Source organism: Dendrobates tinctorius, unplaced genomic scaffold, assembly GCF_039654945.1.
Source record: "Dendrobates tinctorius isolate UK_male_01 unplaced genomic scaffold, ASM3965494v1 ptg000011l, whole genome shotgun sequence".
Lineage (NCBI taxonomy): Eukaryota > Metazoa > Chordata > Amphibia > Anura > Dendrobatidae > Dendrobates > Dendrobates tinctorius.
The window spans coordinates 36924516-36996604 of NW_027361679.1; the positions used below are offsets into that span (position 1 = coordinate 36924516).

General features: G+C 45.3%; 1 protein-coding gene and 1 long non-coding RNA gene across 3 annotated transcripts; both read right to left on the reverse strand.

Annotated features, from left to right (window-relative positions):
- Window positions 1–22546: 22546 nt before the first annotated feature.
- LOC141099942 (uncharacterized) lies at window positions 22547–36396 on the reverse strand. The gene is made up of 3 exons (XR_012234564.1): window positions 36310–36396; window positions 24539–24584; window positions 22547–22592 (listed from the first exon to the last, which is right to left on the reverse strand). It is a non-coding gene; the product is annotated as an uncharacterized lncRNA (long non-coding RNA).
- Window positions 36397–38465: 2069 nt separating this feature from the next.
- On the reverse strand, window positions 38466–47271 carry LOC141099949 (C-X-C motif chemokine 11-like). Of its 2 annotated transcripts, XM_073588080.1 has the most exons (4): window positions 47175–47271; window positions 46941–47055; window positions 44998–45090; window positions 38466–39426 (listed from the first exon to the last, which is right to left on the reverse strand). In XM_073588080.1, exons 1-4 carry the CDS (start codon window positions 47233–47235, stop codon window positions 39375–39377), a joined length of 321 nt encoding a protein of 106 aa, XP_073444181.1. In that variant the 5' UTR covers window positions 47236–47271; the 3' UTR covers window positions 38466–39374. The 2 variants fall into 2 exon arrangements, 1 of the variants encoding a protein (XP_073444181.1); XR_012234566.1 differs by lacking the exons at window positions 44998–45090; window positions 46941–47055; window positions 47175–47271 and adding an exon at window positions 41388–41715.
- Window positions 47272–72089: the final 24818 nt, after the last annotated feature.

The following is a 72089-nucleotide window of genomic DNA, read 5'->3' on the forward strand; positions in this document are numbered from 1 at the left end:
GGAGACTTGCATTCTGGTGGTGGACTCTGTTGCCAGGAGCAAGTGCAACAGAGTAAAGCTAAGTGGTGTTCCCCTGTTTGTGTTTTTCCTTCGTGTGTATTAGTACAGCGGTGGGGCCAGTGCCTGCGCCACCCAGCTCACTAGTAAGGGATAGGTGTAGGGTGTGCTAGGGCGACAGGTATCCTGAGCGGCGCCCGGTGCGGAACCGGCATAGGGAACATTAGGAGCGTTAGGGACACTGACTCAGTGGAGTGCAGGAGGTCTCCATGTCCCATTTCCCTATCGCAGGGCCCACCGTTGTAACTGTTTTCCCTGCCCCTTGTCTTGTTTACAGTTACCGGCCTGCGGGCCGTGTCACACAGGACTGTATCACATGCCGCGTCTTGTTGTTTACAGTTACCGGCCTGCGGGTCGTGTCACACAGGACGGGTCCACGTGACACAGTTGAAACTGTCTTCTTACAAATTGGGTCCACGCTACATCGGTCCATTTGAAATTCTTGGACGTATCAACGAAGTCGCCTACAAATTGAGGTTGCCTGCTTCGCTCCGGGTCCCGAACACCTTCCACGTCTCTCTACTGAAACCTGTGGTACTGAATCGCTTCCATTCCGTGTCTGATCCTGGTTCTCAGCCGGTTGGTGCCGATGATGTCTTTGAGGTGGAGGACATCATCGCCATGAAGAAGGTTAGAGGTAGGACTTTTTCTCTTGTTGACTGGAAGGGCTTTGGTCCTGAGGAGAGATCCTGGGAACCTCGGGAGAATATCATTGCTCCCCGGGGAGGGCAGCTTAGGGGAGGGGGTACTGTCACGCCGCCTCCGCATACTCACCTGGCCTCCGCTCCCACGCCGCAGTCCCCCGACAGCCACGCCGGTCCCTTCTGACAGGCTCGCGGCCAACGGGTTCTCTGCATGCAATGCGCATGCGCCATAGGCCACGCCTCCCTCCTGTTACTTGTGCTCCGGCAATGCCCTGACCCGGAAGCACCTACGGACCAATGGCAAACCTGACAGGGTCATATCAGGCCATTTCCCCCTGAGGGAGGCGCCTGATCATTGTATTTGCTAGCACACTGGGCCCTGCTTCCTCGTGTGCTTTCTACAGTCTCGCAGTCCTGTCTTCAGTGATTCCTGCAGTAGCCTCACAGTCCTGCCTTCCGTGGTCTCTGCAGTAGCCCTGCAGTCCGGTGCTCCGTGGGTCCAGCTATCTATACTCCAGTCCTGCCTCCTGTGCTCCTGCTCCGTCCTGCTATCCACGCTCCAGTCCTTCAGTCCTACTCCAGTCCTGCCTCCGGTGTTTCTGCTCCACCCTGCTATCCACACTCCAGTCCTACAATCCTACTCTAGTCCTGCCTCCCGTGTTCCTGCTCCGTCCTGTTGTCTATACTCCAGTCCTGCAGTTCTACTCTGGTCCAGTCTCCAATGATTCCGCTCTGTTTTCTACGCTTCAATCCCGCACCCCTACTCCAGTCCGTCCTGAGCCGCCCCTCTCGGTACCGGCTATAGTGGTACCCGAACCCCTGGGCCTGCTCCTAACGATCCCTGTATAGGGGTCGGCTCCACCTGGCAGCTCGCCCGGGGCCCCTCGGTGCCACGGTCCAGAGGGTCCACTCCTGGAGATTTGTCTCCTGACCAGCCGTGGTAACATGGGCAGGTTATTCTTTGCGAAGGATGTATGAATCCAGCCGCATACAAGGTTATCCTGGAAAAACAGTTGATTCCTTCTGCTCAGGCAATGTTCCCCAACTCTTAGGACTGGTTTTTCCAACAGGACAATGCGCTATGCCACACAGCTAGGTCAATCAATGCATGGATGAAGGACCACCACATCAAATCCCTGTCACGGCCAGCCCAATCTCCAGACATGAATCCCATTGAAAACCTCTGGAATGTAATCAAGAGGCAGATGGATAGTCAAAAGTCATCAAACAAAGAATAATTGCTTATATTTTTGTACCAGGAGTGGCTTAAGGTCACCCAAAAACAGTGTGAAAGACTGGTGGAAAGCATGCGAAGACACATGAAAGCTGTGCTTAAAAATCATTTGCTGTATATTCCACCAAATATTGATATCTGAGCTCTTCCTGAGTTAAAACATTAGTATTATTGTTTCTAAATGATTATGAACTTGTTTTCTTAGCATTATTTTAGCATTATTTGAGGTCTGCAAACACTGCATTTTTTTGTTATTTTGACCATTTCTCATTTTCTGAAAATAAATACAAAATCTAGCGCTTGGAAATTCAAAGACATGTTGTCAGTAGTTTATAGAATAAAAGAGCAATTTACATTTTACTCAAAAATATACCAATAAAGAGTAAAATCAGACAAACTGAAAGTTTTGCAGTGGTCTCTTAACTTTTGCTAGAGCTGTGTGTGTGTGTCTATATATATATATATATATATATATATATATAATATATATATATATACACTATACATATATGTGGCTCTTGAAATTAAAGAAAACATACATTGATGTAATTAGGTTTCATGGCACTTCCCATTAGTAAATTTAATCTTGTCAATAAATGGACCAATATATATGTTATGTGGTGGATTATCAGATGCCACGGAAAAGGACTTTTCTTGTATTTTTTTTTACAATAACAGATTCTTTATTGTAATTAGAAAAAAAATTGGAGAAATATAAAATGCAGAAATAACAAACTGAGCAAGTGTACGGATGCTAAAGATGAGCAACAGTTTCATACTATACTGGTACAATGTCTAGTCTAGTCCGTTTCTTTATGGCTGCCGATCTCTTTGGCACTTACAAAGTTCCGTGACGGTATGACGTTGTCAGGCTTAGTAAGGGCCAGAGGTGCACAGGATGCCGGGCTGAGCATGCCGCGCAAAGCATGCCGGGCTGAGCATGCCGGGATGAGCATGACGTGATGAGGATGTCAGTGGGCCACACTGGATGTTGGTCGTGTGCAATATGAATCAAATAACTCATCTCCAATTCCAGAACATATTGACCCCGTGGAGCCTAAGCAGTGGCGTAGCGTGGGGGGCGGGGGGGGCGGTCCGCCCCAGGCGGCACGTGTGTGGGGGCAGCGTGGCAGCAGCAATTCAATTCCTCTCCTCTAACTGTGGGAGAACAGCGCGGACTCCGCGGAGGCACAGTGCAGGCGCTTTCTACCTTCTATCTACGCCACTGCCTTGCTGGACTCGGACTCGGAGCCCCGGCTGCTTTCCGCTCCTGAGCCGGTGCTGTGCGGAGGTGTTGGCCGCTCGGGGCTGGTTGTTCGGTCGGAGCTGCCCGAAGAACACGTGGCGTGTGGCTGAGGTGACACAGGAGCCGGTGAGTGAGGGGGATGGCGGGAAGCGCTGCCCAGCCTGCCCGTGATGTCTGTGAGGGGAGGGAGACACCGCGGTATGTGATTGCTCCTTGAATTTCATTCCATCATGTAATGTTATGCTACTGGGGGCATCTAGGTAATTACTCCCTCTCCCCCATTTACTAATGCTAAAGTTGAGGCTCCCTAATCCTTGGAGTTGGATTGCCTACATCTTCATATAGCTGATATTATGCAAAAGAGTTGGGCTCTGTAGGGAGAGGACATGGGGGGCTGTGCAGAGGAGGACATGGGGGGGGGCTCTGTAGGGAGAGGACATGGGGGGCTGTGCAGAGGAGGACATGGGGGGGCTCTGTAGGGAGAGGACATGGGGGGCTGAGCAGAGGAGGACATGGGGGGGCTCTGTAGGGGGAGGACATGGGGGGCTGTGCAGAGGAGGACATGGGGGGGCTGTGCAGAGGAGGACATGGGGGGCTCTGTAGGGGGAGGACATGGGGGGCTGTGCAGGGGAGGACATGGGGGGCTCTGTAGGGGGAGGACATGGGGGGCTGTGCAGGGGAGGACATGGGGGGCTCTGTAGGGGGAGGACATGGGGGGGCTGTGTATGCGAGAACATGGGGGCTCTGTAGGAGGGACATGGGGGACTGTGCAGGGGGGTACATGGGGAGGCTGTGTAGGGGAGGACATGGGAGGCTGTGCTGGGGGGTACATGGGGAGGCTGTGTAGGGGAGGACATGGGGGGCTGTGTAGGGGAGGACATAGGGGGCTGTGCAGGGGAGGACATGGGGGGCTGTGCTGGGGGGTGCATGGGGAAGCTGTGCAGGGGAGGACATGGAGGGCTGTGCAGGGGAGGACATGGGGGGCTGTGCAGGGGAGGACATGGAGGGGCTGTGCAGGGGGGTACACGGGGGAGGGGGGCTGTGCAAGGGGAGAACATGAGGGCTCTGTAGGGGGTGTACTGTGGGTCTGTGCAGGGGGAGGACACGTGGGTCTCCTTACACTGTTTTATGGTGCAGCTCTCGGCAGGGCAGTGGTGGAGGTTCAGTAGGGTCATCACGCTAATACATACACACATATATATATATATAGAGAGATAGAGAACTGCAAGAAGATGAAAGTCTAGAAATTTAGAAATAATAACAGCAGAGTTAGTAGTAGACTAAAAATTAGATCTTTGAGTGTAGTGTGGGCTCTTCGGATTCTTCCGGATTATCAACGACCAAAGGGGCGGCAAATTTTTCGACCGCCCTGGGCGCCACAAACAGTTGCTACGCCACTGAGCCTAAGAGACCATCTTATAGCATAAAGTACGTTAAAGGAGGCCTATGGACAGATCAATGATATAGACCAGAACATATATCCAATGTATACCTATGGAAGTATAGATAATGAGATATGAACACAACTTTAGTTGCAGAGGAGTAACACTAAAGAGTAACCTAACTTATTTATTTTAAAGAATTTTGTCCAGCATGGAAAGTTATGAAACTTCACAACTCACTTTATTATGTGATTGGCCTTCATTCCTGTAACAAAAAAAAATTGTAATTATCATAAGTGGTTTCTATCCCCTGCTTTTCCCTAGTCTGTTCACCAGCCTTCACCAGCATTGTTATCAGAATGTAATCATTTGGAGTACAAATGATGGCAGTGATGGGACAGAGCAGCACTAACTTTGTGGATAAGCTTCAATAGGAAATCCATCTGATCTGAGGACACAGGTGCTGGGTTGACCCATCACTGCCATCATTGGTACTCCAAATAAGTATGTTCTGATATCAATGCAGCAAAAAGCAGGCAAAAAGACTGGGGAAAATCAGGAGGTTGGTAGCCATGTAAATGCATATTTCTTACAGGAATGAGGACAAATTCACTAATAAAGTGATATACAAAGTTTCAGAACTTTCCATGCTGGGCAAAATTATGATAACAAAGAACATTAATAACTTTAATGAAATTCTCAGATATACTTTTACACTTGACAGGTAGAAGCCAGCCTGGAGATTGAAAAATAAAAGCCCTACTCACCCCTGCAATCCGCTCTCTGTTCCTTCACTGCCGCTCCAACAGTCTACTCCAGATTAGAAGCAATGAAGTCATGATTACCAATGAGCTGACCACTGAGACCAATGACTGGCTGCAGAGTTCAGTGACTGGTGATCTGAATGTAATTTTCCGGTCTAGCGGACATTGTTGGAGCAGAAGGGATGAGTCTATTTTCCAGGACGTCCACCTGACAGCACCATGGAGGACGTCCTCCTCCTCCTTACAGGGACAGGAAAGCACACGAGAGGTTAAAAAGTCCCGTCTCACCCCATTTCCCTCAGTGTTTTTCCTGTCCCTGCATGGAGGGATATGCAAGAGGAGCTGCAGAAGCTTACCGGAGTGCCCAGGGGGATTGGGCGGCCAGTCCAAACCTTCCCCCTGTCATGACGCCCGGGCCGGAATTCCCGGTGGGGAGTCCCTCTGCCCCAAAGGCCAGGAGCAGGACAATGCTCCTGGAGGGAGCCGCTCCTCCCGGTGGGAGGCTCTCGGCTCCAGTCGGTGGCCGTCATGGCAAGCGAAGGTCGGTCCCCCCGCAGGCAGCTGGCCGGGCGGGTGCCGGCATCATGAGGAGAGTGCCGTCAGAGGTGCAGGCGGGGCTAGAGTCCGGGCGGAAGCGGCAGGACCCGGCCTATCGCGAGAGCATGCATGTCACTGCCGGTGACGTCACATGCCAGGTTTAAATTGCAGCGCGTGCTCCAGGGGCTCACCATCTCTCTGGAAGCATGAATCGCTGCAGGATGGACGCAGAGGCTCCGGCGAATGGGGGGGTAAGTGCGCCTGGTGCAGACCACCCTCCCCACACCCATTCCCGCAACCTAGGATGACTGACATGGCTACCCCATCTTATGTTGATAGGATAAGGGAACCCCAGCAGCCCCCCCGTCAGTGACTAAGGATCCTGCCAAGGTCACATCCAAGTCGGTCCGATGCCCTGTATGCAGGGTAAAGCTGCCAGACACCTATAGCAAAACCCTCTGTGGACCCTGCACATCAAGGGTCATAAGAGACGAACAGTCATCCCTCCTCTCCGAGATGGGATCCTTGATACGGGAGGAAGTCCAAGCCTCCAGAGCCAGCCTCGCACGGCAGCAGTCCCCCAGTCCAGGGCCGAGCCGCAAGCATCCGAGGTGGGAGGCAGACCCAGTTTCCGAAGCAAGCTCTATCGAGTAGTCAGACTTCTGGGACTCGGATCCGGAGGATGAAGGAGAGATCCTGGCGGACAGACAGGATCTAGGCAGAAAATTCCTGTTCAGGCTGGAGGACACTGACGAGTTAGTCCAGGCGGTCAGGAACACTATGCAGATTGAGGAAGTTCCTAAACCGCAATCCAGACAGGACTTGATGTTCGGAGGTCTGGTGGCCCGGAGACAGACGGTGTTCCCTGTAAGTGAACACATCAAGACAATGGTCCATGAGGAGTGGAAAGAGGCAGAACTCCGGGACTTTAAAAGTCGTCTGCCTTTTGACCCCGAGGAAACACGAGTATGGGAGGAAGTCCCCAAAATCAATGTTCCGGTAGCCAAGGTCACCAAGAAAACCGCCATCCCGTTCGAGGACTCAAGTCTCCGGGACCGAATGGACAGGAAGGCGGACGTTCTATTAAAAAGGACATAGGAGACTTCGGCGGCCCTCATTAGGGCTAACATGGAAGCCACCTCGGTGGCCAGGTCTATGTTTCTGTGGATCGGGCAGTTGGAGGAACACCTAACCAACAAGACCCCTAGATCCGAGATCCTGGCATCCCTTCCACTCATGAAATCGGCCACGGCGTTCCTGTCGGACACGTCAGCCGAATCCGTAAGGTTCGCAGCCAGGAACAGCTCCCTGTCTAATGCAACTCGGAGAGCGGTCTGGCTTAAATCCTGGTTGGGGGATAACGCTTCTAAGGCGACGTTATGCTCCATTCCCTTCTCAGACCTAGCGGTGTTCGATCCTGCCCTAGATTACATTTTAGAGCTAGTGTCTGACAAGAATAAAGGGATCCCAAAAGAAAAACCTAAGCGTCCTCAGTCCTTTCGGAGAGGCCCCTTCTCTAGGAGACAGGCCGACTTCAAGAGCCAAACCAGGTCCAACAGAGGCTCCTATAGGAGCTCCCACAGCCAGGGTGGGAGAAGCAAAAGCTCCCTTTTTGCGTCAACCTCCAGATCTAGAAGGCAATGACGCCATAGGTATCGGGGGGAGACTTCGCCACTTCGCAGTAAATTGGGCCCGAGTTACCCAAAACCAGTGGGTCCTCAGAACCATTGTGGAGGGTTACAGCATAGAGCTTTACTTCCCTCCCCCCGACAAGATATATTGCCGCCACCGTAGTCCCGGAGGACTCCGCCATGAGGACGGACCTACAGGAAACACGGGTATTACGTACCTGGTAATGTGTTTTTTCATGAGACATGACGGCACCACGAGAGAGGGGATCCGCCCTACGAGGACAGGAAACCTTCAAGATAAAAGGGGCGGCTCCTCTCTCCGCATCAGTTGTTTTACAGAGCACGAGAGGAACTCCGCAGGTTAGTGTACACATAAATAATACCTATTTTACACTGCTAAATTTCCAACACCAAGGGAGTGTATAATACTACCAAAAAACACCCAACTAATGACGTGATCAAATAGGGCGGGAATATAAGGGTGCCGTCATGTCTCATGAAAAAACACATTACCAGGTACGTAATACCCGTGTTTTTCCATGGTACATGACGGCACCACGAGAGAGTTACAGAGATTTGTATTCTCTTTTAGGGGGGGATCACTGCCTGTAACACTCTTCTCCCAAATGTGAGATCAGAGGTAGCAGATAGGTCTAATCTGTAGTGTCTGAAAAAGGTAGATGGAGAGGACCAAGTGGCTGCCTTACAGATTTGGTCGATGGAGGCGTCCGCTCTCTCCGCCCAGGATGTTGCCATGGCCCTCGTGGAGTGGGCTTTTAGGCCCTCTGGAACAGCCCTACTATATGCTAGTATGATGGCCTCTCTCACCCATCTAGCTATAGTTTGCTTAGAGGCTTTAAGGCCTTTCCTTGCTCCCTGAAATGAGAAAATAAGGCCCTCTGTTTCCTCCATGGTTTTGTCACCTCTAGATACTGTAGGATACATCTTCTAACGTCTAAGCAATGTAATCTCTCTTCCTTTTTGTTACCGGGGTTAGGACAAAAGGATGGCAAGATTATTTCCTGAGCTCTGTGGAATTTCGACACTACCTTAGGTAGGTATGCTGGATCTAATCTCAACACGACTCTATCATCCATAACCTGAGTGTATGGTGGATCTGCTGATAGTGCGTGTAAGTCCCCAACCCTACGTGCCGATGTGAGTGCCACTAACAAGGCTGTTTTTAAAGTTAACACTTTATCTGATGTCGCGTTTATTGGTTCAAACGGACTTTCCGTTAGAGATGATAGGACTAAATTTAGATCCCAGGGAGGAGGTTTAGGAGATGGGACAGAGTCAGCTCTAGCACAGGCCCGGATAAATCTGGCGACCCATCTATCGCTTGCCAGGTCATAGTTGAATAATGCTGCCAGGGCTGAAACGTGTACTTTCAGGGTACTGACCGCCAAGCCCATGTCCAAACCCTTTTGTAGGAATTCTAGCACTGCCCTCACAGGCACTTCCCCCTCCTGTATTGGGCCTGAGGTGGACAAAAATTTCCTCCATATCCTCCCATATATTTTTGTAGTCACTGGCTTTCTGCTACTGATTAGGGTGGAAATCAATCTTGCTGAAAACCCCTTCCTCTCTAACAGTGACCTTTCAAATTCCAGGCTGTCAAATGCAGCCTGGAATTCGGAGGATGATTGAAGGGACCCTGTGTTAGGAGGTCGTGATCCTCTGGGAGCACCCATGGGTCTGTCACTGACATCACTCTCAGCCAATAGAACCACGGCCTTTTTGGCCAAAAGGGAGCTATCATAATTACTCTGGCTTCGTCCTCCCTGATCTTTTTCAGGACTAATGGAATGAGGCATATCGGAGGGAATGCGTACAGCAGACCCGATGTCCATTTTATTCTGAAGGCGTCTACCGCCAGTGGCATGTCTGCTGGTCTTAGGGAGGAGAATTTTTGAACTTTCCTGTTGGTTTTTGAGGCGAAGAGATCTATTATGGGTTTTCCCCACCTCTGCACAATTTGCTGAAAAATGGACTCTTTTAGGCACCATTCTCCTTGCTTTAAGTGGTTCCTGCTCAGAAAGTCCGCCTTCAGGTTGTCCGAGCCTCGGATATGCAGGGCCGATAATGAAAGGAACTGATGTTCTGCCAGAGTCAGGATTCTTTTTGCTATTTCCATCAATGACCGAGAACGGGTGCCCCCTTGATGGTTCACGTACGCAACTGCTGTACGATTGTCTGATAGGACTTTCACATGATGTCCTCTCAGGTGTGTCAGTAATCCTTCCAGCGCTCTTTCGATGGCTAGCAGTTCCCACTCGTTTGAGGATAGATCTTTTTCCTCCTGAGCCCAAGGGTCTTGGAGCCACAGGGTGTCTAGATGGGCTCCCCAGCCCCAGGGACTGGCATCTGTCGTGACTACTCTGGAGGCTGAATATGTCCAGGGTACTCCCCTCGGAGCGGACTCTATCTGTAACCACCATTTTAGCGACTGGAGTACAGGATCCGGGATGGTGAGCTTCTGTTCTAACTGCCCCTGAAGCGTCAGATCGCTTTGTAACACACACCACTGAAGTTCCCTTGTGTGAAATTGTGCCCATTTTACGGCTGGTATGCAGGAGGTTAGGGACCCCAGCACTGACATGGCTTTCCTCAGAGTCATTATTGGCTTTCCTAATGTTGTTCTGATTAGGTTTTTGATTTTCTCTTCTTTTTCCTCTGGGAGGCGACACTCCTGTATTACCGAGTCTATTGTTAGGCCCAAAAAATTCTGGACCATCGTTGGCTCCAACCTGGATTTTTTGAAGTTCAGTTGCCAACCCAGAGTCTGAAGAGTCTCTATCACTGTCTTGACTTGTTCCTGACAGTGAGCGAAATCTTTCCCCACTATCAAGAAGTCGTCCAGATATGGTATTACTAGAGCATCTTTTTCTCTGAGATGTGCCGTGACCTCCGCAATTAATTTCGTAAAGACCCGGGGGGCTGTTGCTACTACAAAGGGCAGAGCCTTGTACTGAAAGTGATGCCACTGAGAGTTTATTTGGACTGCCACCCTGAGATATTTGTGGTCTTGCTGCCGGATCGGGACATGATAGTAAGCGTCCTTGAGATCCAGGACCGACATGTAACACCGAGGGAAGAGGAGTTTCACTGTAGATCTTATCGTCTCCATCTTGAATGATGGGACTACTAGATACTTGTTGAGGCCTTTTAGATTTACAATCGTCCTCCAGGAATCGTCTGGTTTCTTTATCAGAAAAAGGGGGGAGTAAAAGCCTTCCTTCTTCTCCTTTTCTGGAACTTTTTCCAGTACGAGTTTTTGTATAAGTGATAACACCTCCCCTTCCAAACTTTTTTGTCTTTCTTGGGATGATTGTACCGGAGTTTGAATGAATTTTTGTGGTGGCCAGTGGTGGAATTTTAACTCCAGACCCGACCCTACTATCTGTCGGATCCAGGTGCTGGATGAGATCCTTTCCCAGGCTGGGAGGAAGTGAGAGAGCCTTCCCCCTACCTGAGAGGGACCGTCACTGGGCGGGTTTTTTGGTTTCTCTAGGGGGCTTACTAAAATAGAAGCCTCTCCCTCCTCTGTATCGCCTGTCAGAATTGTTTCTGTCACGGTCTTTGAATTGTTGCCTTCTAAATTTTCGGCCCCTCTGAAAGGAGCGCCGAAAGGCCTGAAATGGTTGTTTCGGAAAATTCTTTTTTGTGTCACTCGCTTTTTCCAACACTTCATCCAGTGCTGGACCGAATAAGAAATTTCCCTCACATGGCAGAGAGCAAAGTTTTAGTTTAGCCTGTGTGTCTCCCGGCCAGCATTTGAGCCATACCGCACGCCGTCCTACATTGGTTAAGGCTGCTGACTTTGACGCTAGTCTGGCCGAATCTGCTGACACCTCTGCGAGAAAGTCCGCCGCCGCTCTAATAGCCGGTAATGATTCCAGAATCGTGTCTCTGGGAACTCCTTGTTCTAATTGATCTTCCAAGTTGTCTGTCCATATCTTTAGGGACCTAGCCACGCAAGTGGCTGCGATGGCGGGCCTTAGTGCGCCCGCCGAGGTTTCCCAGGCTGCCTTAAGGCAATTATCCGCCTTTCGGTCCAGCGGCTCTTTTAGAAACCCCAGGTCCTCAAAGGGTAGGGAAGATTTTCTGGCGACTTTTGATATCGCTACATCGATTTTGGGGGCTCTATCCCAGGATGAGGATGCCTCTTCCTCAAAGGGGTATCTCCTCTTTAGGGAATTTGTTATCTGGGACTTCCTTTCTGGCTTTTCCCATTTGCGTTTTATGAGTGCTTTTAGTTGCTCATTAACAGGGAAGGTCTTACGTTTTTTCTTTTGCAGTCCATTGAACATGAGATCTTGGGCTGTCTTTTTTGTCCGCTCTTCTACTAGCCCCATGGTAGATCTAACTGCCTTAATGAGTTCATCCGTAGTTTCTACTGGGAACGTATCTTCCCCGTCCGAGCTACTTCCTGAATACTGTGACTTATTTGAGTCGTCCTCTGACCCTGTAGAGTCTTGTTGAGAGACCCCTAAGGGGCTTGATCTCCTAGTTTTCCTCTCTGTATCTACAGCTTGTAATGCTCTTAGTGATTTGGAAACTTCTGTCTGAATTATGGTCCTCAGACTATCCGAAAATGAGGGTGTCTCCTCCGCTATGGTCTTGTTAATGCACTCCTGGCATAGCTTTTTGTTCCAGGCTGCTTCTACGGGACTTTTACATAAAGCACATTCTTTATTTTTTGCCTTTCCTCTACATTTCTTAGGGACCTCCTATACTCCACCCCGCCAATGTATATAAGAGGTGGAGGAGAGGGAAAGAGAGGAGAAAAGAGAAAGAGAACAGACATTAGATTACTGGACTTTCTCGAAGTTCACTCACCACTCGGACGCTTCATAGAACGGGTACCGGATCTGGAGGTTGGCTGGTCCTTTCACTGTCTCCCAACGAGACTATGGACCCCTCTTTCCTGCGGTGACGACCCGCCCGTGCGCTGCCCGAGTGGCTCACACTACTGCTGCGGCGTGTCTTTGCTTTCTCCTCTGAGCACGACCGCCTCTCTTTTGCCTCCTGGCGTGGTTGCACATGCTCTGGCGAAGGGCTCTCCATTATGCTGCTTATGGCTTCAAGCAGTCACTTCCACTCAATATTGGTGCTGTGACCCTGCTCGCCTTTTCTGGCGATCTTAAATAGCACCCTCTTTTTTTTTTTTTTTTTTAGACCAACTGGTCTCGCACCTGCCACGCCTGCTGTGTGGCCGTGTGCGCGCCTCTGCGCCCCCCCTCGGGACCGTGCACACCTTCTGCCTTCCCAGGCCCCGCAGTGCTGTGCGCGCCGCTCTACTTCCGGGTCGCCGCACCACTTCCGGTTCGTCGGCCATGACGCGCGTTCCCAGCGCGCGCGCCTCCCGGTGCGGCCATACGAGCCCGGGCCGGGTGAACACGTGTGTTTCGGGACCCCCAGACACCCCTTACCTGCACGGTGGACCCCATCCTGGCTTGCAGGTATATGTAGAACTACCGCTGCGGGGTCCGGTGTCTGGTGTTCACAGGGAGGGTACACAGTCTGTGGCCTCCGAGGAGCTCTCTGCCTGGGCACCGATGTGCCTCCCGGGCTGCATGGCCACTGTATGTCAAAAGGGAGGGAACACTACCAGTGGCCTCCCTGGACCTTCTTTCTGACATCTTGGAGGGTCCATCCGCCAAGGTACCCCGCTTCGCCTGGGCATCTGCCCCCCGGCTGTGGCCATGCCTTCGCTCAGGGGGGACATAGGCATATATGGCCCCCGAGGCGACTACCGGTACCCGGCGTCGGGTGTAGCAGACCCATACCTGCCCTTAATCACCCGACCCAGGCCCAGGCATCCTCTTCTGGAATCTTCAAAGAGGCTTTCATCTTGAGGGTTCCCCGTCGAGGACAGGAAACCAACTGATGCGGAGAGAGGAGCCGCCCCTTTTATCTTGAAGGTTTCCTGTCCTCGTAGGGCGGATCCCCTCTCTCGTGGTGCCGTCATGTACCATGGAAAAATGATCAGTTCAGAGGTTATAGTACCGGTTCCTCTGACAGAAAGGGGAAAGGGACACTACTCCTCCCTGTTCTCCATTGCAAAACCATCCAGCGAGGCCCGAACTATTATAAACTTAAAACCTCTAAATGCCTGGGTCAGGTACAAGAGGTTCCGGATGGAATCAATTCGGTCCGCAATACATCTAATAGACAGGCACGCGGTCATGTGCACCCTCGACCTGAAGAGTGCATACTATCAGGTCCCTATCCATCCTTCATCCCAGAGGCTGTTAAGATTCGCGGTCAAATTACCAACTCGGACATGCCACTTCCAGTTCCAATGCCTTCCATTCGGGCTGGCTTCGGCCCCCCGAATCTTCACAAAGCTGGTAGCGGAGGTAGTGGCCTAACAGAGGTCAGGGTATCGTGATCATACAATACTTAGACGATTTCCTCCTGGTGGCAGGATCCGAAGAAGCGCTCATTCGAGACAGGAACCGAGCTATTACAGTGATGGAGTTCCTCGGCTGGGTGATCAACTGGCAGATGTCAGACCTCATACCAGAGTCCAGAAAGGTCTTCCTCGGAGTTCTCCTAGACTCAGGAGATAGGATATCCCTGCTACCAAAAGAAAAGCAGAAGTGATGCTTCTTGTTAATGGTGTTGCAGCCTCTGTGGCTTTTCAGAATAGATAAATACTGACAAACATATGACACTTAGATTGCACACAGGTGGATGTCCTGTCAGTAAGCATGGGACTTATGAAGGTAATTGTTTATATATACAGTACACATATCAATTTTTATTCACCAACATAGACTATTTAGTGCTGGTTCATCACACACAAATCAGATTCCAAAATATTTAAAAGCAGGTTGTAATTTATAAGAATAGGTAGAAAGCCACTGTATATTACACAGACATACACACTGTATTTTACAAAGGTTTAACGCAAGTGTGGAAAAAATGCTACATATCAATTTGCAAGAATGCTTTAAAACTTAAAAGTGTTACATTTATTCTTATCAATTAACAACTTGAAAAAGAGAAATGTAAGTTACAATAATAATATTTATTGGAATGTATAATGAAATCAGGATTCTTTTTGTACATCCTTTGCCTTCATCAGTTTTTCTCGGTACTTTTGCACATTTTTGAAGGAGCTCGGCAGGGAGGGTGTTCCAAACATCTTGGAGAAGTAGCCACAGATTTTCCATCTCTTCATGCAATCTCAGACAGATTAGATGATGCTGATATCAGGGATGTGTGACACCATATTATCACTTCCAGGACTGCTTGTTATTCTTTACACCAGAGGTGGGGAACCTCAGGTCTGAGGGGCATTCATGGCCCGCAATGACCTTTTCTTCGACCCCCAGGCAGATTCCTGATGACTGCAGTGTTCAGTCCAGCGACTACCAGCCCTTTAAATTTCTACTTGCTGTGCGAGTACGTAGCGCTCACTACTGAGAGCTGCAGTGTGTGCAATGTAAGATTACATCCACATGCCAGCCAGTGCCAGGGTCATGACGTACTTTGTGGGCAGAGTTAACACGTGATGCGCTCTAGACAACAGTAGCTGCAGCTCCAGCATCTCCTGTGATGCTGGGGCTGGGTATAGACATCTCCTGTGATGAATATACAGCATCTCCTATGTCTCCTGTGATGCATATGCTCCAGCTACAGTGTATTCTATATGATGTTTATACTCCAGTCTTGGTGTCTCCTATGTGATGTATACAGGTCTCTCTGTGTCTCCTATGTGATGTATACAGCTCCCTCTGGGTCTCCTATGTGATGTACATTGATGAGCATTAGAGAATGTGAGAACAGGTTGTATTTTGTACTATACAGGAAGAAAAATATTTTCCCACCACCAGGAGCAAAACCGTAACAATGCAGTGACATGAGAAGAATCTGCATAGCTAATCATATGCTAAATAGTTGCAAGTCAAATTTATGTACGAAATAACCAAATGATTGTCTATAAAATGATGGCAGTTTCACATTGGAAGCTGTAGTACATAGTGAGATATGGAGCCTGAAAGTCAAAAGTTCAAAACATTGTTACCCTTTTGCTCATCAGTGTATACTGCAAAAATTCCCACTGTTTGAGATCTATAAATGTAATGTGAGCTGTGATGGATTTCACACTGTGAGGAGACATGTAGTGTAATAAACATCTGTTTTCAGTACAACTTATTTCTGCGAGTTCTTTACAAAACATCACTGGAAACAGTCGCCTGCACTCCAGACCGATGCGAACATGGAAAAGCAGTTTCAAGTAGCAACATCATCTGTACCACCCAACAACACAGCCGCACTGAAGAGAAGCAGCTCCAGCCATCACATTAGGGGGAGGCCATTAAAATGTTTGACCAAATATAGCAGAGTAAATTTCAAGTTGATCATTTTGTACATCCCCTGAAGGATAGTAAAAAATATCCAAATGGCCCCTGGCAGGAAAAAGGTTCTTCGCTCCAACTTTATACTGAAGACAGTTTTTACTGACATTGGTTGTATGTTTGGTGTCATTGTCCTGATGCAAAATAAGTTTGGAGCCAATCAGACTCCTCTCTGATGGTACTACATGATGGATACCTACAAAAAAACAATATCATTAAGAACTATGTTAGTATTCATCATGCAATAACATAACGGAGGCATTTGATTGTCTCAGAAATGTATTCTGTAGCAGAACAACCCCAAAGATAAAAAAAAAGCTGTTAACATTTCAATTTTTTTTAAAACCTTCTTACCTAGCAACAATTTCTTCACACATGCCCAAAACTTCTGCACGGTACCAAAAGATATATATATTGTAAAGAGTCAAGTAAAGTGGTTGGCTGTGTGCATGTATCACCAAGGTGGCTGTTCATTGTGATGTAAATCCCAGGAAGACTATACCAGTAACACTAGGTGAGTGAGTAATTTGAGTAAATTCTGGGTCCAGGATTTAGGAGTGATCAGAGAACCTGGGTGGGAAATGTCACTCCCATACGCCAGTCCGGGCCTTATTGGCCTAATGAAAAGCTGCTGACGCAGCTCAGAAGGTGTTTTGTGCTGGAGGTGAACAATATTGTATTGTGTATGAAAGCTGCTTGAGTTCCCCATGCCTGTGACACTGAAACTGATAAGACCGTTACAGTTACTTTGTTTTGCCATGCCTAAAGAAAAGAATGTTTATGCAGTATCCTAAAGGTACCGTTACACTAAACGACGCACCAGCAATCCCGACAACGATACGACCTGTAAGGATCGCTGGTGCGTCGCTACATGATCGCTAGTAAGCTGTCAAACAGGCAGATCTACTCAACGATGCAGCAACGATGCGGCGATCCGTTTAACGACCTCGGCGGTCGTTGGCACCTTGTCACACAGCAGCTATTCTGACGACTCATGCCTGCGTCCATGAGTTCTGCGTCGCCAACGAGGTCACTCATCAGCATCAAACACAGCGATGCATGCTGGCCAGCGGGACGCCGACGATCAAAAAATGCCCTGGGACATTCGAGAACGATCAGCGATATCCAGCAGGGGGGCAGTGTCACACGTAGCGAGATCGCTAGCGAGGTCGCTGTTGCGTCACAAAATCGGTGACTTTTCAGTGATCTTGCTAATGATCTCGCTATGTGTAACGGGGCCTTAATGTGCTGAAGAAAGCAATTTCAGTGGAAGTGCTGAAAGATGCAATAAAAGTTACTTTATATTTGCACCAAGACCTTTTCCTGTGTTGAAATCCATAAATATACATACACATATATGAGCTATAGCCCCATATGGCTTCATCATGATGAGACTTCCTCAAAGCTAAGGTTATGTGTTTTGAACATCTTTTTCAAAAGTGCACTGTATGTATATTTTTTCCATTGTGCGGTGCTACATTATTGCCGATGCCGCAGTGTTGTAATCCAATGGTCGCAGCTTGAAGAGGAGCTATAAGGCTGGAGGTTTCCTTCATGGTCCATTTAGACATTTGAGACCCCTCATCCATAAAATCTTCCAGAGATGAAGGCCCAGAACAACCTGTGTCATCCAATATCGAAAAGAAATAATGGTACAGTAAGGTCCTGTACAGGTCTAATGAGCAGGGCTGAATGCTACGCTGGCGATTCGCATGCCTCCTAAGTGCCGCCCTACTCACCTGCGTGTTCCGTTCTGCTCCATACAGTACCAGACCATCGCTCTGAGCTGCCTTCTGCATCACATCCAGCACCGCCTTTTCTGCGTGTTGATGTGAATCTCCTCCCGGCTATAGGGAAGTGTAGCCAAACTAGGCAAGAATTTGTATCCACTCTGTCCTGCAGAGATTTGCTTCCCCGGCCTATTACCTGCCAGCAGGTGACATATCAGGTGACTCAACTCCTTGCCTGAACTTAGGTTCCCAGTAGCTAGTTTTCTGTATTGGCCTAGTCCTGTTTTTTCTCTCCTTTTATCGACCCGGTTTGCCTACTTGTTTTACCTTTTGTAAAAGGTTTGGAAAACGTTTACAAATAATTCTTGTCATCTAGGATGAGTTTTGCATTACTAGCGTTTTCTACACAGTTTCAGTCTTAATGGAGTTATACAAAAAGTCAGTGCCATACCAATCCATGGTTTGTGTCTGTTATTGGAGCTTAGCCTTTCCTCTATTGAAAAGGTATGAGACTGCATTGCAATACCATACCAAACCTATTGACAGGGGTGATGCTATTTTTGAAGGAAACCAGTCATGTTTTTCTACATCAGCACAACACAAGAGAATGCGTTACCTGCTCAATCTCATGACAGGCTGTAGTAAAATGTGGATTAAGGACAGGCATCTCGGAAATTCTTTAATAGCTGCTTCCTTCTTTTCTATATAAAGGAGAGCCATTCTCTTTTGTTAGTGTAGCGTGCGTCCGCGGATCTGGGCTGCAGTAGGGACAGCACCCCAGAAACTCCGAGACCCTTAACCCCTATACAGGGATCTGGAATTGTAGCAAGGCCCATGGGGTGGCTGTCTATAAGCAGTGCGCCAGAGCAAGACGGTCGCCAATAGGGAAGAAGGCAGGGAACCAAAAACGTAGTCAGAAACCGGGCGAGCAGGGGAGGTACAGAAATGGCAGGCAGTGGCAGAGTCGAGAGTCCAGGCCAAGGTCACAAAACGGGAGGGCGGTAAAGGTACAAAAACGGCAGGCAGTAGCAGAGTCGAATATCCAGGCCAAGGTCACAAACCGGGAGAATGGCAGAGGTACAAAATCATCAGGCAATAGAGGGGTCAGAAATCCAGGCTGAGGTCAGAGTCAAACAATAGCAAATCACACAGTAGCACATAGGGAAGCCAAGAATATATCCGGCGGCTTGCAAGACCAGTCCCAAGGTATTTGAGGGATCAGGTCATCCCTCACAGGCTCCCGGACTGATGTCATCAGGACCGCCCCCAGGACCAGGCCAGATGGTGATGCACCAACCCTTCCATGACAGACAGAGGTGACTTGATGTACTGATAGCGCCTGCGCATAATCGCCGTCATAGCGCCAGTATATTGATAGTAGTATTCTTGAACTATTTTCCACAATGGAAATCGTGTAGCGCATGCGCAGTTTGTTTTATCATGAGGTTCTATAACCTCACAGCGCCTGCGCACAGAGAATGGCAGTCACCATCTGATCCCTTGATAATAGGAATTCGATAGCACTTGCGCAGTATGGGCTACCATATGACCTAAGCGCTGTGTCTCTGACTCGATGTGTAATCATAAAACTTTATTAGTAACAGGAAGTATGCAAACTAACAAGATGTCTGCCACCGCATTTTCCACCATGTGCTCGACCCGCTGTCGCTTCTTTCTCACAGGTGAAGCCCTTTTCTGATAAATGGATTGTATATATTTATAGGTGTGGGGTTGGGAGCATAGCACACTATCGTTCCCTGAGGAAGCCACTTGTCTGTGGCGATATGCGTGAGACGCTATCCCACACCTTGTCCTGTATATTGGCACTTTGCATTGTAACCCAGGCTTATTCATGTCTTGGGGTACCTGTGCCCGCTTACTCTAAAGAGCTCCTTTTCCTTATGTGCTTATGCATCCCATGTGCTACTTATGCGCTTCAAGCAGCAACTTAATCTAAGTTTTCCTTGCCTTTTACTTCTATTACCTAGTTGGGCCCATATGGCACTGTGAGTATTTCTTAATTTATTGCGCTCTCTCTTTTTTATATGCAATTGAAGTATCTCCCATATATATGGGCATGATCTTTCTCTTCTCTTGTCCAATCATGTCTTAGCCTGCCCATGGTGAGCACCCTTGCCGATATTCATTAGTGGTGCCCTCCATTCTTTCAAAGTTTTAAACAATATTTAGATAAGTCTCATTGTTCATATAATAAACCTGAAAATATAAAGAAAATAATTACATCCAACAAAGCTTAAAATCATAGAAGGTTTTCCAAAGCATTGTAGTAAATTTCTGGGAATTGTCAATCATTCCATATCCAACAAGTTATGAAAAATGAAACCAGGTTTATCTGGTAACCTATGATGACAGATTCTGTATCTTGGCTGCTAATTGCTGGTGATGAACACAGATATTCAATGTCTCGCTACTCAGGGGAAAATATATAAAAGTGGCTCAACTTTACATTTTAAAGAAACCAAATTAGAGACTAAATATTCTGAAGAATAGTTACATGTTTAGCTGATGGATAGTTGATGCATTCGTCCTCCGCACCGGCGGCAGTAACATTTATTGTCAGCTATTTTTTTTAAATCTCCCAATTCTACAAAGATAAGAGGAATATTGGTTACTGGGCTGGAATGAACATTCATTAATTCCATGGATTATATTAAAACGAACAAACTGAAATCAATATATTAAGATTTGGTTCCAGCACAGAAAATATAACATGTAGCATCCTAAACCCTACAGCCCCCGACGTCAGTCCGCTCTGATAGTAGTAAAGCATAAAAGCATTATACCAACAGAACCGCACTGGTCTCTCCACAGTGATTGTGTGTCATGAGGAGATGAGTCATAAAATCCACTTACATGTTATCACACAGGGAGTAGTTGTAGTTATAGTGGATGGTATAACTGTGATGATCTGTCACTTTTGGCAGCTCGGAATGGATAAGATTTATCATTCCTGAAAAAACCTGCCCTAACAAGCCATGGTTGTCTCTGCAATCACCGGTGACTATCCAACAGGTGGCATGGCACATCTCGTGCACAAGTGTGGATCGTACTCGCTCTAAAACAAGAGTTTACACAGTTATGAGAAAATCTGAGTACACCCTGATTGAACAGTTTGGTTTTACATAGCAGGACAAAATACATCCTGAAATGAACAACACGTGACAAACCAACCGTGCCGTTATTCATTTACCGAAAACTACTTAAAAATGCAGAAGCAGAGAGTGAAAAATAAGTACAGTGCCTTGCGAAAGTATTTGGCCCCCTGGAACTTTTCAACCTTTTCCCACATATCATGCTTCAAACATAAAGATACCAAATGTAAATTTTTGGTGAAGAATCAACAAGTGGAACACAATTGTGACGTTGAACCAAATTTACTGGTTATTTTAAATTTTTGTGGAAATGCAAAAACTGAAAAGTTTGGTGTGCAATATTATTCGGCCCCTTTACTTTCAGTGCAGCAAACTCACTCCAGAAGTTCATTGTGGATCTCTGAATGATCCAATGTTGTCCTAAATGACTAATGATGATAAATATAATCCACCTGTGTGTAATCAAGTCTCCGTATAAATGCACCTGCTCTGTGATAGTCTAACGGTTCTGTTTGAAGCACAGTGAGCATCATGAAGACCAAGGAACACAACAGTCAGGTCCATGATACTGATGTGGAGAAGTTTAAAGCCTGAATTTGGATACAAGATGATTTCCAAAACTTTACACATCCCAAGGAGCACTGTGCAAGTGATCATATTGAAATGGAAGGCGTATCATACCACTGCAACTCTACCAAGACCCGGCCGTCCCTCTAAACTTTCATCTCAAACAAGAAGACTTATCAGAGATGCAGCCAAGAGGCCCATGATCACTTTGGATGAACTGCAGAGATCTACAGCTGAGGTGGGACAGTCTGTCCATAGGACAACAATCAGTTGTACACTGCACAAATCTGGCCTTTATGGAAGAGTGGCAAGAAGAAAGCCATTTCTCAAAGATATCCATAAAAAGTGTCATTTAAAGTTTGCAACAAGCCACCTGGGAGACACACCAAACATGTGGAAGAAGGTGCTCTGGTCAGATGAAACCAAAAATCGAGCTTTTTGGCAACAATGTCAAATGATATATTTGGCGTAAAGGCAACACAGCTCATCACCCTGAACACACCATCCCCACTGTCAAACAAGGTGGTGGCAGCATCATGGTTTGGGCCTGCTTTTCTTCAGCAGGGACAGGGAAGATGGTTAAATTGATAGGAAGATGGATGGAGCCAAATACAGGACCATTCTTGAAGAAAACCTGTTGGAATCTGCAAAAGACCTGAGACTGGGACGGAGATGTGTCTTCCAACAAGACAATGTTCCCAAACATAAAGCAAAATCTACAATGCAATGGTTCACAAATAAATGTATCCAGGTGTTTGACTTGGCCATTCTAAGTCCAGACCTGAATCCAATCGAGAATCTGTGGAAAGAGCTGAAAACTGCTGTTCACAAACGATCTCCATCAAACCTCACTGAGCTCGAGCTGTTTGCCAAGGAAGAATGGGCAAGAATTTTAGTCTCTCGATGTACAAAACTGATCGAGACATACCCCAAGTGACTTGCAGCTGTAATCGCAGCAAAAGGTGGCGCAACAAAGTATTAAGTTAAGGGGGCCGAATAATATTGCATACCCCACTTTTCAGTTTTTGAATTTCCAAAATAATTTAAAATAACCAATAAATTTCGTTCAACTTCACAATTGTGTCCCACTTGTTGTTGATTCTTCACCAAAAATTTACATTTGGTATCTTTGTGTGAAGCATGATATGTGGGAAAAGGTTGAAAAGTTCCAGGGGGCCGAATACTTTTGCAATGCACTGTAAATCCACAGGAAACATCTTATAGAGTTCATGGCTTTATATAGAGGTAGATGCACCTGGCATAACTCACCTCTCCTCTGTAGCAGAGCTCTCCTCGCTATCAGATGGTAAATTATCTGTACAGAAATATGGAGGAGTGAAAATACTTTTTATAAGGTTCAAATCAGACATGTTAGTATGCAGGTCCATACTAGAGAGGGGTCTATAAATATAGTGTAGAGAACTAATAAGACTATGAATATGGGTTCTGACCAGAGCAGAACACGTAGCAGACCAGACCACCAGAAATCCACAGGATCATCCATTGTGATCAGGTTCTACAATTATAATGGGGGTTCAACAACAACAGGGCCCATAAATTTTCACAGATGTCTTCCCACCTGTTGGCCAGGTAATATATCCTTATTAATGTTGTATGCGCTCAGTATAAGATCAGAAGTGAACATGTCCTCAATGGCCGGAGGGTGGACCCTCAAATGGTAGGGGTCCATTCTCTGAGGCCTTCATGTAAAATAACACTAGAGGTCCTATCACCTCATTTGCTGATTCATGGTAGCCTCCATTGGGTTTAATGAAGATGTGGGATTGCTTGTGCAGGGCTTTCTCCATTGATGTCTATTGGATTTCCAAAAAGACACAAGCAAAATGTATTGCACATCTGTAATAAATTCTCTACGGGCAACAATGGCCATAAGTCAACATGGCGGTGACTTGTTCTCATAATATGGAAGTGTCCGAGACACAGGACCCACATCTATCAAGGATGCGCAAAATAGGATTACCTCTAAAATGCACAGACATATATAATTTACGTTTAATTGTTACATTTGGAAATGATCTGTGACAGTACAGAAAATTCAGTGTTATCTAGAAATGAAAACTTACTATTACCGTAAGTACTCGTGTGTAATCCGAGATTGTCAGCCCATTTTTTGGGGCTGAAAATCCCCATCTCGGCTTATACGCGAGTCATATACCGGGGGTGGGCGAGGGAGGGGGAGCGGGGGTGTCAGAGATCATACTCACCCCCTCCTGGCTCATCTCTGCAGCCCCCTTGCTTCTCCCTTAGTCGTCTGCTTCCTGCGTTCAGCGGTCAAGTGGTACCGCTCATTAAACTCATGAATATGCTCATATTTATGAGTTTAATGAGCGGTACCATGTGACTGCTGAATCCAGGAAGCAGACGACCGATGGAGAAGCAGGGGCTGCAGAGAAGATGTCACTGCAGAGACCCAGGAGACACAGCGGTGGACGGCGATGGAACAGGGGCCGGTAACTATCACGGTGCCAGGGGCTCAGGACACTGGCACCTGGCCCCCAGCGACGGAGAGGTGAGTATGTCATTTTTTTTTTAATTGCAGCAGTTGCAGCAGCAAATAAGGGATATTTATGTAGCATCTTATGGGGCAGCATTAACCCTTGTGCAGCAGCATATTATGGGGGATATTTATCGGGCAGCATTAACCCTTGTGCAGCAGTGTATTATGGGGGGTATTTATAGAGCATCTTATGGGGCAGCATTAACCCTTGTGCAGAAGCATATTATGGGGGGTATTTATGGAGCATCTTATGGGGCAGCAGGAACCCTTGTGCAGCAGCATATTATGGGGGGTATTTATTGAGCATCTTATGGGCAGCATTAACCCTTGAGCAGCAGCATATTATTGGGGTATTTATGGAGCATCTTATGGGGCAGCATTAACCCTTATGCAGCAGCATATTATGGGGGTATTTATGGAGCATCTTATGGGGCAGCATATGGGGGTTTTTTATCTATGGAGCATCTTCTTGGACCACCATTAACCCTAGGCTAATACGCGAGTCAATAAGATTTCCCAGTTTTTTGTGGCAAAATTAGGGGGGGGGGGGGATCGGCTTATACACAGGTCGGCTTATACACGAGTATATAGTATATGTGGAAGTTCCTGCCCTATTGGAATCATCATCATCATCAACAATAATGATGTAATCAGAGCTGTGGAATAAATGTAACAGGTAATGAGCCACCGTTAATCATTAATCCCCATCATGTACTTAGTAATGGAGGAGACAAGTGTCTTACCAGGTGGTACTGTCCAGACCATCATCTGATGGTGGTAAACTCAGATCTGTGGGGGGCAACACAATATAAATCTCTTATTAGAATAATGTGATAGAAAAAAACAGAGGCTCAATATCAAAATAAATAAATCCTAATAAAGTATCCAGTATGATACCGCCCAACTTTTGAAGAAGGGAAAGAGGGACAAAGGCTGTGGCGTGATGCTGCAAATATTAGGCCATGCCCTGATCACACCCATTTTGTGACTAATCACACCCAACGGCACCCGTTTAGCACTGCTGATCACACTGACTGGTACTGGGGGCATAGTTGCTGGCATTATGGGCACAGTGGCTGGTACTGTGGGCACACTGACTGGTACTAAGGAAACGAAAGAAAGAAAACAGAGAGAGAGAGAAAAAAGAAAATAGAGAGAGAGAGGAGAGCGAGAGAGAAAGAACAGAGAATAAAAGACAGAGAAAGAAAGAGGGGACAGAAAAAAAGAACAAAGGGAGAGCGAAAGAAAGATGAGGGGAAAGAAAGAAAAAAAATGAAAGAAAGAACAGAGAAAGAAAGAGAGGGGAAAGAAAGAAAAAACAGAGATATAGAGAGAAAGAAAGAGGAAAGAAAGAAAGAGGAAAGAGAGAAAGAAAGAATAGAGAGAAAGAAAGAACAGAGCAAAAGAAAGAAAGAACAGAGAAAGAAAGAACAGAGAAAGAAAAAAAGAAAGATTAGAGAGAGAAAGAACAGAGAGAGAGAGAGAAAGAAAATGAGGGAAAGACAGAACAGAGAATGAGAAAGAAAGAACAAAGAAAGAAACAGAGAGAAAGAAATTAAGAAAACAGGATTTTGGTTGCTTACTGTAAAATCTGTTTCTCAGAGTCTTCATTGGGGGACACAGGAACCATGGGTGTGTGCTGCTGTCACTAGAATGTTGACACTATGCATGAAAAAAAAGCTAACTCCGCCTCCGCAGTATACACCCCTCCGACTGGCTGCAGGACAACCAGTTAGTGAAAAAAGCAGTAGGAGGAGACATCATCATGTAAGTCATCATGTATTCATTACACGTAATAAAATCATGGGAGGGAGCTGTGTCCCCCAATGAAGACTCTGAGAAATAGATTTTACGGTAAACAACCAAAATCCTGTTTTCTCTTTCATCCCATTGGGGGACACAGGAACCGTGGGACATCCAAAAGCAGTTCCTGGGGTGGGAAAAGACAGAAACTTCCTTCAGGTCGGAGAACTCACCACTGCCGCCTGCAAGATTCTTCTGCCTAGGCTGGCGTCCGCTGAAGCATAGGTATGGCCCTTACAGAACCTTGAAAAGGTATGCACGGACGACCATGTGGCAGCCTTGCACAACTGCATGGCTGATGCCCTGTTGTGTACCGCCCAGGAGGCGCCCACCGCCCGGGTAGAATGAGCCTTGACCCCAGCAGGGGAAACCCTGTCCTTTACCCGGTAGGCTTCCAGAATTGCCATTCTGATCCAGCGGGCAATTGTTGCCTTAGAGGCCAGTAAGCCTCTTCTCACCCCTTTGGGCATAAAAAAAGAGCGAGTCCGCCTTCCTGAAGGGAGCGGTCCTGGCCAGATAGATCCTTATCGCCCTGACCAGGTCTAGCTTATTCAAAGAACGCTCCAGAGGATGGGTTGGAGCGGGACAAAATGACAGAAGGATTATATCCTTGTTCAGGTGGAAGGCCAATACCACCTTGGGAAGAAAGGAGGCCGCAAAACAACCTTGTCCTGGTGCATAATTAGGAATGGAGGGCGACAGGACAATGCCGCTAATTCTGAAACCCGCCTAATAGAGGTGATGGCTACGAGAAATACCACCTTCCAGGACAACAAAGACATGGGAGCTTCCTGTAGGGTTTCAAAGGGTGAACCTGTCAAGGCTTCCAAGACCAAGTTAAGATCCCATGGAGCCACAGGGGATCTGTAAGGAGGAGCCGCATGTGCTACTCCTTGCAGAAAGGTCAACCTGTAAGCAGGAGGCCAAATTTTTTTGAAAAAGAATAGTGAGAGCAGATACCTGGCCTTTCAAGGAACTTAGGGCCACACCGCCATCTAACCCTGCCTGGAGAAAAGCTAGGACAGAGCATAGGTGTGACGTGATTAGACTCACACCAGCCAAAATAGGCCTTCCACGCTCGATAATAGACCCTGGAAGAGGAAGGCTTCCTTGCCTGGATCATTGTATTAATGACTCGGTCCGAAAAACCCGCTGCTCTCATTATTGTGGTTTCAACGGCCATGCCGTCAAATTGAGCAGCCAAGAATTCGGGTGGTAAAACGGCCCTTGAGCCAGGAGATGTGGTCTGTCAGGGAGTCTCCAGGGGGTGCCTGTGAGAAGATTGATAATTTCGGTGAACCAGGCCCTCCTGGGCCAGTATGGGGCGATCAATATGACCAGCACCCCTTCCGCCTTGATCTTCTTTAGCAGTCTGGGCAGGAGAGGAAGGGGAGGGAACAGGTAAGGGAGTCTCAACTGTGTCCAGGGAATGACCAGCGCGTCGACCCCTATTGCTAGAGGATCGCGGTATCTTGAGACAAACTGTTGGACCCTTCTGTTCTGTCGCGATGCCAGGAGGTCCACATCTGGAGTCCCCCATAGCTAGCATATCTGATGGAACACTTCCTGGTGTTAGGACCATTCCCCTGCCGCGAGCCCCTCCCGACTGAGGAAGTCGACGGCCATGTTGTCTGTGCCCAGAATGTAAACTGCCAAAATTGCCGGAATTGCGGTTTCTGCCCAGTTGAAGATTCTGGATACCTCGGCCAGTGCCCGGGGGACTTCTGGTTCCCCCTTGGTGATTGATGTATGCCACTGCCATGGCATTGTCCGTGTGAATCCAGACTGGCTGGTTGTTGAGATATCTTTCCCAATGTAGAAGTGCTAGAAAGACCGCCCTCAGTTCTAGAATGTTGATTGATAGTAAGGATTCTTGCCTCGATCATCGTCCCTGGGCAGTCAGGTGGCGAATACCGCACCCCAGCCCAGGAGCCCGACTGGCTTCTGTAGTTACTACCTGCCAGTGGACAGGGGGAAAAGGCAGTCTCAGATGAACAAGGGGGGAGATCAGCCACCACTTGAGGGATTCCCTGGTCTGAATGGAAGGGCGGAATGGGCAATCCAGCGAAGAGATGGACCTGTCCCACTGAAGGAGGATGTTCCTCTGCAGTATCCTGGAACGGAACAGGGCAAAGGGTATTGCCTCTGAAGCTGCCACCATTCTTCCCAGGACTCTCATGGCAGCGTGAAAGGATAGAAGCCAGAATTTCAACAGAGAACAAACTCCCTGCTGGAGGGTAATTCACTTTCTTTCTGGGAGAAAGACCCTTGAGCGGCGGGTGTCGATTACCATTCCTAAGAATTCTAGGCGTTGTGTTGGCATTAGGTGGGATTTCTCCCTGTTTGATCCAACCAAACCGGGACAGCGTGTTTAAAACTACCGCTAGATTTTCCTGGGCCTGAGCGAAGGAGGGCGCCTTGACGAGAATATCGTTGAGATATGGTACCAATATTATGCCTCTGACCCTTAATATAGCTACCATCGCTGCCAAAATCTTAGTAAAAATTCTGGGGGCTGTTGCCAGCCCAAATGGCAAGGCCAAAAACTGGAAATGCTGCTTTTGAACAGCAAAACGCAGAAACCTCTGATGCCCCTGAAAAATGGGGACGTGTAGGTAGGCGTCCCAGATATCTATGGAACATAGGAATTCCTGATCCTCCATAGACGTAATTACCGACCGAATCGATTCCATCCTGAAATGGCGTAAGCGGACCCATCTGTTTAGCCTTTTGAGGTCTAGTATGGGACGAACTGAGACATCCTGTTTTGGTATCACAGACAGGTTTGAGAAAAAGCTGGCAAAACGTTCCTGCTCGGGAACAGGGACGATTACTCCTGCATTGAGGAGAGTCGATTGCAGCAAAAAACCTAGAGCTATAGCAGCGTCTTTTGGTGGCTGTGATAGAAAGAAGCGATCTCGCGGAAGCGCGTTGAAGTCTATCTTGCATCCTGTTGATACTGCCTCCTTTACCCAGTTATCCTCTACTGAATTCTGCCAGACATCTCTGAAGAGGAGAAGGCGGCCTCCTATTCTGGGAGAGGTACTGGGAAGGGAATTGGACTCCCTGCCGGCGTCAGGCTGAAGTGGCTCTGCCCGGCCCTGACCTGGTAGCTCTGCTGTTGTAACTGCAGGAATGCCATGACGGGAGGCCCGAAATGATACCTTCCTCCTATCTCTCGGTGCTTGCGACCTCTGCGAGCCCAGAGCATAAGTGCCTGTCGCTGGGGTACGTCGAAAGGGCTGAGCCCTACGTTTGAAAACATATCGACTTGGTTTGGCCTGAGGGAGAAGGGAGCTTGTGCCCCCCCGTTGCATCCTTAATGATTTAATCTAAGATTGACCCAAAGAGCCGGGTGCCCTGAAACAGCAGATTGGTCAGTGATTTCTTTGAGGACAAATCAGCCTGGCAAGCCTTTAGCCAGACCGTCCGCCGAACGGCTACCATGTTACTGGATGCTTGAGCTGTGCAAGACACAGCATCCAGGGCTGCTGATACCACATACCTCCCGGCATGAGAGATTTGATCTGCGAACTCCGCCAGTTCTGCTGGTGGTGCCCCGGCCAAGATGCCCTGTCTAAGCTGTTTGGCTCATTCTGTAATAGACTTAGCTACCCAGGCTGAGGAGAAGGCTGAACACAATGTAGCGGCTGCTGCCTCAAAGGCGGATTTTGCCAGGGATTCTATCCTCCTATCATTGGGATCTTTTAGGGCTGCCCCACTGGCGAGTGGGAGGACCTGGTGGGTCCACCGAAGGGGAGGCGGTCCAGTTGGTGGTGAGATCTGGAGGGAAGGGATATAGAATCCCAAAACAATTCCCTCTCTGAAACCGCCTGGTTGGGTTTTCCCTTTCCCTGGCCAACACTTCCTCAAAATCCTTGTGGGAGGCGAAGACCCTAGAGGGGGACTTATGACACTTTATTGAAAAAGCCTGATCATTAGGTTTTGATGTGGTGTCCCCAATGTTAAAAGTCTCAGACTGCGGCAATGAGGTCCTGAACCATATCCTTGACCTGGGACTGTTCTGGCCCGTACTCAGAACCCTCCTCTGAGTGTGTCTCTGATAATGCCTCGCCTGATTCCGGGGATGAGGACCGGGAGGAGGCAGATGGCCAGAGGAATTCTGGCGGTGAGATGGAGTGAGAAGGGGACCTGGGTTGGTGGTCCTGTCTAAACCTTTTACGGCCTCTAGAATGCTCCTTTGGTGCTCCTGTGTCCACTGGAGTCTGAAGTGGCAATCTGTTAGGCACCGTTACCAAGGTCTGTGATACCTTGGTAAGGTCGGCCACGGACTTAGATAAGGAAGAGGTCCATCCTGGACACTCGCTGTCTCCCATGGCGATGGATGGCCCCTGGGCGGTAGGCAAGGTGGCTTCCTCCTGTTCCAGGGGTAATGTGGGAGCTCTGACAGGCAAAGCGGGGGGGCTGCACCTGCTCTCTAGCGTAGGTGACGCCGTAGGTCTGCTGCAATCTGAGCAGAGTGGCGAGGACTGCCTGATATTGCATTTGGTACATACAAAATATTTGACCAAGGTCACTGAAGTGGATGAGGAGCGGGACTGCTCTCCCTTGGGCATACAGACAGGTTTTACCTGGTGCCGACCGTCGGTGGTAGAGAGCGGAGTGAGGGAGCAACCTGTAGTGCAGTAGTCACATACTCATGACCTATGTCCCCACTGCAGCTGCCGCCCAAAGGCTGATGAGAGAGAGCGCGAGGTGAACAGCCCTGCCGCTGCCTAGAAGCCTTATGAAATCCTCACCCAGAAGTGGTGGGCGGGGCCCTGCTCTGGCCTCCTGGAGCACCAAGATGGCGCTGGTACAGGAAGAGGAAGCCGGGGGCAGGAATCTGGCGTCGGCCATGCTGGGCTCCTGTTGGCGCCCAGTGCCATAACGCTGCCACAGGAGGAGGCTGGAACCGCACTGCACCGCTTGCTTGAAAGTAAGTGTTGGCTCTTAAACTAAGTATAGAGCCATGGGCTGCAAGCCCGAGTGCTGACTGGAGCGGTCACATTCAGCCAGAGCGGCTGGTGATGAGATCATACAACGCTGCACCCTCTTACCTCCAGTTCATCCTGTAACAGGGGTCGGTTTACCTGCATGAAAAGATTGCTGTCCCAAACCTTTTCTGCAGGGCATCTCTCTCGATCATGAGGTTCTGGTGGGTGAGTGATGGGAGACGAAGGTCAGGACCAGCAGCTGCCACCTGAACACGAGTCCTGTGTTAGGGGATAGGGTCCTGCCCACGGGATTCATGAGGATACGGGGTGGCAGTACACGCCATATTCATGATCCTGGTGTGGGAATACAGATGTAGCATATCTACTCTGTATCCCTTCATGGTTACCTGAAAAGGAACGACGCACATTGAGGTAGGCATGGGTCTGCGAGAGACCTCTGTCCACTTCCTGCTGACACTAAGCAAAACTGATTGTCCTACAGCTGGTCGGAGGGGTGTATACTGCAGAGGCAGAGTAAACTTTTTTTTCATGCATAGTGTCAACCTCCTAGTGACAGCAGCACACACCCACGGTTCCTGTGTCCCCCAATGAGATGAAAGAAAAAGAAAGATTCTATAAAGATACTATAGCAGCCCGGCTCCCATTGTAATGCCCACCTCAGCCTCCCGATGCAGGAAATATCATGATTCCCTCACATGGCCGGCATCCCTGATTCCAAGGCGATCCTGCTGTTCACGCTGACGGAGGAGGACATGGTGATGGATCTGAAACATTCCTGGTTCCGTCACAATCTTCTCATGAAATTACCTCATTTCTGGTCAGCTTCCAGCACATCACTTCCAGTGGAACGTCATGTGTGAGTTTTAAAGTGCTCCTCGGGGCTCCACAGTATACTCCTGTGTCCGTGGGAAAAACCCACTTTGTATGCCTCGTACACACTTGGCTCCGCTCCATACATCCAGTACATATATGGCTCCACTCCGTACACACACAGCTCCACATACCCCATACACACGCGGCTCCGCTCCGAACACCTCATACACACGTGGCTCCGCTCCGTACACCTCATACACACATGGCTCCGCTCCATACACCTCGTACACACACGGCTCCGCACCATACACCTCGTACACACACGGCTCTGCTACATCCACACTGTAAACCCCTCCTGACCCCACACAGAAACTACCTCAGCCAGCACCATGACAACCAGCACAGCAGAGTCCTGCAGAGTGCAAACAGACAAGATGCCCCTGATCATGTGGCTCCTGACTCCTCCCCTCATGTGACCTCATCACAGGTCCTGTAGTCACTCCTCTCCTGCAGCATCTTCACTCCGGATCATGTGGCCCATCTCCTCCACTCTCACAGGTCCTGTGCGCACAGAACACAGCCCAGCAGGCTGCGGTGAGTCTATCTGGGAGGGCGAGGATGGTGTCGGTTTATGGGGGCGTGTGACGGCTCAGTGCAATGCGGGAAAAATAGCGTCCCGGGTGGGACGCGGGAGGGGTGTGTGAAAAATGGGACTGGCCCGTGGGAATCGGGATGCTTGGGAGCTATGTACAGTATATATATGTACTAGATGGAGACCCGATGCTATCGCATTGGGAGAGCGGTAATGTCACGATGGGGGCAAGCTTTGCAGCAATAAGAATCTCTCCCCCCATATCTTCACCCACCTATCCACTCTCTCTTTCCCCATGTGCTGACTTCTCCCGTCTGTGCTCTCTTCTTTGACCTGTCTACCCCATGTGCTATCCCCCTTGTCTGCTGTCTCTTGCTTTCCTGTAATGTGTTCTCCCCTCGTGTGCTGTCCTGTTTGAGCTGTCTCCCCCTGTGCTCTGTCTCTCTCAGGGTAAGTGCACACGTTGCGGATTGTACTGTGGATTTTTCCGCACTGATTTGGCAAATCCCGCAGGTAAATCCGCAGGTCAAAAGACCTGCAGTTTATCTGCGGATTAGCCTGTGGTTTTCCCCTGCGGATTGACACCTGTACAATGGAGCAGATATAAAACCGCTGCGGATTCCGCACAAAGAAGTGACATGCTGTGGACTTGAAACCACAGCAAATCTGCGCGGAAAAATCAGCAGCATGTGCACTGCTGTTTTCATTTTCCATAGAAGATAAAAGTACTGTACAATGCAGCAGAAACATACCCTCACCCCTGTGACTGTGTACAGAATATACCACAGCCTGGGCAAGGGAGGAAGCAAAAGACAATACTGACATTACAGCAGGAGATCGTAGAAGATACATTTTATGAGGTAAAATATTGTTAAAAAACAGTGAAATATTTTACCTCACAAAATGAATCCTCTGTGATCTCCTGCTGTAATGTCAGTATTGTCTTTTGCTTCCTCCCCTGCCCAGGAGATGTGGTATGCTCTGTACACGGTCAGACACAGACAATTTTTAAAATGAACTTTCGTTCGTGGGAAAACCCCTTTAATGTGATTGGCATCCTCTGCCTGTAGATACGTCGCGCATCTGCCGCTGGGATCAGCCAAATGATTCACAGTGCCTGTGCGGAATTTGTGCAGGTGCAGTGTGACGGTGTTCCGTGCAAGAGGCTGCGTGAGTGTGAGAGTGTGTTGCGTATGGCGTATAGAGTGTGTGTGTGTGTGTGGTGCGAAGGTGTTCCGCTGGTGGTCCTGCGCAATAGGTTGATACCAGCAGGAGTTTCCATATTGAGATGCCCATCACTTGGGTGTCCCAATATGGCGGTCGGTGAACTTCCTCCGCTTGGAATTATGGGTAACATCTGGACAGAACAGGAAATGAAAATATTACAAGGCAATTATATAAATATATATACACTGTATATTCCCGGCCTGGACTGGTGATATATATATACAGCAAGAGAGAGAGAGAGAGAGAGAGAGAATTTTTTTTTTTTTTGTCCGGCACCCATAAAGAAATTCGGGTTAAATCAGTGTTTGCAGGATCCGCCAGAGGAAAAAAAACGTTACAAGCTCCGTTTTGAAATTTTTGAGGATGGTGACGGACAGCAACTTTTGGCGGATCCTCACAAAAAACGGATGCAACGGACAGCAATCCGTCACAATCCGCCATTAATGCAAGTCAATGGGAAAAAAACGGATCCTCAAAAAAATTTTGAGGATCCGTTTTTTTTCAAAACCTGGCGGATTGTGACTGATTGTAAAAAACGGAAGTGTGAAAGAGGCCTTACAGTTCTGGTGCCATATTTATGTAAATAATGGTACTGATGTTGTACTTATTTTACTGGCTGTGGTTCTGGTGACACATTAATGTACTGATAGTGGTTCTGGTGATGTATTCATGTACTGATGATCTTTCTGGTGATGCATTTCGATACACAGCTCATCAGACTGTATCACACAGAATCGGATTAGATACACGGCTCAGCAGACAGTAACACACAGGATAGGATAAGATACACTGCTCAGCAGACAGTATAATACAGGAGAGGATTAGATACATGGCTCAGAAAACTGCATCACACAGCATAGGATTAGATACACAGCCCAGTATCACACAGGATAGGATAAGATACTGTCTGCTGAGCAGTGTATCACACAGGAGAGGATTAGATACATGACTCAGCAGACTATCACACATCATAGGATTAGATACATGGCCCAGTATCACACAGGATAGGATTAGATACACAGCTCAGCAGACAGTATCACAGGATAGGATTAGATACATGGCTCAGCAGACAGTATTACACAGGATAGGATTAGATACACAGCTCAGCAGTCAGTATCACACAGGATAGGATTAGATACACAGCTCAGCAGACAGTGTCACACAGGATAGGATTAGATACACAGCTCAGCAGACAGTGTCACACAGGATAGGATTAGATACACAGCTCAGCAGACAGTGTTACACAGGATAGGATTAGATACATGACTCAGCAGACTATCACACAGCATAGGATTAGATACATGGCCCAGTATCACACAGGATAGGATTAGATACACAGCTCAGCAGACAGTGACACACAGGATAGGATTAGATACATGACTCAGCAGACTATCACACAGCATAGGATTAGATACATGGCCCAGTATCACACAGGATAGGATTAGATACATGAGCAGACAGTATTACACAGGATAGGATTAGATATACAGCCCAGTATCACACAGGATATGATTAGATATACAGCCCAGTATCACACAGGATATGATTAGATACACAGCCCAGTATTACACAGGATAGGAATAGATACACAGCTCAGCAGTCAGTATCACACAGGATAGGATTAGATACATGGCTCAGCAGACAGTATCACAGGATAGGATTAGATACATGGCTCAGCGGACAGTATTACACAGGATAGGATTAGATACACGGCTCAGCAGTCAGTGTTACACAGGATAGTATTAGATACACGGTTCAGCAGACAGTAACATACAAGCAGGGTTTCCCAACTCCAGTCCTCAAGGCACACCAACAGATCATGTTTTCAGGATTTCCTCTGTATTGCACAGGTGAAGCAATTATCACCTGAGCAATACTAAGGAAATCCTGAAAACATGTTCTGTTGGTGTGCCTTGAGGACTGGAGTTGGGAAACCCTGACATACAGGATAGGATTAGATACAAGGTTCAGCAGCCAGGATCACATAGGATTAGATACACAGGTCACCACTCAGTAGCACACAGGATAGGATTAGGTACACAGTTCAGCAGACTGTATAACAGGATGGGATTAGATACACAGCTTAGTATCACACAGGATAGGATTAGATACACAGCTCAGCAGACAGTATCACACAGGATGGTATTATATACACAGCACTGCAGTCAGTAACACAGGATAGGATTAGATGTACGGCTCAGCAGACAGTATCACACAGGATAGGATCAGATACTTTCTGCTGAGCTGTGTATCACACAGGAGAGGATTAGATACATGACTCAGCAGTCATTATCACAGAAGAGAGGACTAGATACACGGTTCAGCAGACAGTAACACACAGGATAGGATTAGATACACGGTTCAGCAGTCAGTATCACACAGGATAGGATTAGATCAGGTGGGGAGGCTGCACAGGCAGCTTCTCAGTCATTCCTCCGTGGTTTATGTCACAAACTGGGGTTGTTTGGTTGCCCACAGTTTTTCTTCAGCAGGGATTTATGTATATCCCACCCCTACCACCAATATGTTATGCATTACAGGGGGGATTTCTCGTCCCTCCCGCTCTGTAATTCAATTTGGTACGAACCGGGGGTGTTTGGGTGCCCCCAGTTCCCTTTTTAGGGGATTATATCCCACTTTCCAGTTCCGGTTTGGAACTTGCAGCTCTCCTGCGCCCTCCCTTACCATCAGGTCAGTCAGGGAACTGCACCTAGGATAAGTAGTCGCCAGACGGGCCCCGTCTTCGTGTACGGGCTAATGGGAAGGCTGCAGTGAGGAAGATGACTAATCCCGGTCCCAGCCGGGATATACACTTATCAAACTCCGTCGCTGCCATGGTCTATCCCAAAAGCTCAGAACACACTACTCCACCACCAGCTCCTGGTTCTAATTAAGATTGTGTCAGGAGCCACCTGATCAGTAGCGTTGGCTTAATTTAGCATGGAGGTGGTGGGATAACATATTAGAGCAAGGAAAACTAATCTAGTAGTTTTATATATTTTATTCCAAAAAGTGGGCAGTGTTTACAAATATACAAAAAGATGTCACAAATTGAGACAATTATAGAATGTACAGGCAATTACAAAATAAAGAAGGATTAAAGGTGAAAATAAACACTTACAGATATCTCAGTCCATGGTAAGCTATGTGGTGGGAGGAGAAGTTCCCAAAGGCAAGTATTCAGCCCACAGCATGGATGGTATGCGCTGTCTCCCCCAGATCTGAATAACCTCAGACTGAGGTTCCTGATCATATACCCTCTGCTTGTGACATCACTGAGTTGGTGGAGCTATGAACTGCACTCCCCTTTTGGCAAAGACTTAAAAATTACTAAAACCATATTAATTTCATATCTCAGGGAGGGAACCTCGTAGATAGACGACAAAAGTATCATTTTTCTCAGCATGACGTTGCTGTTCATTTAAATCAAAACATGGCTTGCCTAGGTGCCTCAGTTAATTAGTAATTCACTACTTGGATTCTGCTGGTCCCTGAGCTTAGAAAATTCACTGGAGTATGGTTCTGCCGGTACCCATTCAAAAGTGTAAGTTTTGTGTTTCTATGGCTTTTCAGCGTTGTTATAATTTGATCCTAAATTAACCCTCTCCTAGGACAAAGGAAACAAGTGTTTCAGGGCTTTTAACTTTCAGTTTCCCAGTTTCAGGCAGGAAGGAGGGGGTGGAGCTAGAATTACACACATTCCTGAGAAAGGGGGGGAAGGAGTATAGGATTATGCAAGTAGGCAGAGAGAGGAGGGTCACATCTGCAGCATGCCTGGCAGGTCCCAAGCAGATATAGCAGAGCTCAGTGTGCATGAGTGAACAATAAGGCTTACGTCATATTCCATGACAGTTTACAGCCGGGCCGGTCTCATTAGCGACCGCTCCCTGTTGTAAACTATTTAACCCCTTCAGATGGATTGCAGCGTGGAACATGACTGTACGGCGGATAGGTATGGGATATTGCTTTTTTTTTTTTTTAACAGGAGAACAATGGCTTTGATAGGATTGGGAGTGTAATAAAGATGGCAAAAAAGTGTGTTTATTTAATTAAAAGTCTTTATTATTATTGTGTGCATTTTTTTTAACCCTTTCAGACAAGTGGATTAATAATGGATAGGTGTCTTATTGACATCTCGCCGTTATTAACAAGGCTTAATGTCACCTTACAATAGCAAGGTGACATTAACCCCTTATTAGCCCATATGCCACCTGCTACAGGGCAATGGGAAGACAGAGTGTAAGTGCCAGAATTGGCTCATCTTACAGATGCGCCTTTTCTGAGATGGCTGGGGGAAGATCTTTTTTTAGCCGGGGGGGCGGGCCCAAAAACAATGGTCCCTCTGTAGGCTATTAATCTCTGCCCTCATTCACTAGCATGCCCTCTCTAGCAAGAAAATTGGGCGGGAGCCCACGCCAGTTTTTTCCGTGAATTAATCCTTTAATTTAATACCTACCGCGCCAAAATTTAACACACATATACTACTAACATTATTAGTGAGGGACATAAATAAATCTAATGGATATGCAATGGTTTACTATATGTAAACCATGTCTCAAATCCTGTGGGGTTCTGTAATGATTTTACAGATGTCGACAATCGAATTTTAACCTATTCTGCTATCTATATCTCCATGAAATATAAATATATGTGTGTGTGTGTGTCAATGACATATATATATACACCTATACTATGTGTATACATGTATTCTATCTATTCTATTTTAACCTGTCAGTGTGATTTTGACTGTGATTCACTGAATTGCCAGCTTTTCTAAAGGACACCAGGGTGTGTATTTCTTGCAAGTCACACGCATGGTCTGTGTGTAATCCATTTTTTTTCTCGCCCCCCATAAATTTGCATTGGCGAGTCTCGGCCGTAATACGATGCAAATCGCAGTATGCTGTGCTTTCCTCCGCACGTATAATACGGGCGAGAAAAAAACGCATGATGGGAGCTGCCATTGGTCTGAGTGCTATGTGATTTTTTTATCGCATACCACTCGTCCGTATTTCTCTCTAGTGTGACTCCGGCCTATTTCTGTAAACGTTATTTAAGCCATTTTTTTCTGCATGAATTAATGTGACTTTTTATCCTGTGTGAATGTTTTAACTTTATTCCTAATTTATGTTATTTTAACAAAGTTCTTAGAAGTAATTAGAAATCCCATGTGTTATCTTATATTATAGATTACAGTACTCTCCTACTCAAAATTTAACAATTGTCTGCTTCTCGTGAAAAACTTTATCCCTAAGGCAATGCAAAAAAATCAGACAGTTTCTTGGAATTAAAAGATTTATTTATCACTTTTTGGAATAATTTAAAATCAAACATGTTCAACAGTAAGATATTTACAATTTGTAATAAAAACTTTACATGTGGAATATATACATATATACATTTTGCACATGGTGTGTTTTGCGAGAGAACGTTGGGGTGAACTAAACAATCAAATGAGAAGTGATCCAGTTTTTCATTATATTTTCTGTATCAATTTCTTGCAGTTCCAAAGATATCTAATTGCTTTCATTGAAAAAAATATATAGTTGTTTATTTCTAAGCTATCAAATCTGATTTGATCACGTGACAGGCATACAATTATGTAGCTTGTCACAGTTCAGATATCATCACTTTGCCTTAGAACAAGACAGTTTTGAATGGCTGCAAGCAAAACAAGATCTTGAAAATGTAACTTAATATTTATGAGATTTTGCACTTGGAACTTAAATCGGTTGTCTGGTCTTAGGGTATAAGTCTGCAGTCACTCTATTGGATGGGTCACTTGTGAATTTCTGGAGCAATGGGCATGTGACTGCAAGGATGTGATTTGCATACATGCGGTTTAGTACCGACTAGATGTGTATCCTCGCTCAGTGAAAGCGTATTGAGCGAAGCAGTGCAAGTCTAGCTAGAATGTGGTCGGAAGTCTGTAAATCACATACTTGTGGCCACATGATCGCTCGCTCCCAACGCCAGCACCGAAGAATCTTCACAGCACACAGTGCACATATAGTGACATATTGACTGCAGACTTGCACCATAACGCTGGACAATTCCTGCGTTTGCGCCCGTTCATGGGAGTGTGTGTATGGAAATATCCCTATTGGCAAAAGAGATAGACATGCTATCTAAAATTAGACTTTATAGCTTTTTTTCCCCCGAATCCATGAAAGAATAGGTCCTCAGTTATTTTCCATTTGCCGTGGGGTGCCTGATAACTTTAATATGTTTGGTTTTCCTAAAGAAACAAAAACACAATTTTAAGAAACACACCTAGCTACAAAGATTTACAGGTAAAAACAGCACATTTAGAGGTTAAATCATTAGGAATGGAGCTCAGAGTGTATATAGTACTTGCTAGAATATTTAAATATTTTGTCATATGTTCATGGACTGTCTGCTGGCTCAGAAGGAATTTTCCTGGACCCACCAGAGCATATGATTTTTTTTAATTTATTTATTTTTTTTGGGGGGGAGGGGGGCTACTGTAAAATATATCACTTGATTATGTCTAATAGGCTAAATGTGAATCAATTCGAAGAGGTTATATCTTAGTGGCAAGTAATTGGCTCCAATGTCCAGTCCAAACTGGGATGTCTTCTGATGAACTTTGTAGCATTTCTAACCTAACTAGGGCTCATTATTGTGCCAAGCCTTGGCTCGCTGCAGAATCATCTGATGCTCTGGTGACCGTAGATTCCCATAGTATGCAGTCATACCAAGTAAAGTATACACATAAGAGAGCACTCATGCAATATACACAGGCACAGAAGACATTGGGCTCATGCTCACTAGCGATGAGATCAGATGAATTCAATCCGATAAAAAAAAATCGGATTGAATTCGTACCAATGTTAATCTATGATGGTGTCTTCATCTGCGTTTTTTTTTCCAGCTCTGATCGGATCAAGATCGGGCTGGAAAAAAATAAAAAAAAATTGCACTCATGTCCTTTGAAAAGCCAATGTAATGATTTTACAGAAGTTGACAAATGAATTAACAGCTATTCTACTATCTCTGTGCAAAATAAAGATATATCAAGCTCAAAGTATGTGTGTGTGTGTGTGTGTGTGTGTGTGTGTGTGTGTGTGTGTGTGTGTGTGTGTACAGTATGTCCGGGATAGGCATCCGCACCGTCGCAGCTACAGCCACAAAATTTGGCACAGTCACACGTCTGGACCCCGAGAGCGTCCTAAGCTATGTTGTGAGGTGAAATTTTAACCCCGCACGTTCCAATTCACCAAACAATTTTGCCCCTATCTACATAATGGGGAAAAAGTGTGTGTGCGTCAAGCCCCGCCCCTCATCATGATGTCATAATGCCCCTAACTACATAATGGGGAAACAGTGTGTGCGTATCAAGCCCCGCCCCTCATTATGATGTTACAATGGTTGTCATGGCGACGCTGATGTCATCAAGCCCCGCCGCTCATTATGATGTCATAATGGTTGACTATGGATGGAGGATATGTGATGGGTATATGGGCACTGGACTATGGGATGGAGGATATGGATGATGGGTATATGGGCATGGGACTATGGGATGGAGCATGTGTGATGGGTATATGGGCACGGGACTATGGGATGGAGGATATGTATGACGGGTATATGGACACGGGACTATGGGATGGCGGATATGTATGACAGGTATATGGGCACAGGACTATGGGATGGTGGATATGTATGATGGGTATATGGGCACTGGACTATAGGATGGATGATAATTATAATTTGTTGTAACTAACCACAGTTAGTTACTATGCCCGGGCAGCGCCGGGCTCTTCAGCTAGTATATATATATATATATATATATATATATATATATATATATATATACACTGCTCAAAAAAATAAAGGGAACACTTCCATTTGCAACAGGCTGTTTGTGTTTCCTTTATTTCTTTGAGCAGTATATTTGTGTGTGTGTGTGTACATATATATATATACACACACACACACACAAAGCAAAAAACAGGGAAGCAGCACATCAATTAAAAAAAACATTTTTTTAACGCCATTGGGCATTAAAGTTCACTTTTTTAATTTATGTGCGGTTTCCCGGTTTTTTGCTTTGTATCTTGTCATGCCAATTGTTTGTTGGTTGGGGAAGCGTGCGCACTAGTAAGGTATTTTCTGGTGCTGTTCCAATTAATTTGCCTAGATATATGAAAAAAAGATTTTTTGGCACAGCCAGCTCACCGCTTTGACGAAAACCCAGGAATAAGTCCAGCCTGTGGTAGCAGTTCGCACGGAAACAGATTGGGATAAATCCTTGCATGTAAAAGAAATAGTGGTGGTTCTCCAGCGATCAGTCCAATGGTGGGGTAAAATATAACTTTTATTTTTCCATTAGACAGGTTCCAGATTTCTTCAGTGACAATTTAGCATATGGTCAATCCCTTTTGGGCAACATGTTTCAACACTACATGTGTCTTCCTCCAGGTCCGAGTGAGGAATGAATCAAAACCGCATATATAGTATGAGGCCAGGGAACAACACCACAGAATTTCTGGGTGTTTCCAGAAACTAGCTGGTGTGTATAGGAGATTCCAAATGGATTTCGTTCAGCCAAATTAACCCTATAACCAGCAGTAACCCTTTGCGGTGTTGTTCCATCCCTAAGGACTTAGCCAACATGAAAAAAGCAAATGATTAAAATCAATATTAAAAACAAATAAAATAAAATCAATCGATACCTATAAGATACAGAGATTTGTATGAAACATTCAGATATTCCACAGCACAAGAGTAGTTAATATTAGAATTATTTGATACTGGATTAATTACTGTTATTATGAAACCATTATTGTAGTATCACCATTTATGTTTAATATTGCGTTATCAAGTCCATACGGCAATTCAAAACGCACGGCACTCGAGTTTGCAGTAAAAAAATCCATTTGCTTTCCCTTGCCAGGATTTTTTCATGTAAATTGCCCCCCCCGGTGGGCTTGGACACTTTCTCTATTCCTTTGAAGGAGAAAGATTTTAGATCTCCATTATGTTTATTAGCAAAATGCCATGAAACTGCAGAGTAACCTGCCAGTGGTAAATTAATCGCGTCGGACAAGTGTTTATGGATACGTTTTTTCAGAGGGTTCATAGTACAACCTACATACTGAAGTTGACAGATGTTACATTGAATCAGATAAATAACATTATCCGTATTACAATTGATAAAACTGCGTATTGGAAACTCTTTTTTATTTTTACAGGAGACAAATTTTTTATCTTTTGTGGCATATTGGCAGCATTTGCACACCTTAGCTTCACATTTGTGGAAACCAACGGTACTGAGCCAGTTTTTCTTTTGATCTCGTTCCAAGTCCACAAATAAGCTAGGAGATAAAAGGTTTTTTTAGTGTAGTCGCTCTTTTTGGCACAAATCGGACTGTGTGATTGTCCAAAATCTTTCTGAGAATTGTATCTTGTTGTAAAGTAGGTAAATATTGCCATATGATATTAGTGATCTGATTGAATTGTGGACTATACCCCGTGGTGAATGTAATAATATTATTTTTGGTTTTATTTTCCTTACATTTATGTTGAAGTAAAGAATCTCTGCTGATGCTACCAACAATAGATTCAGCTCTTTCCAAACACCACTTGGGGTAACCACGATTTTGTAATCTGCTACAAACTTTCTTACTCTCACTTATGTATGTAGAGTCATCAGAACTATTGCGTTTAATCCTGATGAGCTCACCAACAGGTACGTTTCTGATGACATGTGGGGGATGGCAAGATGTGGCTGCCAGTATACTGTTTGAAGCAGTTGGTTTTCGGTAAGGAAGCACCAATACCCTATTTTCCTCAATATTAGCAACAAATGTTACATCTAAAAAATCAATATGTGTCTTCTCAGAAAAACCAGTAAATTGGAGATTATAATCATTGTTTAAATATTCAAGGAAAAGCTGGGCATCATCCTCCATATCTTTTAAAACAAAGACCAGATCATCAATATATCTTCCCATCCACACCAGATTTGCTCCGAATGGTTTTGAAGATATGTAGATAAAGTTCTCTTCCTAGGTCGCCATTACGATATTAGCGAGTGAAGGGGAAAATTTTGCCCCCATACTCACATCGCTGATCTGCGAAAAATACCTATTCTCAAACATGCAATAATTATGGCTTAAGAGAAATTTTGTTGCTTCAAGTGAAAAATTACATAGAACCTCTGAAAATAAAACCAAAAATAATATCATTACATTCACCACGGGGTACAGTCCACAATTCAATCAGATCACTAATATCATACGGAAATATTTACCTATTTTACAACAAGATACAATTCTCAGAAAGATTTTGGACAATCACACAGTCCGATTTGTGCCAAAAAGAGCGACTACACTAAAAAACCTTTTATCTCCTAGCTTATTTGTGGACTTGGAACGAGATCAAAAGAAAAACTGGCTCAGTACCATTGGTTTCCACAAATGTGGAGCTAACGTGTGCAAATGTTGCCAATATGCCACAAAACATAAAAAATTTGCCTCCTGTAAAAATAAAAAAGTTTCCAATACGCAGTTTTATAAATTGTAATACGGATAATGTTATTTATCTGATTCATTGTAACATCTGTCAACTTCAGTATGTAGGTTGTACTATGAACCCTCTGAAAAAACGCATCCGTAAACACTTGTCCGATGCGGTTAATTTACCTCTGGCAGGATACTCTGCAGTTTCACGGCATTTTGCTAACAAACATAATGGAGATCTAAAATCTTTCTCCGTCAAAGGAATAGAGAAAGTGTCCAAGCCCACCGGGGGGGGCAATTTACATGAACAAATCCTGGCAAGGGAAAGCAAGTGGATTTTTTTACTGGAAACTCGAGTGCCGTGCGGTTTGAATAGCCGTATGGACTTGATAACGCAATATTAACCATAAATGGTGATACTACAATAATGGTTTCATAATAACAGTAATTAATCCAGTATCAAATAATTCTAATATTAACTATTCTTGTGCTGTGGCATATCTGAATGTTTCATACAAATCTCTGTATCTTATAGGTATCGATTGATTTTATTTTATTTGTTTTTAATATTGATTTTAATCATTTGCCTTTTTCATGTTGGCTAAGTCCTTGGGGATGGAACAACACCGCAAAGGGTTACTGCTGGTTATAGGGTTAATTTGGCTGAACTAAATCAACTTGGAATCTCCTATACACACCAGCTAGTTTCTGGAAAGGGTAACACCCAGAAATTCTGTGGTGTTTTTCCCTGGCCTCATACTATATATGCGGTTTTGATTCATTCCTCACTCGGACCTGGAGGAAGACACATGTAGTGTTGAAACATGTTGCCCAAAAGGGATTGACCATAGGCAAAATTGTCACTGAAGAAATCTGTAACCTGTCTAATGGAAAAATAAAAGTTATATTTTACCCCACCATTGGACTGATCGCTGGAGAACCACCACTATTTCTTTTACATATATATATATATGTGTTTTGAAGAATATTTAGTTTGAAAACGATGTGTGAATGACAGAGAAGTGCTCTATGTGCAAGCTCATGTTAAAATCGCATTGCAGTCTGATAGCAATCGCACTGCGTTCGGATGTAAATTGGAGGCTAGGTGTGAAAAATCTGATTGCACTTGCACAAAAAAACGCATGACACTCGCCTGACAATTACATTACGCTTGTCCGACTCTCCTGCATGAAAATCAGACCATTTTTTAATCACTAGTGTGTCTCTGCCCATTCCTAGAACTTCTATTGAAAACTACAATTTTGACTAGGACAATATCAGGATTGACTCAATAGAAGTCCTTCTTTTGTAAAGTAAATGCTTACTTATTTTTTCCTTTTAGGATAGCTTTTACTTCTGCAATATTAGGATTCACACACTTTGTAGAAGGTTTCTTTTTGGAGTTTTTCAGGACAACACTGGAATGAATGAAAAGAAAATTAAAATGGTTAAAAATGTTCTTCTCAAATAGCCCAACTACATCTGAGTGAGATTTCTGCAGCCATTGATGTATTTAGCTCACAGAGGATTTCCTAAACTAGATCCAGTGCATCCACTTCTCAGCTTAGAGCAGGACTGTGTGGGAACACATTTGCTGCATCGGGATGTAGACTCTAGTCTACACTCACCGCAAACAGAAATCTACACCAAGGGTGAGGAACTTACACACAGAGCATGTAGTACTAAGCTGTAGAGCTTTTTATTAATACAGTACACGAAAGGGTTGTAACAAGATTTGTACTTTGCTGGTCATGGAGACCCTCACTGCTAGAACCCTGATCAATCATGAGAATGAGGGAATGGAGCAGTGACAGAGAATGTGCGCTTCTGTGGGACTAGCACCTACAGCTAAATGCAGTATTTGGCTATTTATGTCATTGCCATACACATTGAATAGATCGTCAGTGGGCACGCTTGGCTGGATTCTAGCAAGAAAATCTCAAGTGGGGTTGTCCTGTGATTCCAAACTAAATCATCACCTACCATTTGATTAGGTGAGAAGCTACAATTTTACTAAAACCATAAAGAGAGTTGTCCACTTAAAGGGAATCTGACACCAGGTTTTTGCTACCTCATCTGAGAGCAGCATAATTTAGGGACAGAGATCCTGATTCCAGAGATGTATCACTTAGTTTACTTGGTGCAACAGTTAAGATACAATCAGAGTTTTTAGATGTAGCATATAGCTGAGCTCAAGAAGCTAACCCCTCCCACACCGCAGCTTTCTGTATACATTGTCTGTTGACAGAAAGCTGCTAATCAGTGGTGGGGCGGAGTTGGACCAGGATGCACAGGGGCAGCTAGTCCCATAGTGATATTCTCCTGCTGATAAAACACTCACTGTATGGAAACAACAGCACACAGCCCAATAAATGACACATCCCAGGAACCAGTGTCTCAGCTCAGACCCTACTTCATGCTGTCCTCAGTATACATAGCAAAAACCTACTGACAAATTCCCTTTATTTCTTATTTGACTGTTCTACTCTTGCACTTCTTACTACAGCTTTCCTCGCAGACTGCACATCTCCCTCGTCCACAAAATGACTTGCAGATGAAGGAGCATGTGGCCAGCCTCATCCAATTGAAAAACACAGCACATAAGAAATTTGGCTTTCAGTTGATGAAGGCTGATGGCAAGGTCTGGTCACACACTCCTCTATCAGTACCCAGTTTCAGAACAGGAGGTCTGTACAGTCTTGCAAGTGCAGGAGGAGAGCCTGTAATACGTCACGTACATATTAGGAAATGCAACAAAATAATGTCCCACTTGTTAAAATAAAGATATAGTGGACAACCCCTTTAAGGTTGTATTTGCATAAGACTGGAAAACCTTGAGATCAGTTTCAGACTGTTTTTTATTTGCCTATATTTTAAAACACATTTAATGATGTACAATAGATGCAAATATATTTTTTCTGGTTAGCCACTAAAGGTATCACTCCTAGAATAGGGTTGTCTTTTTGGGGGGCATAAAAGTATTTACATAAAACACATGTAAGAAATACCTGCAGTTTGAAGTTTAGTAGCAATTATGATACATTTTGAGCACAACACGGTGTTTTCTAAGTACCTTTTTAAATCCAATTCTAAATCATTTTCCTACCAGGAAAAAATGGACTTTTGGTCCAGTGATCAGGAGGCAATAGGAAAAGCATTGCAATCAATGAAGCAGATTTCCACCGGACATAGTCAGCAAAATGGTCTCTCATAGATTATATTAAAAATAGATAATTCGATATATATACAGTATGCTCAGATAACTTACACATACTCTTCATTGTCGCATTTGGAGCTGGGAGGAAAAATTTCAAGCTGTGTTACTTTTTTAACCTGAAGTTTTTCTACAGCGACCGTACATCTGCAGCGCTTGCCACGGGATACTAGAAAAAAAGTAAAGGATTATTGGAAGTAAAGGTATATACTTTATATTACAATATCATATCAACCTATATTAAACATATGGAAATATATGAAGATAATGAAGTATAAATGACTATACCTTGTGCAAGAGCAGAATTGAGCAGAACAACACTGAGGATGACAGCAATCTTGTAGACCATGATGGCTGAAGAGCAGAATCACTACTAACTGGGAAAGCGGAGACTGAGACTGAACGAATTGCTTCATACTTATATACTCTGTGTTGCATCACTGATGAGTGTACTGTGGGAGAGGGAATTTTTCTTAACACTACTGATTGATAGGAAATCAAAACTGAAAGGGAAACAGGATACTCTGGAATTTCCCCATCCATGCTAACCATTTGCGCTGATCAGCAATAAGGGAACAGGAAGGTTAGTTTTACAAATTGTACTGCATTATTAAGCTATAGCATTAAAATACAGATGCTTCTCACAAAATTAGAATATCATCAAAAAGTTAATTTATTTCAGTTCTTCAATACAGTGAAACTCACATATTATATAGAGTCATTACAAACAGCAGACGAGCTGAAGGCTGCTATCAAAGCAACCTGGGCTTCCATAGCTCCTCAGCAGTGCCATAGGCTGATCGCCTCCATGCCACGCCGCATTGATGCAGTAATTGATGCCAAAGGAGCCCTGACCAAGTATTGAGTGCATTTACAGAACATGCATTTCAGTAGGCAAACAGTTCGGATTTTAAAATCATTTTTCAAGCTGATGTTCTAAAGTATTCTAATTTACTGAGATAATGACTTTTGGGTTTTCGTTGGCTGTAAACCATAATCATCAACATTCACAGAAATAAACACTTGAAATAGATCACTCTGTCTGTAATGACTCTATATAATATAGGAGTTTCACTTTTAGTATTGAAGAACTGAAATAAATTAATTTTTTGATGATATTCTAATTTTTTGAGATACGACTATAGATAATACCCAACACACACTTTCGGATTTCAAGTCCGCAGGAAATATTTTTGGTGCAAGTAACAGCAACGCACTAAGCACAATTATTAAACTATTATGTTACTGTTTTGTTTCATAAATATTTGCAATAAACCGTGGCAATAAAATGTCAGGTTTAATGCATACTTTCTAGCTTAAAGAGAACACAACAGGATAATTCCTGCTGCCTGAACTATGGGCAACAAGAGACCAGTTTGTTTGTACATATACGTCTGTATTGCAACCATGATGGATAGTACCTGCCTCCTAATTTAATACTGTAAGTTGTGCTGGACAGTATATATGCTATGTATGTAAATACAGCCAGTGAAATAAATATTGAACACGTCACCAATTTTCTATGTAAATATATTTCTACACGTGTCATTGACATGAAATTCTCACCAGATGTTGACAACAACCCATCTGATCAACACAGGCAAAAGAAAAATCAAACCATAGATGTCCATAAATTAAGCTATGTGTAATAATGAGAAATGATAAAGGAAAAACAGTATTGAACATGCTTACTGAAATGTATTTAATACTTCATATAAAAGCCTTTGTTGATGATGACAGCTTCAAGATCCCTCCTGTATGGAGAAATTAATCACATGCATTGCTCAGTTGTAATTTTGGCTCATTATTCCACACAAACACTCTTCATATCTTGAAGGTTTCGTGGGCTCCTTTTATGAACTCTGACTGTTGTGAATTCCCTTGCTCGGACTTCTGAGCCAAAGCTCCTTCTGCTCCCTCTGGTGGTTACTGAGAGTAGTGGAGCTGGCCAGGTTGATGGATGTTCCCCACCTGATGATGATAATTGGGAACCTGGGATTACTGGCTGGGAGCATATAATTGAGCTGGCTGCTCTTGGTGGTTGCTGGTGATTTTCCTCCTTGTGCATTTGGAGTTCTTTTGTCCCCTGCCTGATCTGCATGGTTCAGTTAAGTGATTCTTTTGCTAATCCTTTGCATCTAATCTGGTTGTGCCTTTTTTTTGCTTTCTGCTTTGTTGCCAGGGTTCAGCGTGCTCCCTGCTGGGGGCAGCGCTGGGCCCTGCTTCATAGGTTGCAGCTTGTTCAGTCCCCTGTTATGTTAGTATCTTTTGCTTTGCTTCCAGTTTATACCAGAGTGCTGATCTAGCAGGGGTGAGGTCGTGTGGCCTCTGGTTTTTTGTATATCAGAAGTGTTGGATTTTTTTAGGGTTTTGTTCGTGATTGCAGACAGTATCTTTTCTGTCCTGTCCTGTCTAGACAGCTTGGGCCCCACCGTTTGCTCAGTCTGTTTTCTGCCTGTGTTTGTGTCTCATCTTGTCTCACCGACAATATATGTTTGGGGGCTGTCTATTCCTTTGGGGATCTGCCCTGGGGCAGTTTAGATTTCACCTTTCTTGCTTTAGGCTTAGTTAGTTCTCTGGCTGTGATGAAGCGTCTAGGACATCGTAGGAATGCTCCACGGCTACTGCTAGTTGTGTTGATAGGATCAGGGCTCTGCAATCTGTTTAGCTACCAACCTCTCCGGTTTTCTGGTGGCTTAGCCTGTTCCTGCCATCCTCCTCGATGACCCATTCATAACAGAATCACCAGCCTAACCGTAGACTCTAAGGTACTCAAAAGAAGGAAAGAATTGCAAAAAAAAAAAAAAGTGTCAGAATTATTTTATATATTTTTTCCTCTTTTACTCTGGGGCCATAGGAGAATTTTTTCCTTAATGGAGACTAAGCAATTGTTCGATCGTGTTGAACAGCTCGCTGCTGAAGTGCGGGGAATTTCTGCCTATCTCGCTCAATCATCTGCTGTAGAACCAAAGATCCCTACTCCTGATGTGTTTTCGGGGGATCGGTCAAAATTTTTGACTTTCAAGAATAACTGTAAACTATTTCTTGCTTTGAAGCCTAATTCATCAGGGAGCTCGGTCCAGCAGGTTAAAATTGTCATCTCCCTGCTACCCGGTGATCCCCAGGATTGGGCTTTTTCTCTGACACCTGGAGATCCTATTCTGGCTAATGTAGATGCGTTTTTTCAAGCCCTGGGGTTGTTGTATGATGAACCTAATGCTTGTCATGATCCAGTGTTGGATCTGGCGGTATTAAAAGCACAAAGTGAACTTTTTTTACTTTGGTTGAGTTCAAAGGTGTTTTGACTGTCCCCGGTGGTGGTTAGCGGTATCGCACCATAGGTTTAGGTTAATGTTCACTTAATTAGGGATCAGGTGTGACTCCCTATAAAGGTGTGCTTAGGGGGTTCACTCACCGCTGGTGATATTTCTTTCTGAGTTGTTGGAGAGCCTGGTGGAAGAATGGAGTGGGATAGGAGTCTTGCGCAGTCAGCCAGAGAGGATGAGTGCCAGCTAATGGTGTCTGCAGGAAGGACTGGCATGGCTTGGTGGAGTCGCAGTTTGTGGTGTCGGCGGGAAGTGCGGGCATGGCTTGGAGGAGTGGCGACTTGGAAGAGAGTTGCACTCTGCATGCTCTACTTGGTTGCTGAGAACTGGACTCGAGCATGCTTGGATTCTTGGCAGAGGCTGGACTCATCTTGGGACTCTGTGTACTGGACTGCTGCAAGTGGTGATGGACTCTGCTCCCAGGCTGCACGATGGTGACGGATCCAGTTATGTGATGGATCAGGGTGGAGGAGAAGATGCACACAGGTGGTGGGCTCTGTTGCTAGGAGCGCACGCAACAGAGCAAAGATAAGTGGTGGTTTCCCTGTATTGTCTCTTTCCTCATGTGTGTTGTTAGTGCAGTGGTGGGATTAGTCTCCGCACCGACCTATTCCCTAGTGAGGGTTTAGGCTCAGGGCGAGCAAGGGCGTTAAGGTACGCGTGCGGCGACAGGTGCGGAGCCTGTTTAGGGAATGTGAGGAGTGTAGGGACACTGGCTCAGGGGAGTGCAGGAGGTCTCCATTTCTCCATTCCCTATCGCAGGGCCCACCATTGTTAAAGTTACCCAGGTTCCCCCCTTATTATTTAAATGCGCCTTACTGGAGGCGGTGTTTCCAGATATGTATGCATGGCGTGTAATACCTAAATCCGCCAGGTGGAGGCGGCGTATCCACCTGCATGCTTTATTATTTAAATTCGCCCCACTGGAGGCGGTGTATCCAGGGTCACGTGTGTTATGGGTTCGCCTTGCGACATCATCTGCGTCCTGACATACGTGGCCATGACAATGCTATTGATCAAGCTGAGAAAACTTTATTGGCATTGAACCAGGGTCAGGATGCTGTGGAGTTATATTGCCAGAGGTTCCAAAAGTGGGAGGTCCTTACTAAATGGAATGATGATGCCCTAACAGCTCTCTTTCGGAAAGGTCTGGAAGAAACTGTAAAAGATGTTATGATGGGATTTCCTGTCCCCTCTGGTCTTAACGACTCCATGTCATTAGCCATTCAAATTGATCGACGTTTACGTGAATGTAAAAATACGCAAGAGGCGGTGCTGCCCTTTGAACAAACTTCTGAACCCATGCAATGTGATAGGGTTTTGTCTAGGGCGCAACATCAAGAGTTCAGAAGGCATAATAAGTTATGCTTTTTTTGTGGGGATGCCTCTCATGTTATTTCTGTCTGCCCTAAACGAGAAAAAAGTTTTGCTCAAGCATTTGCGGTGGGCAGTGTACAGCCTAAGTTCCTGTAGGCAGTTACCTTGATCTGCTCCTTGTCTACATTTTCTGCTAAGGCCTTTGTTGATTCAGGAGCAGCCTTGAATCTGATGGATCTTGACTTTGCCAAACGTTGTGGTTTTCCCATGGTGCCCCTGAGGACCCCTATTCCCTTGAGGGGGATTGATGCTACCCCTTTGGCGGAGAATAAACCCCAGTTAATAATACGGGTTGCCCCGGACCATCAAGAGAATTGTAAATTTTTGGTGTTGCACAATTTACATGATAAATTGGTTGCAAACCCATAATCCTATTTTGGATTATAAATCTTTGACTGTGGTGAGTTGGGGTTGTCAATGTGTTCTTAGTGACACTCCTGTTTTCTCCACCTCTCCCCAGTCACAAGATGTTCCTGACTATTTGGCTGATTTTTCTGATGTATTTAGTGAGAGTAAGTCCGCGTCTTTGCCTCCTCATAGGAGTTATGACTGCCAATTAAGTTAATTCCCGATTGTAAATTTCCCAAGGGTCGGCTTTTCAGCTTATTGGTACCTGAACATGATGCTATGCGATCTTATATCAAGGAGTCGTTGGAGAAGGGTCATATTAGACTACCCTCTTCGCCTTTGAGTGCTGTGTTTTTTTTGGGCCAAAAAAGATGACTCATTAAGGCCATGTATTGACTATCGTTCCCTTAACAAAATCACTGTTAAATATCCGTACCCGTTACCCCTGATTTCTGATTTATTTTCTAGAGTTAAAAGTGCTTGTTGGTTTACCAAACTTGACCTCAGGGGGCGTATAATCTTATTCGCATCAAGCACGGGGACGAATGGAAGATGGCGTTTAATACTCCGGAGGGATATTTTCAGTACCTGGTGATGCCTTTTGGGCTCACTAATGCCCCTTCCGTCTTCCAATATTTTATGAACAATATTTTCCGGGACCTTGTGGATAAGTTTTTGATCATTTATCTGGATGATATTTTGATTTTTTCCAGTTATTGGGATTCTCATGTGGAACATGTGTGGACTGTGTTCCGGATTTTGAGGGAAAATACTCTGTATGTTAAGGGATCGAAATGTCTTTTTGGTGTACAGAGGATTTCGTTTTTGGGATTCATTTTGTCCCCATCTGCTATTGAAATGGACCCGGCCAAGGTACAGGACATTTATGATTGGGTTCAGCCCACTTCTCTGAAGGCTCTTCAGAAGTTTTTGGGTTTTGCTAATTTCTACCGTAAATTTATAAGTAATTTTTCTGGTATTGCTAAACCTCTGACGGATTTGACCAAAAAGGGCGCTGATGTGGTGAATTGGTCTCCAGAGGCAGTCTCGGCATTTCAGGAGCTTAAGCAGAGATTCACTTCTGCTCCAGTTTTACGGTTTCACTCCCATTTCAGGTGGAAATAGATGCTTCTGAGATTGGTGCAGGAGCCGTTTTGTCTCAAAGAGATCCGGTAACCTCTAAGATGAATCCCTGTGCCTTCTTTTCTCGAAAATCTTCTCCATCTGAACGTAACTATGATGTGGGGAATCGGGACTTATTGGCCATGAAGTGGGCATTTGAAGAGTGGAGACATTGGTTGGAGGGAGCTAGACAAAGTTGTGGTCCTCACCGATCACAAGAATTTGATTAATCTTGAATCAGCCAAGCGTTTGAATCCTAGACAGTCTAAGTGGACCTTGTTTTTCACGCGTTTTAATTTTGTGGTCTCCTTTCTTCCGGGCACTAAGAATGTTAATGTGGACGCCTTTTCTAGGAGTTTCTTTGTGGATTCTCTTGACATGACCGAGCCTACTACCATTCTAAATGAGGGTGTAGTTCTTTCCGCCATCTCTCCTGATTTGAGACGTGCCCTGGAGGAATTTCAGGAGTATAAACCTGAACGATGCCCTATGGGAAAATTGTATGTCCCTGACCAGTGGAGGAAAAGAGTAATGTCTGAAATTCTTTGCTCCGCGTTGGCTGGTCATCCAGGTATCTTTGGTACCAGAGATTTGGTGAGTCGGTCTTTTTGGTGGCCTGCCTTATCTTGTGATGTCATGAATTTTGTGCAGTTCTGTGGGACTTGTTCTCGGTCTAAGCCCTGTTCTCATGCTAGTGGTTTGTTGATGCCCCTACCAGTGCCCAGGAGGCCATGGACCCATATCTCAATGGATTTTATCTCTGATCTCCCTGTCTCTCAGAGAATGACTGTTATTTGGGTGATCTGTGATAGATTTTCTAAGATGGTCCATCTTGTACCACTCCCAAAGTTGTCATCTTCTTCTGAGTTGGTGCCCTTGTTTATACAACAAGTGGTTCATTTGCAAGGGATTCCTGAGAACATTGTGTCAGACAGAGGGGTCCAGTTTGTTTCCTGATTTTGGAGAGCTTTTTGTTCCAAACTGGGAATTCAGTTGTCTTTCTCCTCTGCATTTCATCCTCAGACCAATGGGCAGACTGAGAGAACAAACCAGACTTTGGAGTCCTATTTGAGATGTTTCATATCTGCTGATCAGCATGATTGGGTCTCATTTTTGCCCTTGGCCGAATTCACGCTAAACAATAGGGCTAGTTCTGCCACTTTGATGCCCCCTTTCTTTTGTAACTTTGGGTTTCATCCTCGATTTTTTTCGGGGCAGGTGGAAGCTTCTGCCTGCCCAGGTGTGGATTCTGTGGTAGAGAGAATGCAGCAGATTTGGGAACAAGCAGTGGATAAGTTGTCCTACTCTCAGGAAAAGGCCCAATGGTTTTCCAACCGGCATAGGACCATGAGTCCCCAGTTTAAAATGGGTGATATGGTTTGGTTGTCCTCAAAAAATATTCCCATGAAGGTTGCATCTCCAAATTTCAAGCCAAGATTTATTGGACCTTATAAGATTTTGGAAATCCTTAACCCCGTTTCTTTCCATTTGGCTCTTCCAGTTACGTTTAAGATTCATAATGTTTTTCATAAATCTTTGTTGAAAAGGTTTGTGGAGCCAGTCGTTCCCATGGCGGCGCTCCCTGACCCTGTACTGGTTAAGGGTAATTTGGAGTATGACGTAGAGAAGATATTGGATTCTCATCTGGCTAGATGGAGACTTCAGTACTTGTTCAAGTGGAAGGGTTATGGCTAGGAGGATAATTCTTGGGTCCCTGCTTCTGACATCCATGCCAAGAGATTGATTTGTGCCTTTCACCGGGCCCATCCTGATTGGCCTGGTGGCGTGGATGAGGGTTCGGTGACCCCTCCTCAAGGGGGGTACTGTTGTGAATTTCCTTGCTCAGTCTTCTGAGCCAAAGCTCCCTCTGCTCCCTCTGGTGGTTACTGAGAGTAGTGGAGCTGGCCAGGTTGATGGATGTTCCCCACCTGATGATGATAATTGGGAATCTGGGATCACTGGCAGGGAGCATATAATTGAGCTGGCTGCTCTTGGTGGTTGCTGGTGATTTTCCTCCTTGTGCATTTGGAGTTCTTTTGTCCCCTGCCTGATCTGCATGGTTCAGTTAAGTGATTCTCTTGCTAATCCTTTGCACCTAATCTGGTTGTGCCTTTTTTTTTGCTTTCTGCTTTGTGGCTAGGGTTCAGCGTCCTCCCTGCTGGGGGCAGCGCTGGGCCCTGCTTCATATGTTACAGCTTGTTCAGTCCCCTGTTATGTTAGTATCTTTTGCTTTGCTTCCAGTTTATACCAGAGTGCTGATCTAGCGAGGTTGAGGTCGTGTGGCCTCTGGTTTTTTGTATATCAGAAGTGTTGGATTTTTTTAGGGTTTTGTGCATGATTACAGACAGTATCTTTTCTGTCCTGTCTAGACCGCTTGGGCCCCACCGTTTGCTCAGTCTGTTTTTTGCCTGTGTTTGTGTCTCATCTTAGGTGGATTCATAATTGGCTTAGTGATCGGACCCAAAGAGTGGTCGTAAATGGCTGCACATCCAGTTGGAAGAATGTCTCAAGTGGGGTACCACAGGGCTCTGTCCTGGGCCCTGTATTGTTCAACATCTTTATCAACGATTTAGATGAAGGAATTGAGGGTAAACTGATTAAATTTGCTGATGACACAAAGCTAGGAGGGATAGCTAATACTAGAGAAGAGAGAGAGAGGATTCAAAAAGATATAAATAAACTGGAGAAGTGGGCAGCAACTAACAGAATGGTTTTTAACAGGGAGAAATGCAAAGTACTACATCTGGGCAATAAAAATGAAAAAAGCATATACAGAATGGGAGGAATAGGGCTAAGTGACAGCACATGTGAAAAAGACTTGGGTATACTAATAGATCACAGACTGAATAATCTGTTGTATCTGTTGTTATATATTATGTTGCCTCTTTGCCACAAAGAATTCCTTGTATATATGTAATATGTACTTGGCGATAATAAATTTGATTTGATTTGATTGAATAAGAGTCAACAGTGTGATGCAGCAGCAAAAAAGGCAAATGCAATTCTAGGATGTATTAACAGAAGCATACAGTCTAGATCACGTGAAGTCATTATTTCCCTCTACTCCTCTTTAGTCAGACCTCATCTGGAATATTGTGTCCAGTTTTGGGCACCACATTTTAAAAGACATCAACAAACTGGAGCAAGTTCAGAAAAGAGCGACCAGAATGGTGACTGGTCTGCAAACCCTGTTGTTGTGAGTTCATTTTCCCCTTCACTACTGAGGCCCGAGGAACTCCCTCTTCTGGTAAAGAAAGGTAGTGAGCCTGATTATCAAACACCTGAGCCTAATGATGATGACTGGCTGAGTGGAGTTACTGACTGGATATAAGGCTGCCAATGCCCTTCTGCCCTGCGGGTGATTTCTCTGTGGGATCCTTGGAGACCAGTCTGAATTCCTGCTCTTCTAAAGCTAAGTTTTCTGCTCGGCTTTTTGCATTTGTGCTTTGACTTTGTTTTGCTTTGTTTTTCTGGATTTCTGCCATTCCCTGCTGGGGTGAGCTGAATTCCTTTAGCTCTGTCTTCTGAAAATACCTGAGTGTTGATTTAGTTTTTGAAGCCTAGCTGCTTCAGGGTCTTTTTCCATATCAGCTTGTTGGCTTATGTCTTTGATAGGGTTTTGGCAGATTGCAGACAGCAACCTTCCTTTCCTGTTCTGTTTAGTTAGCTTGGGCCCCATTGTTTGCTCAGCCTATCTTTCTATCTGTGTGAGTGTTTTTTCATCTTGCTTCACCGTCATTATATGTTGGGGGCTGCCTTTTACTTTGGGGTCTGCTCTGGGGCAGTTTAGATTTCCTTTTCTGTCTTTAGGCTATTTAGCTCTCCGGCTGTGATCGAGGGGTCTAGGGCACCGTAGGAACCCCCCACGGCTACTGCTAGTTGTGTTGATAGGTTCAGGGGTCTGCAATCTGATAGCTGCCAACTTCTCTGGTTTTCTGGACGTAGCTTCTATTTTTGTGTCTGCCTCCTATGGTGACTCAATCATAACAGAATCACCCGCCATACCGCAGATCCTAGGGTACTCAATAGCAGGAAAGAATTGTAAAAAAAAAAAAAAAAAAAAAGAGAAAAAAAAAAGTGTGTATATTTTTTCCTCTATATCTCTGAGGCCGTAGGGGGAATTTTTTTTTTCTCTCAATGGAGATAAAGCAATTGTCTGATCGTGTGGAGCAGCTCGCTGCGGAAGTGCGGGGAATTTCTGCCTACCTTGCTCATTCACATGCTGCTGAACCAAAGATTCCTACACCTGATGTATTTTTTGGGGATTGGTCTAAATTTTTGAATTTCAAAAATAATTGTAAATTATTTTTTGCCTTGACGACTAACTCGTCAGGGAGCTCCGCGCAGCAGGTTAAAAATTGTCATCTCTTTGCTGCGTGGCGATCCCCAGGATTGGGCGTTTTCTTTGAAACCAGATGATCCTATTCTGACTAATGTGAACGCATTTTTTCAGGCCTTGGGGTTGTTGTATGACGAACCTAATGCCATTGATCAGGCTGAAAAGACCCTGCTGGCATTGAACCAGGGTCGAGATTCTGCAGAATTGTACTGTCAAAAATTCCGAAAGTGGGCAGTACTTGCTACCTGGAATGATAATGCCTTGGCTGCTCTCTTTCGGAAGGGGTTGTCAGAAGCCGTAAAAGATACTATGGTGGGATTTCCTGTTCCCTCTGGTCTTGACGATTCTATGTCATTAGCCATTCAGGTTGATCAGCGTTTGCGCGAACGCAAAGCTGCACGAGAGGTGTTGCCACCTGTTGAACAAATGTCTGAACCTATGCAATGTGATAGAGTTTTGTCCAGAGAGGAGCGTCAGGAGTTCAGAAGGCGTAATAAGTTGTGTTTTTTCTGTGGAGATGCCTCGCATATTATTTCTGTCTGTCCTAAACGAGAGAAACGCTTTGCACACACGGTTTCTGTTGGTGGTATTCAACCTAAGTTTCTTCTGGCTATTACGCTGATCTGCTCCCTGTCCACATTTTCCGCCAAGGCTTTTGTGGATTCGGGAGCAGCCCTAAACCTAGTGGACTTGGATTTTGCTAAACGTTGTGGATTTCCGATGACACCTCTGCAGACGCCTATCCCTTTGAGGGGGATTGATGCTACTCCTTTGGCTAAAAATAAACCTCAGTTTTGGACCCAGGTGGTAATGCGGGTCGCCCCAGACCATCAAGAAAATTGCAGATTTTTGGTGTTGCATAATCTGCATGATACTATTGTTCTGGGGTTTCCCTGGTTACAAATTCATAATCCAGTTTTGGATTCGAAATCTGTGTCTGTAGTGAGTTGGGGTTGTCGGTGTGCCTTTAGTGAGGCTCCGGTGTTTTCCACCTCTCCGCATGATGTTCCTGATTATTTGGCGGACTTTTATGATGTATTTAGTGAGAATGAGTCTGCGTCTCTGCCTCCTCATAGGAGTTATGACTGTGCAATTGAACTGAGCCCGGGGTGTAAATTTCCCAAGGGTCGGCTCTTCAATTTATCTGTACCCGAGCACGAGGCTATGCGATCCTATATTAAGGAGGCGTTGGAGAAGGGTCATATTAGACCATCCTCGTCACCTTTAGGTGCCGGGTTTTTTTTGTAGCCAAAAAGGATGGATCATTAAGACCTTGTATTGATTATCGTGCCCTCAACAAAATTACTGTTAAATATCAGTATCCGTTACCCCTGATTTCTGATCTATTCTCCAGAGTTAAAGGTGCTTGCTGGTTTACCAAGCTTGACCTCAGGGGGGCGTATAATCTTATTCGCATTAAGCATGGGGATGAATGGAAGATGGCGTTTAATACTCCGGAGGGACATTTTGAGTACCTGGTGATGCCTTTTGGGCTCACTAATGCCCCATCTGTCTTCCAGTGCTTCATGAACGATATTTTCCGAGATTTTGTCGATAAATTTTTGATTATCTATCTGGATGATATTTTGATCTTCTCCAAGGATTGGGATTCTCATGTGGAACATATTCGGACTGTGTTCCGGATCTTGAGGGAGAATTCCCTGTATGTCAAAGGATCTAAATTCCTTTTTGGAGTACAGAGGATTTCTTTTTTGGGATTTATTTTGTCCCCATCAACTATTGAAATGGACCCGGCCAAGGTACAGGCCATTTACGATTGGGTTCAGCCCACTTCTTTGAAGGCCCTCCAGAAGTTTTTGGGTTTTGCTCATTTTTATCGGAAATTTATAGCAAAATTTTCTAGTATTGCCAAGCCATTGACTGATTTGACTAAGAAGGGTGCTGATGTGTTAAATTGGTCTCCGGAGGCTGTTTCTTCCTTTCAGGAGCTGAAGCGAAGATTCACCTCCGCCCCGATTTTGCGGCAACCTGATGTCTCACTTCCGTTCCAGGTAGAGGTGGATGCTTCTGAGATTGGTGCAGGAGCTGTTTTGTCCCAAAAGGATCCTGTAACATCTAAAATGAATCCCTGTGCTTTCTTCTCCCGAAAGTTCTCTCCATCTGAACGTAACTATGATGTGGGGAATCGGGAACTGTTGGCCATGAAATGGGCATTTGAGGAGTGGAGACATTGGTTGGAGGGATCTAAGCATCAAGTCGTGGTCCTCACTGACCACAAGAATTTGATTTACCTAGAGTCAGCTAAGCGCTTGAACCCTAGACAGGCTAGGTGGGCCTTGTTTTTTACACGTTTTGATTTTGTGGTTTCTTTTCTTCCTGGAACTAAGAATGTCAAGGCAGACGCCCTCTCTAGGAGCTTCTTTGCTGATTCTCCTGTGGTGACCAAGCCTGCTACCATCTTAGGAGAAGGGGTAGTTCTTTCTGCCATCTCGCCCGATTTGAGACGTGCTCTGGAAGAGTTCCATTAGGACAAACCTGAGCGTTGTCCCAGTGGAAAGTTGTATGTTCCTGACCAGTGGAAGAAGAGAGTGATGTCTGAAGTTCATTGCTCTGCTTTGGCTGGTCATCCAGGTATTTTTGGTACTAGAGATCTGGTGAGTCGGTCTTTTTGGTGGCCCTCCTTGTCTCGTGATGTCAGGAATTTTGTGCAGTCCTGTGGGACGTGCTCCCGTTCTAAATCGTGTTCTCGCTCTAGTGGGTTGTTGATGCCTTTGCCTGTCCCCAAGAGGCCATGGACCCATATTTCAATGGATTTCATCTCTGATATGCCTGTCTCTCAAAGGATGACTGTTATTTGGGTGATTTGTGATAGGTTCTCTAAGATGGTTCATCTTGTACCACTCCCTAAGTGGCCGTCTTCCTCTGAGTTGGTGCCCCTGTTTTTGCAACAGGTGGTTCGCTTGCACGGGATTCCTGAGAACATTGTATCTGACAGAGGAGTTCAGTTTGTGTCTAGATTTTGGAGAACTTTCTGTTCCAAGCTGGGAATTCAGTTGTCCTTCTCCTCTGCTTTTCACCCTCAGACCAATGGGCAGACAGAGAGAACAAACCAGACCTTGGAGTCGTATTTGAGATGTTTTATTTCCGCTGATCAGGATGATTAGGTTTCATTTTTGCCCTTGGCCGAATTTGCTTTAAATAATAGAGCTAATTCTGCCACTTTGATGTCACCTTTTTTTTTGTAACTTTGGGTTTCATCCTCGATTTTCTTCAGGGCAGGTGGAGCCCTCTGCCTGCCCAGGTGTTGACACTGTGGTGGAGAGAATGCACCAGATCTGGGACCAAGTGGTGGATAAGTTATCTCTCTCCCAGGAAAAGGCCCAGCGGTTTTCCAACCGACATAGGACCATTGGTCCCCAGTTTAAGGTTTGTGATATGGTGTGGTTATCATCAAAAAATATTGCTATGAAGGTGGCTTCTCCTAAGTTTAAGCCTAGATTTATTGGACCTTACAAGATTTTGGAGATTATTAATCCAGTCTCTTTTCGTTTGGCTCTTCCTGTCACATTTAAAATCCATAATGTGTTCCATAAATCTTTGTTGAAAAGGTTTGTTGAACCTGTTGTTCTGGGGGTGGCACCTCCAGACCCTGTATTGGTTGAAGGTAACATGGAATATGAGGTAGAGAAAGTACTGGATTCCCATCTGGCTAGACGGAGACTCCAGTATTTGGTTAAGTGGAAGGGTTATGGTCAGGAGGATAATTCCTGGGTCTCTGCCTCTGATATTCATGCCAAAAGATTGGTGCGTGCCTTTCATCGGGCTCACCCTGATCGCCCTGGTGGCGTGGTTGAGGGTTCGGTGACCCCTCCTCAAGGGGGAGGTACTAATGTGAGTTCATTTTCCCCTTCACTACTGAGGCCCGAGGAACTCCCTCTTCTGGTAAAGAATGGTAGTGAGCCTGATTATCAAACACCTGAGCCTAATGATGATGACTGGCTGAGTGGAGTTACTGACTGGATATAAGGCTGCCAACACCCTTCTGCCCTGCGGGTGATTTCTCTGTGGGATCCTTGGAGACCAGTCTGAATTCCTGCTTTTCTAAAGCTAAGTTTTCTGCTCGGCTTTTTGCATTTGTGCTTTGACTTTGTTTTGCTTTGTTTTTCTGGATTTCTGCCATTCCCTGCTGGGGTGAGCTGAATTCCTTTAGCTCTGTCTTCTGAAAATACCTGAGTGTTGATTTAGTTTTTGAAGCCTAGCTGCTTCAGGGTCTTTTTCCATATCAGCTTGTTGGCTTATGTCTTTGATAGGGTTTTGGCAGATTGCAGACAGCAACCTTCCTTTCCTGTTCTGTTTAGTTAGCTTGGGCCCCATCGTTTGCTCAGCCTATCTTTCTATCTTTGTGAGTGTTTTTTCATCTTGCTTCACCATCATTATATGTTGGGGGCTGCCTTTTACTTTGGGGTCTGCTCTGGGGCAGTTTAGATTTCCTTTTCTGTCTTTAGGCTATTTAGCTCTCCGGCTGTGATCGAGGGGTCTAGGGCACCGTAGGAACCCCCCACGGCTACTGCTAGTTGTGTTGATAGGTTCAGGGGTCTGCAATCTGATAGTTGCCAACTTCTCTGGTTTTCTGGACGTAGCTTCTATTTTTGTGTCTGCCTCCTACGGTGACTCAATCATAACACCCTGTCTTATGAGGAAAGGTTGCAGGATTTGGGAATGTTTAGTTTGCAAGAGAGAAGACTGAGAGGAGACTTAATAGCTGTCTACAAATATCTAAAGGGCTGTCACATTGTAGAAGGATCAACTTTATTCTCATTTGCACAAGGAAAGACTAGAAGCAATGGGATGAAACTGAATGGGAGGAGACATAGATTAGATATTAGAAAAAACTTTTTGACAGTTAGAGTGATCAATGAGTGGAACAAGCTGCCACGAGAAGTGGTGAGTTCTCCTTCAATGGAAGTCTTCAAACGGAGGCTGGACAGACATTTGACTGGGATGATTTAGCGAATCCTACTTTGAGCAGGGGGTTGGACCAGATGGCCCAGGAGGTCCCTTCCAACTCTATGATTCTATGATTCTATGATTCTATGATTTTGTCTCATCGACAATATATGTTTGGGGGCTGTCTATTCCTTTGGGGATCTGCTCCGGGGCAGTTTACATTTTACCTTTCTGGCTTTAGGCTTAGTTAGTTCTCCGGCTGTGACGAAGAGTCAAGGGCATCGTAGAAAAGCTCCACAGCTACTGCTAGTTGTGTTGATAGGATCAGGGGTCTGCAATACATTTAGTTACCAACCTCTCTGGTTTTCTGGTGGCTTAGCCTGTTCCTGCCATCCTCCTCGGTGACCCATTCATAACATCTGACCTTTAGTTCCTTCCTTAAATTTTGTCTGGGCCATGCTAGTGTCACGGTCATGTTGGGGTCGGCGTGCAGCCACCGCTGAGCAAGGACTCATCCACACTGCAGAAGGGCCCAGGGTCAGACACGGACGAACAGTTCAGGCAAACAGGATCTGGAGGAGCTGAAGTCAGTGAGCAGTGAAGGACCTACGGTCATGTGACTGCAAGGGAGATGGGGCTTAGCATCCTGCTGCCAGAGATGGCAGGACACTAATACAGGAATACTCAAAGTCAGACAAAACCGAGTCATACACAGAAATAGCAATAAAGTATCAGGGATGAGACAGAACGGAGAGTCGGGGCCAGGCAGTGATCAAAGCCAAACAGACATAGAAGGTACCAAGCAGAATCCAAAGAGATATCCAGAGAACAGACCGAGTCATACACAGAGTATCAGGCAAATAAGAACACAGCACAAACACATTCAGGGGTCAAACACAACTCTGCCAAGGGCGAAAGTATAACTGACGGGGATGGGAGCTTCCTGAGGCTATAAGAAGCTTTCCCAGACCCAGGGAGAGGCCACAATAATAGGCCCCAGGTGTGCAGGTAAGAGCCTGCACTGGGATCATAACATTTAACCCCAGAAGTGCCAGTCATCAGCACTGGTTCCAGACATTAACCCCAAGTGTGCGAGACAAACCCGCACTGAGATCATGACAGCTAGCAACTTTATTTTTTTCTCCTTAATCAATTGAGTTTCCTTGGCTGTGAGTTTGGGTTCATAGACTTGCTGAAGTTGCATCTTTATCATCCTGGAAGATGGTAGCAGATTTTTATCAAGAATGACTCTGTACATTTGTTCATTAATTCTTCCTTCAATTATATAAAGCTTGCCAGTGCCGATTGCTGAAAAACAGCCCCATACCATGATGTTCCCACCTTCAAACTTCACTGTTAGTGTGGTGTTTTTGGGGTGATATGCAGTGCCTTTGCCCACCAAACATGCAATAATAGTCGATCAAAATATTGTATCTACCCCAAAATGGATTCAATAAAAATAGATCAGGGTGCAAAACAATACAGGCTGTCACCAAGCTCTATTGACTGAAAACTGAAAACTTTTCTGGTCTCAGAATTTTTTTTACAAATTTCAACACGTAAACAATAAAAACTATGCATAATCACCATAATCATAGTCACTTGGAGAATCACATCGCCAGGTCATTTTTACCATATAATGTGCACTGTATAAACAAAACACAAAAAAACAATTATGGAATTGCATGCTTTTGGGAATTTTGTTGTACTTGGAATTTTTGTTTTTCCTGCTTTGGAGTACATCACGTATTAAAAAAAATGGAGTCCTACAAAAGCACAACTTGTGCTGCAAAAAAACAAACCCTCATACAGCTATGTCGATGGGAATATAAAGTTATGGCTCTTAAAAGAATGAGAGGAGAAAATCAAAGCTCAAAAATGGAAATCATGATACGTATAGGTAAATGATTAATGAACATTTTTTTTTTTTTTTCAGAAAATATTTATTAAAGTTTTTTTATAACAAAGAAGGGTACAATACAATAGACCATATACTACCATTATCTAAGTAATTAAACATTATTTAAGTATGGAAGAAGAGAAAAGAAGAGAAAGATATGAGGGAGAAGACATAGTAGTAAGAGTAAGGAAAAAATAGGTATGGGGATATAGGGTAAGGGAAGGAAGAAGGGGGGGGGGATTATAGCCCATCAGTAAAAAATAATGATTTAACTTATTTAACTCAAATCATCTAAATTACTCGGGAGCTAAATATGTATCCAGTTGGCAAATTCCGGACTCTCTTTGAATGAATGCCAAGGAAACCAAGTGTGTCCCTGTCTAGATGTGGAGCCCCTGTCTTGGGACATCAGTGATTCCATACGCTCCAATCTGTCCATCTCCACCACCCATTCCATCACAGAAGGGACCCTCATGGATCTCCAATGCCTGGGTATGATCATTCTTGCTGCTATTAGGCAAAATCTCCAGAGGCCCCTTTTAATTGTTTTTAATGGGCCAGGGATCAGAGAAAGGAGAGCAATCTGAGGAGATGGTTCATGCCTGATTCCAGAAATGATATAGAAAATCTGGAAGATCGCCATCCAAAATGGCTTCAGCAGACGACAGGACCACCAGACATGTAGCATGGAGCCCCCGTCCTCTCCGCATCTCCAGCATAAATCAGGGACCCCCGGATAAATCCTGTGCAGCATGTCAGGGCATCTATACCATCTAGTCAAGATTTTGTAGTTCTTCTCCTGTGACTCACAAGAGATAGACAACTTATGAGTCAGGGTGAAGATTTTATGGCGATCCGCATCGGAAAAGTTAATCTGCAGATCTTTCTCCCATGCAGTGATGAAGCGGGGCGTGTCTGTAGATTCCAAATCAGAGATCAGGCCATAGAGGAGTGAGATCACATGAGCAGGGCCCTCCGTTAGCTGCATAAGGGTCTCAAATGGTGTCGGCAGGCCAAGATCTATCTTTGAAAAACAGCTCTTGAGCTGAATAAATTCAAGCCAGGGTATCGATCTCCCCGGGCAGGCCGTCCTCATATCCCCCACCACAGGGAATCCTGCAATCTTGTCTGCAGCCTGGCCCAGACTAACCCGGTCGTCAGAGTCCCAACAAAGAAATGAAGTCCGTGTCGTGGCAGGAGGGAAGTCTATGTTATTAAAGAGGGGACCTAATCTACTTGGTCTATTAATGATTTTCATTTTGGTGCTATATTTGTACCAGAAATTTATTACCACTTGTGTGAGCGGTGGGAATTCAGAAACTGTGTAGTTCCGAGGATCATAGGTCCAAGGGAGCCAATACAATGAATGTGGGGACATCAGCTTTTCAATGATCACCCATTGTTTATACAGGTCACCATATCTCCAGTCCACCAGTCTGGAAAGAAGAGCAGACCGGTAATATGTTTTAAAATTAGGAAGACCCATGCCACCCCTCGACTTAGGTCTAATCAGAGTGGAGAACCCAAGTCTTGGTTTTCTTGTGCCCCAAACAAAACTGTTAATTGCTGATTGGAGACGGTTAAAGAAATGGTCAGGAACAAAAATAGGGACTGTCTGGAAAAGATAAAGAAAACGGGGAAGAATGTCCATTTTGACTGCATTTATACGGCCAAACCAGGAAAGTTGGGATCTATTGTATTTCTTCAAGTCAGCTAGGGTAGTATGGAGGAGTGGGATATAATTAAGATTGAGTAGATCATTGGAGTTTTTAGGAATCATAACTCCCAGATATTTAAGTGCCCTGTCCTCCCACCTAAAAGGGAAGGAAGATTGGAGTCTATGGGCCTCTTCCTCGGGGAGAGTTATGTTCAAAACTTCTGTTTTGGAGTAATTAACTTTAAAGTTAGATACCTCCCCAAATTTTAGGAACTCTCGCATGAGCACTGGAAACGCAATTGTAGGGTTTGTCACGTATATTAATAAATCATCTGCGTATATTGATAGTTTAAAATTATCGTGGCCAATCTGTATGCCCTTAATGTCAGGAGCGCTCCGCAGTGCAACTGCCAGGTGCTCCATGGCAATTATATAAAGCAGAGGGGACAATGGACACCCCTGTCTGGTACCATTAGATATGCTCAAGCAAGATGAAAGAGTACCGTTGACTCTAATACGAGCCGTGGGGTTTTGGTACAAAGCGAATATTCTCCCCAACATTGTAGACCCCAGTCCCAGTTGTGTCAATGAAGAACGTAAAAAGGTCCACCCAAGGCGATCAAAAGCCTTCTCGGCGTCAATAGATAAAAGGCAAGCTGGAATCTTGTGTCTGCGTACATAAGATGCGAGCAGTAGTGTTTTAACCGTGTTGTCTTTGGCCTCTCGTTTCTGCACGAATCCGGCCTGATCACCATGGATGGAACCCGGAAGTAGAGGGCTCAACCTGTTAGCCAACGCCTTAGCAAAGACCTTCATATCCACATTAATAAGTGAGATGGGACGATAATTTGAACACATCGAATGGTCCTTACCAGGTTTAGGTATCACCGTAATTGTGGCGGCCAAGGTCTGTCTGGAAAAAGGACAGGTCTCTGAGATAGAATTGAATAGTTTAGTTATAATGGGTACTATATTAGGTGTAAATAATTTCTAAAAGGAAGCTGGGAACCCGTCGGGTCCGGGACTCCTACCATTAGCCATAGATTGAATAGTATCTGAGATCTCCTGATCTGTGAATGGTTCCTCCATGGCTACTGTATCTGCCACTGGAAGAGGAGGGAGCGGGGTGTTGTTAACATAGTCGTCCACCCTGGCCTGGAAGTTAGTCGGGGACATATCAGCTATTGGCCCCCTGAGATTGTATAAGGAATCGTAATATTCTTTGAAGGAAGCCGTGATTTCTTCTGGATGATGTAATAGTTTACCAGTTTTAGATTTTATAGTAGGGATGTAAGTAACAGGAATACGTGGGTGCAGGAATCGTGCTAAAGCCTTACCAGGCTTATTGGAGAATTCATATAAATATCTCCGAAAACGGTCTCTTTGCCGTGCTGATGCCGTATCCAACAGGGAGGTAAGGTCTTTCCTGGCCTTTAAGAGGTCAGCCAAGGTTTGAGAATTGTGGGTATGCTTATGATCTAGCTCCAGCTTTTGAATGCGTGTGAGTAGATCGTTGATTGCGAATGCTCTTTCTTTCTTTAACCGCGCTCCCTGTTGGATAAATACTCCTCTAATTACTCCCTTTAAAGCCTCCCACTGATAGGGAAAGGCTGTGTGGTCTGATTTGTGGAAGTCTATGAAGTCAGTGATGGCCGTTCGGATTGCTGTCTGGCATGTGGGGTCTTTAAGGAGGCCAGGGTGTAACAACCACGTCCATTCCGTAGGGGCCAGGTCCGGTAGTCGTATGGACAACAAAACAGAGGCATGATCTGACCAAATCATCGGTCCAATCTGAGTCTCTGGGTGACATGTTAATAGTTTGTGACTGATCAGGAAGAAGTCTATCCTACTATAGGAGTCATGTATAGCTGAGTAGTAGGTGTAGTCGCGTGTAGTGGGATGAGTCAGTCTCCAAACGTCCACTAGTCTAGACTCCACTAATTTGGTCTTTAGGCTCTCCAGTTGGGACGGGGGTATGGACGACCTACCAGACGATGAGTCCACGGACCTGTCAAGTACAAGATTGAAGTCCCCACGGGCAATCACCAAGCCCTCGGCGAACGTTGCGAGGCAATTCAAATATGCTCTACATGTCCGAGCCTGATCCTGATTAGGAAGATAAAAATTAGAAATAGTGAACACACCAGCAGCCATTTTCAATTTTAGAAATAAGAACCTGCCATGGGGGTCCAATTTAGAATCCAGTACCTGAGCCTGAAGGGATTTGTGAAGTGCGATACTGACCCCCTTTGATTTAGATTCTGGGTTGGTACCATGGAACCACTGTGTGTAGTACCTATTCTTAAGGGCCGGTATGCGGTCTGATCTGAAGTGGGTTTCCTGCAGCAGGAGTACATGGATATGTTTCTTATGCATATGGTAGAGCACCTGGGAGCGCTTTTCAGGAGTGTTAAATCCCCTAACATTCAGTGAACACAGATTTAAAGTTGCCATATCAATATGCTATCCGAGCCGAGGGAATAGTAACAGCGATGGTTGATAAAAGGTTGGAGGGGGAAGGTTTACACAAGAGGGAAGAAGAAAGATGGGAAGAAGTGGAAAGAAAAAAGAAGTAGTAGATATTAACAGACGAACAGCAAGAAATTTTCAGACAGGAGAAACTTTCCTGTCAAGACAGCTCCCAGGTCACTATGCCTGGGAACTGGAAACTATACAGAGGATACTCTGTAACGTAGTGTCCTTAGACACTCCCTAAAGTGGGGACTGACTGGAACAGGGCACTGAGACTCAGCCAAGCCCCCGCAGCAATTCAATAAGACGTTTAAACATAAACACGATTAACTGTAGACCGGCATAAAGGCAAACTGTGTTAGTAACTGTTCCTATTAACAAATATCAGAGAGCTATGAAACAAAACCACAGTCTAAAGTAAGTAACTGGGCCGCAAGGTGATCTACAGATCATATTAGTATATGGAGACTATATAATAACCAGAAAATATAAAATTGGTAATAAGATAGCATAATAATAATAATAATTATCAGCTCTTCTCTGGTCACCAGCAGGAACAGAACATCTGTATTGCTCCCGATTTATTAGCCCAGGGTATAATTCCACCAAACAGAGCGTAGTTCGAGATCTTCAGGTAAGGTGGAGAAGAGGGGTCAATGGGGGGAGAATTCCCCTTGAGTCGATCTAAATAAAGTCAAGGGTCCCCATCTTGGGCTCCAAAATCGTGCCTCGGGCCACGTCTCCTCTTCCTATTAGGTCCCGATGGTGGTCTCCCCCTTCCCTGTCCTCCCCACAACAATAAAGGTGATGGTCGAGGCCACTCTCCCAGCTGCACCAAGGGTAAATCCAGAGCAGAAGAAAAGGTTGATAAATCCGCCGGTGTCCTCAATATCACTGGGCCAGCTTCTCCGCGTACTTGTAGTTGAAAGGGGTATCCCCATGAGTAGTTGATGTCTTTAGTGCGAAGAGCCTCCAGGAGTGGCCTGAGCGCCCGTCGTTTGGCCAGGGTCAGGCGAGAGAGATCTGCCATAAGCTGAATGTTAGAGTCATTGAATTCAATAGCCTCTTTCTCCCTGGCCCTTTGCATAATTTCTTCCTTTTGTCGATAGAAGTGGATTCTGCATATCACATCTCTTGGTTTGTTGGAGTCAGGATTTTTGGGGCCAAGGGACCTATGTGCTCTGTCCATTTCAATATGATCGCCTCCAGGTTTGCCTAGAAGCGAATTAAAGATGTTTTGGATGGCAGGGACCAGGTTTCTATTAGTCACTGTTTCCGGAAGTCCACGGATACGAATATTATTCCTCCGGTTCCTATTTTCGGAGTCTTCCATCATATCAAACACCAGCTGGAATGTCTGGGAGTGATGATCTAGGAGTTCATGTTGGTTGTGTAGTTGAGATGCAAGATCCTCCACTTTAGATTCCAAGGTAGTGATTGTACCCTTAAGCTGTGACACTTCCTCTTTAAGTGAGCTAATTTCACCTCTATATACTGCTTCAAGGTGCTGGATATAACCCTCCATGTCAGATTTAGTAGGTATAGCATTCAGCCGGGCATATAGAACCTCATAGCTCATGTCACAGGATGGGAGTCCTCGAGGTGTCTCTGGAGTGATTGAGGATAGCACCATCGGGTCCACAGACTGCATATCTGATATGTCGTGGTTAGGGGACTGTAAATTCTGCATCTCAGTGGTGTTTTGCAAATGAGCCAGGGCCCCAGTAGTGGGCTGAGGAGGCAAAGTTACCTCCTGCTGGACTGGGGAGGAAGGGGTTACACTGCTTGCTTCTTCAATTGCGAAATGGCTGCCTCCTCCCTCCTGCTCTCTGAGACCTGCTGCAGACAGTGAATGTTTAAGTGATGAATATGTGGCAAGGGGGGGATGGGAGCCCCCACTCACTTCATGGGGCTGTTGCTTACAAACTTCTCTGGCCTTTCCCGGGGAGAGCCCTGTCAGAAAGGAGGTCTCTGGGGACCCCCGTAGATCTGGGGAGGGTCGGGACATGCCGCTCACCTTTCCCTGCTTATGCTGAGCATTCCCCCCGAGCGATCCATAATGGGTTTCTCCAGTCACGATTGAGGTACGGCTGGTGACTTTTCCAGAGGACTGGCGTCGCTCTGCACTGCTGCGCTCCCCTCCTTTGTCCACAGGAGAGGAGCGGACCCCTCCTGTTTGTCCTGCTTTTAGTGTCGCTCCAGGAGCCATCATGGCCGCACGGGTAGTAGTTTTTCCCGCTCTCCCCGAGGATGCCAGAAAGCGGGTAATATCTCCATTTGTGGTCCCCGTCGGTGGTTCCTGTGATGCCTGGGATCTGAGGCCACCTTTGCCCTTCATTTGGGAAGGTTAATGTGTAAATTAGTGCTAGATTTCAGCTGCAGGGGCTCAAAAACTGAGGAGCTCTCAGAAGGCACGTCCTCCCAGCACCATGTCCAGGCCACGCCCATTAATGAACATTTTTAATAGAATGTTGCTAACAAAATTAATAGGCCTCTGAGCTTATAAGAATTGATGAGAGATCCATAGTATTTGAGAACAACATGTGATTGCTGTCTGTCAAAACTCTGGACAAGATAAAGAGAAAGTGACAGATACTGCTGTACAGTGTCCTGTTTCGGCTCAGACTTGGCAAAGAAACTGAAAATCATATATTTCTGGGAAATGTAGACATTTCCTCTATGCTACTTCTCTTAGAAGATTGTAGAATCAGTCTTGTTTATAGGAAACGACTTGGTCAGCCGATATTAGTAAATTACATGGTCAAAAAATCATTCCTCTTTCCTCTGCTTGTAAAGTGTATGCAAATATTAAAACCATATTAATATCATTGTTGAAATATCAATATTCTGTATGAAAAGTAAGGTGGGACAAATTAAAGCAAATACACTGGTCCATGGCACAAGTTCTAATATAAGTAAAACATATGGGGTGAATTTATCAAGATATGGCATCTGATATTTCAGTTTTATCGAGAACATGCCAGTCGATTCATGATGCCTAAACCACAAGCAGCAGGAATCAGATCCCGGCTACATGATTGCAGCCAGGAGTATATATCTATGAAATGCTCCAAAGTGTCAGATAAAGCATAGTTTAAAGGAGTTGCCTGGCTGAAGAGCACAAGTTTGTAGTCACTCCTTGGCCATGCTGTTAGTCTTCTCCGGTGTCAGTGCTGGGAGCTTCTGGCCACATTCCAACTAGACGCGTCCGACCTCACTCAAACCGCTTGCATTGAGTGAGGCCATGCCCATCTAGTTGGCATGTGACCACATGTATGCATGTCACGTTCCAGCTGGTCCCGCTGTGCTCTGTGAGGATTCACAAGTCTGCAGTCATATGGAGTGATTTTGCATGAGTCACAACAATTTTGCACAACACTTCCAAGCCTTTCCCAGAAATATCCAACAGTAATGTAATACATGCCTCTGACCTGATTGAATATGTACATTTAAGCAGAAACCAATATTTCATAGAAAAGCCACAAAATGAAAGTTAGTGCGGAAAAAATACAAAAAATGGTGAGGCAAATATTACCTAGGAAGAACAGCATCTGATGCTGTGCACTCGTTACCAATTAATAAAGATTATTGTGATATTGATCTTTGGACTAGGCTTCAGTCTTATCAATAGTCTTATAAGGGTATGTGCCCACGATCTGGAAATTGCAGCGCTTTGGAGGCAGCGCATGTTCACTGCGTCCAACACACTGCCTTCTATTAACTGCAGGTAAATCTGCATGTGTGCACTGAACCT

Coding starts and splice junctions, on each gene's coding strand:
- LOC141099949 (XM_073588080.1), bottom strand. CDS start 47,235: ATGGTCTACAAGATTGCTGTCATCCTCAGTGTTGTTCTGCTCAATTCT. Junction 47,056..47,174: donor CAATTCTGCTCTTGCACAAG/GTATAGTCATTT, acceptor CTTTTTTTCTAG/TATCCCGTGGCAAGCGCTGC. Junction 45,091..46,940: donor TGCGACAATGAAGAGTATGT/GTAAGTTATCTG, acceptor CATTCATTCCAG/TGTTGTCCTGAAAAACTCCA.